The following is a 71,635-nucleotide window of genomic DNA, read 5'->3' on the forward strand; positions in this document are numbered from 1 at the left end:
GTACAGGTATTCGATGTGATCTTGCTTAGCTTCACCTGCTGCTTCCTGTTTGTTAGGAAGCTTGTGATCCACTTACAAGTCTGTTCCGGTACCTGTAGCTGGTTTAGCTTAGTTAGAAGAATGTCTGGAATGATGGTATTGAATGCTGAACTAAAGTCTACAAAGAGGACCCTTGCATAGGTCTTTGGAGACTCAAGATGTTGTAGGATGTAGTGCAGAGCCATATTAACAGCATCATCTGTTGATCTATTTGCTCGGTATGCAAATTGCAAGGGGTCTAAGAGCAGATTCGTGATGGTTTTCAGGTAGGAAAGCACTAGCCTTTCAAAGGTTTTCATGACTACAGATGTTAGAGCAACTGGTCTGTAGTCATTCAGTTCCTGATGGTGGGCTTCTTCGCACTGGGATGATGGTAGGCGTTTGAAGCAAGAAGGAACATAGCACATCTCTAGTGATTTATTGAAAATATGGGTGAAGATGGGGGCCAATTGGTCAGCACAGACTTTTAAGCAAGAAGGAGTTATCTTGTCTGGGCCTGGAGCTTTTCCTGGCTTTTGTCTGTGAAATAGGTCCTGCACTTCCTTTTCTGTGATCACTAGGGGTTGTGAACCCAATGAAATGGGGTCAGTTGTAGGAGGCTTGGCTGTTGTTGGTGTGTCTGAGATGGGGGTTATAGTCATACAGTCATAAATGGAAAGAGATTGGTGATGGGAACTATGAGAAGATTAATAGTAGTGCAGATTCAGTAAATAGTTTGACAGTGTTGATGGAATTATTTGTTTAGCAGAGTGATGGCCTTCGGGAAAAAACTGTTCTTGTGTCTAGTTGTTCTGGTGTGCAGTGCTCTATAGCGTCGTTTTGAGGGTAGGAGTTGAAACAGTTTATGTCCAGGATGCGAGGGGTCTGTAAATATTTTCACGGCCCTCTTCTTGATTCGTGAAGTATACAGGTCCTCAATGGAAGGCAGGTTGGTAGCAATTATTTTTTCTGCAGTTCTAATGATCTTCTGAAGTCTGTGTTTTTCTTGTTGGGTTGCAGAACCGAACCAGACAGTTATAGAGGTGCAAATGACAGACTCAATAATTCCTCTGTAGAACTGAATCAGCAGCTCCTTGGGCAGTTTGAGCTTACTGAGTTGGCGCAGAAAGAACATTCTTTGTTGTCCTTTTTTAATGATGTTTTTGATGTTAGCTGTCCATTTGAGATCTTGCGATATTTATTTATTTATTTTTATTTGATTTTATTTGATTTTTATATCGCCCTTCTCCCGAAGGACTCAGGGCGGTGTACAGGCATAATAAAACCAACAAAACAATATACAGGTTAAAATACGATTTAAAAAACTTATTTAAATTAGCCTGGTGATTAAAATTTACCATACTAAAACCCCGTTTAAAAATTAATAAATTTAACATTAAAATCCCAATTTAAGCCAGCCTTGTGGATAAAAGATGTGTCTTCAGTTCGCGACGAAATGTCCGAAGGTCAGGTATTTGGCGTAAACCCGGGGGAAGCTCGTTCCAGAGTGTGGGAGCCCCCACAGAGAAGGCCCTTCCCCTGCGGGCCGCCAGCCGGCATTGTTTGGCGGACGGCACCCTGAGAAGTCCCTCTCTATGGGAGCGTACGGGTCGGTGGGAGGCGTGTGGTAACAGCAGGTGGTCCCGTAAGTACCCAGGTCCTAAGCCATGGAGCGCTTTAAAGGTCGTAACCAACACTTTTAAGTGCACCCGAAAGGCCACAGGCAGCCAGTGCAGTCTGCGCAGGAGCGGTGTTACATGGGAGCTACGCGTAGCTCCCTCTATGACCCGCGTAGCTGCATTCTGGACTAGCTGAAGCCTCCGAGTGCAATTCAAGGGGAGCCCCATGTAGAGAGCATTACAGTAATCCAAGCAAGAGGTAACGAGCGCATGAGTGACTGTGCATAAGGCATCCCGATCAAGGAAGGGGCGCAACTGCCGAACCAGGCGAACCTGGTGGAAGGCCCTCCTGGAGACGGCCGTCAAATGGTCTTCAAACGACAGCCGATCATCCAGGAGGACACCTAAGTTGCGCACCCTATCCTTTGGGGCCAATAACTCGCCTCCAACAGCCAGCTGCGGCTGCAGCTGACTGAATCGGGGTGCCGGCATCCACAGCCACTCCGTCTTGGAGGGATTAAGTTTGAGCCTGTTTCTCCCCATCCAGACCCGTACAGCTTCCAAACACCGGGACAGCACTTCAACAACTTCATTGGGGTGGCCCGGGGTGGAAAAGTACAGCTGGGTGTTGTCAGCGTACTGCTGGTATCTCACCCCGAAACCACTGATGATCTCACCCAACTGCTTCATGTAGATGTTGAACAGCAGGGGCGAGAGAATCGACCCCTGTGGGACCCCACAAGTGAGGCCCCTGCCCACCTCTGCCCCCTGTCAACACCGTCTGCGACCGGTCGGAGAGATAGGAGGAGAACCACCGATATACGGTGCCTCCCACTCCCAATCCCCCCAACCGGCGCAGCAGGATACCATGGTCGATGGTATCGAACGCCGCTGAGAGGTCTAATAGGACCAGGGCAGAGGAATATCCCCTGTCCCTGGCCCTCCAGAGATCATCCACCAATGCGACCAAAGCTGTCTCCGTGCTGTATCCGAGTCGGAAGCCGGACTGGAACGGGTCTAGATAGACATCTTCATCCAGGTATTGGAGTAGCTGTCGCGCCACGGCACTCTACAACCTTTGCAACAAAGCGAAGGTTGGAGACTGGACGATAATTACCCAAAATAGCTGGGTCCAAAGAGGGCTTCTTAAGGAGGGGTCTCACCACCGCCTCTTTCAAGGCGGCAGGGAAAACCCCTTCCACCAAAGAAGCGTTGATAATCCTCTGGAGCCAGCCTCGTGTCACCGCCTGAGTGGCCAGTACCAGCCAGGAAGGGCACGGGTCCAGTAAACATGTCGTGCCGTGAAGCCTCCCCAACAGCCTGTCCACGTCCTCAGGAGCCACAGGGTCAAACTCATCCCAAATGTGCTCAACAAGACGTGCCTCCTCTCCCTCGCTTGGATCATCCCAAATTCGGTCCAGACCGTCCCTCAGCTGAGCGATTTTATCGTATAGATAACCACTAAACTCCTCGGCTCGTCCCTGCAAAGGGTCATCCCGCACCTCCTGATGTAGGAGAGAGCAGGTCACCCGAAACAGGGTGGCCGGGCGGTTATCTGCCGACGCAATGAGGGTGGAGGCGTAGGAGCGCCTCGCTTCCCTCATTGCCACTAGGTAGGTCCTAGAATAGGTCCTAACTAGTGTTCGATCAATTCGAACGACTGGACCTCCAGGTGCTCTCTAGGCGTCTTCTCTGGCGTTTCATCTCCCTCAGCCCCTCGGAGAACCAAGGGGCGGACGAGATCTACGCCGGGTCAGAGGCGCAAAGGCGCGACACAGTCCAGGGCCCCGGCGCCTGCTCCCAGGCCACGACCAGTTCCTCAGTCGTGCCGTGGGCCAGATCCTCAGGAATGGCCCAAGCTCCGTCTGGAACCTCTCAGGGTCCATCAGGCACCTGGGACGGAACCACCGATAGGTTCCGCCTCCTGGTGAATGGCGGTTCGGAAGTCCAGGCGAAGGAGAAAATGATCCGACCATGACATTGGTTCTGTTACTAAATCATCTAATACCAGATCATTTAACCACTGTCCAGAGATATAAATCAGATCCAGCGTGCCTCCCCCTGTGTGCGTAGGGCCATAATTTACTTGAATCAGGTCCAAGGCCGTCATGGAAGCCTGGAACTCCCGAGCTGCCGTCGATGACGGGCCAACTGATGGCAAGTTGAAATCCCCCATGACTATAAGTCTGGGGGTCTCAACCGCCACAGCAGCCAGTACCTCCAACAGCTCGGGCAGGGCTGTGGTCACGCAGCAAGGAGCCAGGTACGCGATCACCAAGCCCAACTGATTCCTATAGCCCCACCGCACACAGAGGGATTCACAGCCGGCAATCTGAGGAACAGTGGTCTCCTCAGCTCTAGATCTTCCTTAATAACAACCGCCACCCCCCACTACCTTGGACCCTTGGCTGATGAAATGCTCGGAAACCTGAGGCACATCTCAACAAGGGGACCCCTCAGGGCCCAACCAGGTCTGAGTAATGCCCATGAGGTCCATGGACCCCCTGAATAAGATCACAGATCAGGGGGGCCTTATTAACCACGGACCGGGCATTACATAACATCAGCCGAAGATCCAAGCTCTGAGGATCATGGCCACCCGAGGAACGGGTAGGGATTGAGGGGCCGGAGCACGTGATCGCTCTCAGACATCGAGCACGTGCTCCCACAACTCGATACGGCCTCCTCCCGCCATATCTGCCTCTCCCACTAACCGTACAGATCGAACAACCTCTAAACCTGGAACGTCCTCCCCCCCTGCCTTCAGACAAGATGGAGTAATGTCGCGAACTAGCACTGGGGCTGGATCCCTCCCCAACGGGTTCTCCCCCCCACCCATCAAATCCCTCCCCCCCTTAAAAAACCCTTATTTAAAAAACTATTTAAAAAAACCCACAAATTCTTCTTGGTCATGCCACCTCTCTGGGTCCCAAGACCCTTCGTTAAAAAGCCCTCGATAGCTTGAGTGCCATTCCTCAGGCGGGGAACCTACATGAGTAGTTCGGCAAATGAATATCTCATGGAGAAGTCGTCCATACAATTGCGGATATGATAGAACCTAAAATTTGAAGGTTTCTACTGTTGATACTGTGTTGTCTAGTATTGTGAGATAAGTATGAATTTCTCCTAAAGTCTACCACCATTTCTATGGTTTTGAGTGTGTTCAGTTCAGATTGTGTTGTAAATGTTGTACCTTGATGAACGATCTTTTCTTTTATGTACACTGAGAGCATATGCACCAAGACAAATTCCTTGTGTGTCCAATCACACTTGGCCAATAAAAATTCTATTCTATTCTATTCTATTCTATTCTATTCTATTCTATTCTATTCTATTCTATTCTATTCTATTCTATTCTATTGTTTTGGTTGCACCACAAGGCTAGTCGTCATCGCCTATATGGATCATATTGTCTCGAATGAGACCAATCACTGTTGTGTCATCTGTGAACTTCAGTAGCTTAACAGATGGATCATTGGAGATGCAGTCATTGGTATACAGAGAAGAAACACAAAGCCCTGTGCTAATTGTACAGGTATTTGATGTGATCTTGGTTAGGTTCACCTGCTGCTTCCTGTTTGTTAGGAAGCTTGTGATTCACTTACAAGTCTGTTCCGGTACCTGTAGCTGGTTTAGCTTAGTTAGAAGAATGTCTGGAATGATGGTGTTGAATGCTGAGCTAAAGTCTACAAAGAGGACACTTGCATAGGTCTTTGGAGATTCAAGATGTTGTAAGATGTAGTGCAGAACCATATTAACAGCATCATCTGTTGATCTATTTGCTCGGTATGCAAATTTCAAGGGGTCTAACAGCAGATCTGTGATAGTTTTCAAGTGGGACAGCACTTGCCTTTCAAAGGCTTTCTTGACTACAGATGTTAGAGCAACTGGTCTGTAGTCATTCAGTTCTTTGATGGTGGGATTCTTGACTGGGATGATGGTAGGCGTTTGAAGCAAGAAGGAACATAGCACATCTCTAGTGATTTATTGAAAATATGGGTGAAGATGGGGGCCAATTGGTCAGCACAGACTTTTAAGCAAGAAGGAGTTGTCTTGTCTGGGCCTGGAGCTTTTCCTGGCTTTTGTCTGTGAAATAGGTCCTGCACTTCCTTTTCTGTGATCACTAGAGTTTGTGAACCCAATGAAATGGGGTCAGTTGTAGGAGGCTTGGCTGTTGTTGGTGTGTCTGAGATGGGGTTGTGGAGATAGGTGGCTGTAGTTTCCTTTCAAACCTGCAGTAAAACTCATTCAGGTCATCTGCCAGTTGTTGATTACCTTCAGCCTGGGAAGGAGGTTTTCCATAGCTGGTGATATTTTTAAGAGTTTTCCACATGTTTGCTGTTTCATTTGCTGAAAACTGATTCTTTAGCTTTTCAGAGTAGCTTCTTTGCTGCTCTGATCTCCTTGTTAGTGCATTTCTGGCCTGATTGTACAGCATTTTATCATTTTCTGTAGGCTTCCTCTTTGGAATGTTGTAGCTGCTTAAGTTTAGGTGTAACCAAGGTTTGTTGTTACTGTATATTCGCAAGTTCCTTGTAGGTACACATAGGTCTTCACAGAGCTGACATATGATGTTACAGTATCTGTGAGTTCATCCAGGTCTGCAGAGGTATTTTTAAAAATATTCCAATCAGTGCAGTCAAAACATGCCTGTAGCTTTAATTTGATTCCTCCGTCCAGGTTTCACTGATTTAATTATTGGTTTTGTGGCTTTAAGTCTTTGCCTGTAAGCAGGTACAAGGTGAATCATGCAATGATCAGAGTGTCCTACAGCTGCACGTGGTAAAGACCGATAAGCATCTTTTAGTGTTGTGTAGCAATGGTCTAGAGTATTCTTGCCTCTGTGGACAATTGACATGCTGAAAGTATTTTGGTAGCTCTTCCTTAAGTTTGCCTTTGTTTAGATCTCCCAAAACAATGGCCAGTGAATCAGGGTGTTTGGCTTCAGCCTCATGATTTGGTCAGCTAGAGTTCGTAATGCCTTGTTTACACAGGCTTGTGGTGGGACATAAACAGCAATTAGAACAAATGAGGAAAATTCAAAGAATAGTAAGGTTTGCAGTTGATAATTAGTCTCTAAATTGTTGTCACAGAATTTGTAAATTATTTTAAAATCTTGACACCAGTTTCTGTTAATATAGGCATAAGCCTCCTCTATCTTTTACCAGATGTTTCTGGAATCCTGTCTGATCTCAATCTGAAACCCTGGAATTTAGGCTGCTATTTTCAATTGATTCATTTAACCAGGTTTCAGAGAAGCATAGGACTGCTGAATTTAAAATCAGAATAGTATTTGTTTAAGAGGAGTATTTCATCCATCTTATTTGCAAGTGAATATTTGTTAGGAAAATTGGGCAGAGGAGTTTTAATGGATTTTTAGCCTGATTAAGATCCCAGATCGCTTAATTTCCTTCTCTTCCGTTGTTTGGTTTTTTAGTAGTCCATGGCTTGGAATTGCCTCTCCTGTGTTAGAATCTCCTCCGTGTTTGAAAAGACAGGTGAGATCAAAGAAAGCTTTAAAGAAATGCTCCTTAATTTTAGCAGATGGTCTGAGTAGGAAACTAGTGACTCACAGAGAACAATTAGAAAAAAAAACAATTAGAGAGCATTTCACCGAGGCATTCGTTGGCCATCTTGGGAAGTATACTTCACGTGATCTATTTATCCGTTATGCAGCCAGAACTGTATTTGCTTTAAAAATCATCAATGATTTAGACATTGAAAATTCATCAAATTTGCAGACAAGACCAAATTGGCAGGAATACCAACAGGAGATAGGCTTGATAGAAGAACTGACAGATTGGCACCAAAATGAAATTCAATGGTGAGAAATGTAATGTGCTATTTAGGAAAACCAAATCCACTGGCATAGAATAGGTGATACCTGGCTCAAAGTAGTAAATGGAACAGGGATCTTGGAGTCCTAGTGGACAATCGTTAAACATGAGCCAGCAGTGTGCTACTTGCCAAAAACACCCAACAGAACCATAGGCTGCATCAAGAGAGGGATAGAATCAAGATCACATGAAGTGTTAGTACTACTTTATAATGCCTTGGTAAGGCCACACTTAGGAACTTTGCATCCAGTATTGGTTTGATGTGATCCTGAGATTCTAGAAGAGCAGAGAAGAGCAACCAAGATAATGAGGGACAGGAGGCCAAAAATACGATGAGCTTGCAGGAACTGGGCATGGCTACTCTAGTGAAGAGAAGGACCAGGGAGACACAATAGCAGCGTCCCAATATTTGAGGGCTGAGAGGAGGTGTTATTTCCAACCTGAAGGCCAAACAAGGAATAATGGATGGAACAACAAGGAGAGGTTCAACCTGGAAATAAGGAGACCTTTTGACAGTGAGAGCAATCAACCAATGGAAGAGAAGTCTTCAGAAGTTGTGGGAGTTTCATCACTGGAGCTTTCAAGAAGAGACTAGACTGCCAACTGTCAGAAATGGTGTAGGTGGTTGGACTAGATGACCTACAAGGTCCTTCCAACTGTTAATCTGTATTTATGAGGTTGAATTAATTACAAAAGAAAGGTGATCCAGCAGTTTCTGCCACTGTGAAACGTTATTCCTAATTGCTGAAGAACTTTAAAAGTGCTTCTTGTAAAGGCAAAGTTGGAGGAGCACCTAGCAGAACAAGATAACCAGAGGAAGCTGTGTTGACTGACAGAAACTTCCACCTATTGCTGTCCATGAAGGACACAAAATAATCCAGTCCAAACAAGGGGAAATAGAAGGAGAGAGCACTGCACACCCACTTCACTTCCTGAAGGAGAATAGAACGAATAACTTTTCCTTTCTTACTTGATTTAGGGTTCAACCGTTTGATGCCATCATAAAATCAGAAAATTTCATTCTTTGTTTCTCTGTAAGGAATAAATAATTTCAAAATAAATAATTATTTTTATTTATTTATTTTAGACAATATAAATGCTGCCTATCTGCACATGGAACTCAAGGCAGCTTACAAAACCCATATTAAAATAATAAACTAATAAAAGGAGAATTATACAACATTAAAATAATAAAATCACTCCCACCCCTGTACTGGCATCACAGGAGCCATTTAATGGCTCCATCCGCTCTGGGTTCCCACTGGCTCAACGCCTTCCAGAAGAGTGCTAGATTGGGGCCATTCTAATCTCTGGGGATGATGAGAGGAGCCAGAGTCTTCTGGGTCTCAACAGGTGTGTCTTCTAGGAGATGGGACATAACATTCTGCCTCCCACTCTGGTGGGTTGGGCAGATGTAACCAGTAAGATGGTCCTTCAGATAACCTGGTCCCAAGCCATGAAGGGCTTTAGGTGACAACCAGCACCTTGAATTGCACGAAGCAAATTGGCAGCCAATGCAACTCCTACAGGAGATACCTGCACAGGGTCTGAAAGCCATTGGCCACTGACTTGCACCAACTGGAGCTAGAGCGTTGCAATCCAAGAATGGAAGTGACTAGGCATGAGTGACTGTGAGTAGGGATTGTCAGAGGAAGGGTGAATTGGTGCACAACCCAGTTGCAGGCCTCCTGGACACGAGCCACTTGCTCTTCAAGCAGGAGTCGTGAGTCTAGGAGAAACCCATACACAGGGTCTTTGGGTAGTGCCACCCCATCCAAGACCAGAGGAATTCTCCTAAACCCAAACCCAGAGCCACTGGTCTTGCCAGGGTTTAGTTTCAATTGATCCAGCTCAACAGCCTCCAGGCACTGAGGGAGGACACAGCATCATTTAACCCACCATGAGCCGAGACTGCAAGATATCTCAGTCCATGCTGGCAGATGAACTTACAAACAGTTTCATATAAATATTGAAGAGGAGCGGAGAATTGAGCTCTGGAACCTAAAGCAGTGACAGGGCTGGATACCTCCTATCAACACTGACTGAGGCGCAAAGGAAGTGGGCCAGAATAGCACAAGGCCTCACTATCCTGTTGTGACCCAGGTTCCTGGACCCGACTCCTGGACTCGGATGATTCAGAAAGTGAGGGAGAAGACCTGGCAAGCTTCTCTTGAGCCCTTTCCTCCTGGCACCCACTCAAAGGGAGGAGGAGGCCGCAAGCCTGATTCCCTGGAGCCTTCTTCTGATTTGGCAACGCCCAAGAACAGTTTTGGAGTGATGCAAGCTAATGATCGGCATTAGAAGGAAGAGTTGGGACAAAGCCAAGTCATAATTGTCATGCAGTGACATCTGCAGAGACTATAAATAGGAGGCGGACTTCCTGGTTTTTGTCTTGGACAAAGCAATGAATTCACGGCTAACTGTCTCAATGGAGGAAGAATATATTCGTGAGTAATTCTGGCCTTATCTATAATTTCCTCGTTATCTCCAGAAACTTGGCAGGCTAGACGTGGCCAGGACATGTATCTATGTAAATAAAAGGAGAAAAGAAGGCCTGACTGACTCTTTGCTGGGAGTATTGGGGAGGGAAACAGAACATTTTGTCCAAGACCTGACTAAAACATCTTCCACCAAAGATGGACCAGCAGCAGGTACAGCAGCAGTTAGCAGCTACAAGCTGCTAATCAACAGCTCCAGCAAGTGGCTCACTTGGCAGGCCAACTTGCTGCCAGGAATGTGCCTGCAGCCCCCATCCTCCCACCTCCTCCTCGCCGCAGTGCCCGATAACCGTCGGATAAGTTTTCTGGGCAGCCTGAGATGTTCCCGACCTTCTTGGGACAGTGCCAGCTCTACATGGCTATGAGGCCAGAGGATTTCCCAGACGACCGGGCTAAGGTGGCCTTGATTAACCTTCTTCTGGCTCGGCTGCTCGATGGGCCACGCCCTCTTGCTCCAGGACAGCCCCTGCTGGCGGACCAACAGCGTTTTGGCAGCACCTGCACCATGTATGAGGACCCGTCAATGCTGACGCAACCAGGCGCCTTAAGGAACTCCGTCAAGGAAACACCTGCAGGAGTACATCGAATCTTTTGTGCCAGGACTCTGACTGGAATGATGCAGCTGGTGGACGTTCCAGGAGGGACTCTCAGAGGAATTGCAAGATGAGCTGGCCCGGAGGCGCCTGACCTCGACAACTTGGTGCCCTTTGTCTCGCCTCGAGTCTGCAATGGCGACCGCCCCGTCGCCCCCCGGGACCTCCCGACATCTGCACCCCACTTCCTGCACCACCAGCACCCAGGTCCCATGTTTTGTAACTGCCATGGAAGAGCCCATGGAGTTGGGAGCGGCCAGACCTCCTGACAGCCCAGGAGCGGAACCGAGGCGCCAAGGGGATTGTGCCTGTACTGTGGGAGCCCGCCACCGCGCTTCTTGCCCCAGAAGGCACGCACCGTCCCCGAATCACAGCGTGACCAATCGGGAATGGAGCAGGCCCGACTGGGAAACCCTAGGTCGGGCATTACTAAGCCCCACTGGACGCGGAAGTAGACTCTGGGCCCCTCGGCATCTGATTCTGGACACACGGATATGGTTGGGGAACCAGTCGGACGGGCTCCAGGCGCATGCGCTGGTGGACTAGGGCCACAACAAACTTTATGGACCAGGCCTTTGTGACCCAGTTTGCGTCCCTGTGGTTCCGTGGACCCTCCGATGCGGTAGAGACAATTGATGGGCGAGAACTGGTGTCCGGCCCCATTAAATTCCACCCAGCCTTTCTATTGGGGACCATGAGGAGGCGATCCAGTTTTATGTCACGGACCTTCATTTTCCCTTGGTCCTTGGTTGGCCTGGCTTCGGACCCACGATCCTCAGGTGGCCTGGTCGGAACGCCATCTCTTTCCCGAGTCTGCAGTGCGATCACATCCGCCACACCTGTGCCGCCAGAACGCCCCACCGCTGCCATCACCTTGCCTCCTGAGCTGACGGACTTCGCCGACGTGTTCAGCGAGAAGGAGGCGGACACCCCGCATCGGCCCGATTGCCCGTGACCTTCTGCCCAACGCACCACTGCCTGTGGACCTGTATTCCATGTCGGAGCCCGAGTTGGCGCCTCAGGGACTTCCTGGACAAAATCTGGCCCGAGGGTTCATCCGCCTTCAAAGTCCCTCTCGGCCCCGGTCCTCTTCGTGAAGAAGAAGACAGGGACTTGCGCCTATGCTGTGATTACCGCAACGCCATTACGTGCGGAATCGCTACCCCTGCCGCTCATCCCGGAGCTGCTGGAGAGGTTGGGGAGGCCACGATCTTCACCAAGCTCGATCTCCGGGGCCTACAACCTGGTGCGGATGCGAGAAGGAGACGAATGGAAGACGGCATTCGCACCGACACGGACACTACGAATACACTGTCATGCCATTTGGGTTGACCAACGCCCCGCCGCTTTTCAGCACTTCATGAACGACGTGTTCCGAGACATGTTGGATCGGTTCGTGGTTATCTACCTGACGACATCCTGATTTACTCCCGTCCAGGGAAAGCCACCTTCGACACGCCGGTCTGGTTCTGCAACGCTATGGAGCAACAACTCAATGCAAAGCTGGAGAAATGCGCCTTCTTCCGGACTTCCATAGAATTCCTCGGCATATCATCTCGCCCGAGGGCATAGCCATGGACCCATGTAAAGTAGAAGCTTTGTGTAGCTGGGAACCCCTCGGGTGAAGGATGTTCAGCGCCTGCTGGGCTTCGCCAACCGGACCTTCATCCCGGCTTCACACTGACAGCTCCACTTACCCAGCTCCTCAGGAAGAAGGTTGCTTCCGTGGGTCCCCGCAGCAAGAAGCATTCACAGCCTCAAGAAAGCCTTCGCCACGGAACCCGTCCTGAGGCATCCCGACCCGCTCCGCCTTTTGTGGAAACGGACACGTCAATGTGGCTCTGGGAGCGGTGCTACAGGCTACAATGGCGGCACACTTTTTCCTGCGCTTACTCCCGAAACTCAATCCTTCCGAGCGCAACTACACCATCTGGGAAAAAGAGTTGCTGGCTATCAAGGCTGCATTCGAGGCTTGGCGACACCATCTGGAGGGGGCCCGACATCAGGTGGAGGTCCGAACGGACCATCGGAATCTCGAGCACCTCACCACAGCTCGGAAGTTGAACCAGCGGCAGATCCGTGGTCGTTGTTTTTGCCCGGTTCAACTTCCACGTGACCTACATTCCCAGCGGTCACAACCGGAGGGCGGATGCCCTGTCCCGAAGCCAGAGTACCTCGCGCCAAGGACCCCTTCCTCCACGGACAGTGCTGCAGAAGCCTTGGCCGCAGCACGGGAACCAGTGGACTTGCGGGCCCAGGTGCGAGAGGCAGCGCCAGGACGCCTGGTCGCAGCAAAGGAGAGCGGAGGTGGGCCCCCGCCTCCTTGGACCTTGGAGGAGGACTTACTCAAGTTTCGGGGCGATTATATGTGCCCACAGGACCACTCCGAGCCCTCGCCATGACCCAGTGCCACGACAACCCTGCAGCAGGACATTTTGGGTTCTTCAAGACCTCCACCTGGTGACACGGACCTTTGGTGGCTGAGCGGCATGATGTACATGCCTACGTGACATCCTGTGTACCTGCAAGCCAAGGCCACGGGGCCCCTCCGGCTCCTCCAGCCCTTGCCGACACCCGACAGACCCTGGGGGCGATCTCCATGGACTTCCTGACAGACCTGCCCCTGGGTTCACCACGGTGCTGGTGGTGGTGGACATGCTCACCAAGATGGCACACTTCATCCCATGCCGCTGGACTGCCCACAGCAAAACGCCCGCCTCTTTCTGCAGCACATCTTCCGCCTCCATGGTCTACCGGACAGGGTGGTTTCGGACCGTGGAGTTCAGTTCACAGCGCTTCTGGAAGAGCCTGATGGCGCGTTGGAGGTGCAGGTGTCTGTCGTCATCGCACCATCCGGAGACCGAGGGGGTACAGAGAAGGTCATCGGTATACTGGAACAGTATCTCCGTTGCTTCATTAACCAGCAACAGGACAACTGACTACCTGTCCCTGGCGGAGTTTGCTTTTAACAACTCTCAGCACACCTCTACTCAGATGACCCGCTCTTTGCCAATGTACCATCCCTCTTCACCACCGACTCTGTTCTCAAACGCAGACCTTCCTGACAATTCAGCAGCTGATCGGGCAAAGGAGGACTACAAACGGTCGCCAACCTCCCGATGGGCAACGCCTGCTGGCAGTTGGAGACCGGGTGTGGCTCTCCACCAAACACCTCCGTCCGACCGCAAAAAGTTGGACCACCGATTCATCGGCCTGCTCTGTCGAGGCAGTCATCAACCCGGTAGCCTACCGACTGACCTGCCACGATCCATGCGGATCCACCCTGCTTTCACCGGTCCCTTCTGGTTCCTGAGGCCACACGAGTCCCCTTCGGTGCCCAACAGCACCCGCCACTGTCGCCGAGGACGGTCGGAGGAATACGAAGTCCACAGCGCACGAGACTCCCGCTGGCTGAAGCTTTCCAATATTTGATCGCGTGGAAGGGATACGGGACTGATTTCTCCTGGGTAGATGCCTCCGAGCTCATGCCCTGACCTGGTGCAGGCCTTCCATGAGCAGAACCCAGCCCGACCGCATCCCGATCCAGCCCCGGGGAAGGGCCCTGTGAGGATAGTGTTGTGACCCAGGTTCCTGGACCCAGACTCCTGGACTCGGATGATTCAGAAAGTGAGGAGAAGACCTCAAGCCCTGTTTCTTGAGCCCTCCTCCCTGGCACCCACTCAAAGGGAGGAGGGCCGCAAGCCTGATTCCTGAGCCTTCTTCTGATTTGGCAACGCCCCAAGAACAGTTTTGGTGATGCAAGGCTGCGATGATCGCGCAGCAGAAGAGTGTTGGGAAAGCCAAGTCATAATTGTCATGCAGTGACATCTGCAGAGACTATAAATAGGAGGCGGACTTCCTGGTTTTTGTCTTGGACAAAGCAATGAATTGGCAACTGTATCAATGGAGGGAAGAATATATTCGTGAGTAATTCTGGCCTTATCTATAATTTCCTCATCTCCAGAAACTTGGCAGGCCCGGTAGACGCCAGGACATGTCTATGTAAATAAAAGGAAAAGAAGGCCTCTGACTGACTCTTTGCTGGGAGTATTGGGGAGGAAACAGAACACATCCTCTTCCCCCAGGAGAATACCATGGTCTGCAAAGTGCCGAGGTCATAGAGCCCCCAGAGATCATACAAAGCACAACCAATGCTGATTCTGTCCAAATAGGCCTGAATCTTGACTGATAGAGTCCACCTGTCAATGACTAATTCAGCCACAAACAGTACTCACACAATAGATATAAAGTTATTGTAAACATATGGTAAAATAAAACCACTCTGAGTTGCTGCACAACCACTTTCAACCACCTTCCCAAAAGGAAGATTGGAGACAGGTAAAATTATTCCACAGGTGGAATCCAGCGATGTTTGTTAAGATGGACCAGAGCCTTTTCATGCTGGTGAACTGCCCTCCTGTAGGGAAGCCTTAATGACCGCCAGCATCCATCCACCTGTCACCTCCCAGGAAGCCAGCATGGACATGGGTCTAGCATGCTTGCATGCATCCTCCCTAGGATCCTGTCTACTTCCTCAGGAGCAACAGGGCCAAACCGTCCCAGAAATAAAGCAAGAACCTGCCTCAGGGCTTCCATCGGACGAGGAACTGCGCAATCCACCTGGGAATGAAGTCACAATTTTATCTTTCAAAATGCACCATTCCCAGGCCTTCAGGTGGAGCAATCTCCCTTCCCAGGAGGAGGAGGCTCACCTAAAGAGGGTCCTGGGATTATCTGAAGATGCAGGTCTGGAGAACTATTAGGGAGACATTGTATAGAAGAGAAGAGACAAGGTAAGACAGATGGGTAATCATAGGATCTACCTCCTGAGGTGTCCTGACTTTATCCTCCCAAGGATCCTCCTAAAAATAGCTCCTGAGGGGAGTTTGATGGGTTCTCTTTCCTCAGGATCTCTGATCTCCACAGAGCAGCACTTTCAATAGGAGGAAGGAAGAAAGAAGAATTAAAATATATATCACAGACTAAAGTGGATTCCTATATTGAACACAACCTCAAAGCCCAATATCCATCAGTGTGTTGAGTGAGAAAACAATGGAACAATGTCCTACAAGAATAGGTGGGACTCCACCTATTATGAATGTCAGAGAGGTTTGGGAAGGAGGTGAAGTATTCAAACACATTCTGTTGTCTTTTTGAGCTCAAAGTATCTCACCTGCATCTCAACCTGCTCTTCTGCTCCTCTCTGGCTCAGAGGAAGCCTTCCACCAGGCCACCGCCTGGGAGCTGGTCTCTGCTCCACATCGCACCCAGCCTCCATCTCTGGGGCAGAAGAGCCAGGAACTGCTCCAGAACCACCAGGTCCAGCATCTGGGCTTTGGTGTGTTTTGGTCTCAGCCCTGCAAAAGTCATGGAGTCGGAAGCACCTCGGGACCCTCAGCCTCCCGTATTGGATGAAATCCAGGGCTGAACTTGAAGGAGGATGGTTTCCTCCTCCAGGATCTTCTGCCCAGTCCTTGTCCAGAGCTTCCCAGGCTGAGCAGCTGAAGGGCCTTTCGGCCTCCTTTCCCAAAGGTTGTGTCTCCATCCTTTCTCTCTCCTGCAGAGCAACTCCAAATGGCTCCAAGGACTCTTCTGGGTCTCCAGATGCCTTTTCCTTCAGGGACCATTTCTGCCTCAGGACTCTGATCCTCCAAGTGACTCCGCTCTTTTTTTCCAGCAAGAGAAAATTTTTTTTGCAAAGATTTCAGTTTCTGTATCTGAGATGAAGAAAATAATTAGAAAGAAAGAGGATCAGCAATTAAACAACCTTCACCAACCTGCCTGAGCCCCAAGCTCATCCCAGCAGGGCAAGGAGGCAGCTGGAGAGGCTGCCCTTCTCTCCCTCCGGAGACAGGATGGGGCCTCAGAGTTGGAATCCTGCCTCCTCCTCGCCCGGCTTCTCCTCTCCTGCTGGGCCTGCAAGGCTGACCTCCTCCCCCACTGGCTCTTCGCATGAGAGGGCGGCTGGGAGCATGGGACCCATTGAAGCCGGAGGAGGCCGTCCTCCTCCGCCTCCCTTTGGGAAGAGCCCCAACTCACCAAGACGTCTGGATCCCCGCCAGACTCTCCGCAGCCTTCCGCCTCTGCGGAGCAGGGTTAAGGAGAGCGAGTGCGGCGTCCTAGAGCCAACGTTTGTGACGTCACTTCCAGTCTCCTCTGAAGGCAGCTGTCCACTGTCCAGTGGACCAATGGGAAGCCTGACGTTACCTCTCTTAGCAGAGGCGCCCCTGGTGGATTAGGGGCAAAGTGCCAGGATTGTAGAAAGGGCGGAAAGAGAGCGCGTCTGAGGAAGGGAGAGGCAGGATGATGGGCTTGGGAGTAGAAAGGCCTCTCTCCATTTTCCTGGCAGAAAAGGCTTGACGTTTCCAGAGTCTGCGCTTCTCTTCTTCTTTTCCTGTCCAGGAACCGTTTGTGGAGATGGAGAAAATCACTGGAGGATTTGAACTCACTTCCTCAAGAAGAACGCCCTAAGCTGGGCAGAGAAATTCAAAGGCCCAAATCCTGTCAGAAACAGCCAGTCAGTCAGAAGAGAAGGACCAGGAGGCTCTGAAACACAGCTTGTGTCTCAGTGTTGAGAACTTCTCTTAAGTGGGAAGATGGAACACACAGGAAGCCACAATCTGGAAATGAATGTCAATTTTATTTAATTCTACAGCTGCCTTTCCCAAATCTGAGCTCAGCCTCACAAGGAGCACCTGGGCGATCCGCCTCCTGTGCCTGCTGAATGACGCTGAAGAAAAAGAACAGTCAGAGTGAAGACGAGGACCAGGAACCTCTTGAACTTGTGTGTCTTGGGATTGCAAAATTGAAGATAAGTGGATAAACCATTTGTCTGAAGTGGTGTAGAGTGCCTCATTGGACAGAACCAACTTCCTTCCAATTTGCATCTGGCCCAGTCCTGCAAGTTGCCTGTTAAGAAACAACATAACAACAGAGTTGAAGGACCTTAGGCCTTCTTGTCCAACCCCTGCCTAGCAGGAAACACCATCTCAGTCAGATGGTTATCCAACATTTTCTTTGTCCCAGTGTTGGAGCATTCATAACTTCAGGCAAGTCGTTCCACTTATTAATTGTTCTAACTGTCAGAAATTCTCCTTAGTTCTAAGCTTTTCTTGATCAGTTTACCATTGCTTCTGACCTCAGGTGCTTTGGAGAACAGCCCTTTCTTTGTGGCAATGAGATATTGAACACAGCTATCATCTCTAGTCCTTTTATTAAACTATACCCAGTTCCTGCAAGCTTCTTTTTAGCCTCCAGTCCTCTAATCATCTTTTTCTCTCTCTGCATTTTCTAGTAACATTGTGCTGTTTTTTGGACCAAGTTTCCTCCTACACTTCTTTCACAACAGGCATCAAAAGGAAATTGAGCATAGAGGCTACAGTATTATAAGGATTTTCAGATAGTCCTAGACTTACAACAGTTCATTCAGTGACTCATTATAACGGAATTGAAAATCTGTTATGACTGTTTTCACACTTGCAACTGTTGCAGTATCTTTATGGTCACGTGATCAAAATTCCCTTTGGCTTGACTCATATGACAGTCACAGTCCCAGGTCACGTGATCCCCTTTGCAAACTTCTCACCAGCAAAATCAATGATTCACTTAACAACCGTGTTACTATAACCTCAGATTCACTTCCGTGGCAAGAAAAGTCATCAAAACTCTAACATGTTTCACTTAACAACAGAATGTTGATCTCAATTCTCACAAGTCCAGGACTACATCTACATTGTTCTGTAGCAATTTTGTTCATTTTTATATTTCTTCAATTCTATTTCCCTTTACAGAACAGAATAGAATGTCAGGGTTTCTCCCAACGAAGAAAACCCTGAGGCTTGGATTTCAAAGTCATTTATTAGAATAGAATAGAATAGAATAGAATGGAATTTCCTGATTCACAAAGGAATTTGTCTTTATGCTCAGTGTACATAAAAGAAAAGATCTTATCAAGGTACAACTTGATGAGGTTGTCATATTGAGATGTCATATTGGCATTCTGAAACTTCTCCAAACTGTCAGCCAGCCTCCCAGGAGGCTTCAAGCAGGTGAAGAAAAGGGCTTGATCTGCCAGAAAATTGTATGGATAGAATCTTGCTTGTTTAATCAGTGAAAGCAGGTGAAGATCAGTGGTAGAGGAACATTCTGGATCTCAGGGACCATCAAGTCAGAATTTCAAATATGGACCACTAATATTTAATCCAAGCGCCTGTTGAAGCACCTGACTCAGTGATGGGTGGAGTCTCAGCTTTCTCTCTCTTTTTCTTTTTATTGTCTATTCTTTTGTCTCATTCTCTCATCTTTCTCTCTCTTTTCTCTCATTCTTTCTCTCTCTCTTTTCTCATCTTTCTCTTTCTCTTTTATCTTTCTCTCTCATTCTTCTTTTTTCATTGCACAGTCTAGTCACCTCAGACTCAGGCAAAGTCCTGAACAGAATGTTTTATGACTAATTTCATAACAACAATCCCAACTTCCCCAGTTAAAATATGTGGCCATCAAAAAGAAAATTGTTTCCAAACTGACTCCTCTTCCACATTATCTCATTTTCTCCCTTTCTCATTCTTTCTTTTATCTCTCTTACTTTCTCATTCTCTCCTTCCCACTCATTATCTCATCTCTTTCTTCTATGTCACTCTTGACTTTCTCATTGTTTATTCTCTTCTCTATTCTCTTTTTTGTTTCCCTTTCTCTACATCTCATTTCTAATTCTTCTCACTGATTCTCTCTGATTCTCTCTCTCTCTCATTGATTCTTTTCTCCTCATGATTCTCTTTTTGATTCTCTTCTTATCTCATTCTCTTTTTTCTTCAGAGTCAGGCTACAAGAGCTGTGAAAACTCCCAGACAACTCCCAGAAGCAAGCCAGAGCACTTGAATTTTTCCAGCTAGATTAGCCCAGAGACTCAGGAATGAACATTCTTTCTGCAAGGCCATTTTTCCTGCGCTGACCTCTTTAATTGAGGAAAAATATTTAATGCAAGACATTTTCTTACTTCTTTAAAAGGCTGTATTTCATGTGATTTAATTCTATGCTTCTGTATACAACCAAGAATTTTATATTTCGCTGCTGCACAGGTAACTCATCCATTCAGACTCAAGGTCCTTCTCACAGTTGTTTTTGACCCAGGTTTCAGGTACTCTTTTCTGCCCAGGTGTAAAAGAGGTTCTGAAAGGTTCAAGAACCGATAGTGGAAATTTTGAGTAGTTGAGAAGTAAATATCACCTCTGGCTGACCAGTGGGATGCAATAGAGATTTTACAATATCCTTCCCAGGGGAGGTAATGGATTTTGCAGTATCCTTCCATGCCCATCAAACCACTCCACAGAACCAGTAAAAAAAATTAGATTTCACTGGATTCAACCTATCTCATTTAGATCAGAAAGACACAATATGCATATACATGGTGAGGCACTGGCTAGAATACAGTACAGGCTAATTGCCCACAGCCAGGAGTTTCATTTGGACAGGCTCATGGTTGATTCAGATTTCATCCTTCTGAGGTCGGTAAATGAGGATGCTGGACCATATACTGACTTTGTAAACTGCTCAAAGAGTATTGTAAAGCATTGGAGTATATAAGTCTAAGTGGAATTACTATTGTTATAGTTTCACATGGATCCATTTATGAGAAGAAAGACCTCACTTTGAGCAAAGCACTTTCCAATGCATTTAGGCTTCTTGTATCCTTTTATGTATTCTTAGGCTACTGTTATAAAGGTCTTTCCACACTCCATGCATTTATATGGTTTCTCCTGTATGGATCTGTATTCTTAGGCCACTGTTACGAGCAAAGGTCTTTCCACTCCATGCATTTAAATGGCTTTTCTGTGTGATCACCTTATGTGAAATAAGATGACCTCTTGAGCAAAGGTCTTTCCACACTTCATGCATTTAGGACTTTTCTGTGTGTGGAGTTTATTGTGTTACTGAGTCCACTGAAGAAGCCCCACACTCCATGCATTTACAGCTTCTCCTGTGGATCCTTTTATGTATTCTTAGGCCACTGTTACGAGCAAAGACCTTTCCACTCCATGCATTTATACGGCTGTGTGGATCACCTTATGGCAATAAGATGACTGAGCAAAGGTCTTTCCACACTCCATGCATTTAAATGGCTTCTCCTGTGGATCATCTTATGAATAAGATGATCTCTTTGAGCAAAGGTACACATCCATGCATTTATATGGCTTCTCCTGTGTGATCCTCTTATGGCAATAAGATGACCTCAACAAAGGTCTTTCCACACTCCATGCATTTATATGGCTTTTCCTGTGTGGATCCTCTTATGAAATAAGATGACCTCTTTAGCAAAGGTGTTTCCACACTCCATGCATTTATATGGCTTCTCCTGTGGATCCTCTATGGGAATAAGATTACTTTGAGCAAAGGTCTTTCCACACTCCATGCATTTAAATGGCTTCTCCTGTGTGGATCTTATGGGAATAAGATGACCTCTTTGAGCAAAGGTCTTCCACACCATGCATTTATAGACTTTTCTCTGTGTGTATCAGATTACTGAGTCCACTGAGCAAAGTTTTCCACACCATGCATTTATACAGCTTCTCCCTGTGTGATTTTATGTCAGGCAAAAAGTCTTTCCACACTCCATGCATTTATGGCTTTTCCCTGTGTGATCACCTTATGGGAATAGATACCCTTTGAGCAAAGGTCTTTCCACACTCCATGCATTTAAATGGCTTTTCCTCTGTGTGGATCTCTATGAATAAGATACCTTGAGCAAAGGTCTTTCCACACTCCATGCATTTAAACTTCTCCCTGTGTGGATCCTCTTATGGGAATAAGATTACCTCTTGAGCAAAGGTCTTTCCACACTCCATGCATTTAAATGGCTTCTCCTCTGTGTGGATCCTCTATAAATAAGATGACCTCTTTGAGCAAAGGTCTTTCCACACTCCATGCATTTAAATGGCTTTTCCCTGTGTGGAGCTATTGTGATTATTGAGTCCATCTGCAAAGGTCTTTCCACACTCCATGCATTTATAAGCTTCCTGTGTGGATCATTATGGCAATAAGAACCTCTTTGAGCAAAGGTCTTTCCACAGTCTATGCATTTATATGGTTTCTCCCCTGTGTGGATCCTTATAATAAGATCCTCTTGATAAAAGGTCTTTCCACACTCCATGCATTTAAATGGCTTTTCCCTGTGGATCCTCTTATGGAGATGACCTCTTGAGCAAAGGTCTTTCCACACTCCATGCATTTATGGCTTTTCTGGAAGTAAGATGACCACTAGCAAAAGGTCTTTCCACACTCCATGCATTTATATGGCTTCTCCTGTGTGGATCCTCTTATGGGAAATAAGATGACTTTGAGCAAAGGTCTTTCCACACTCCATGCATTTATATGGCTTCTCCTGTGTGGATCCTCTTATGAATAAGATGTCTTTGAGCAAAGGTCTTTCCACACTCCATGCATTTAAATGGTTTTTCTCCTGTGTGATCTTATTGTATAAGACTTACTTTGAGCAAAGGTCTTTCCACACTCCATACATTTATACGGCTTCTCCCCTGTGTGGATCATCTTATGGCGAATAAGACTACTTCTGTCAGCAAAGGTCCCTCCACACTCCATGCATTTATACGGCTTCTGCCCTATGTGGATCCTCTTATGGCGAATAAGATTACTTCTTTGAGCAAAGGTCTTTCCACATTCCATGCATTTATATGGCTTCTCCCCTGTGTGGATCCTCTTATGGCGAATATGTCTTTGAGCAAAGGTCTTTCCACACTCCATGCATTTAAATGGTTTTTTCCCTGTGTGGATCATTTTGTGGATAGTAAGTACATTACTATAAGCAAAGGTCTTTCCACACTCCATGCATTTATACAGTTTCTCTCCTGAGTGGATCCTTTTATGGGAAATAAGATTACTATGTCTTCTGAACCTGTTACCAGGCTCTCTGCATTTGTATAGCTTCTCCCCAGTGTGAATCCTTTCATGGGAAGTAAGTTGCCTGCTTGTTCTAAAACATGTTCCACATTCCAAACATTGATAAGGCTTTACTTTTGCGTCAATCATTTTTTGAGGTGTAAGGAACTTATTTCCAAGAGAAGGAATGAATGTCTCATTGTAACTTTTTCCGTTGTGTCTTCTTATATCATCTTCTCCTTCGTTTTGGCTTAAATAGTGTTCTTTTACCAGTAATTTAGCTTTGATTGGCTTCAAACTTTTCCCAATATATTTTTTCCTTATTTTCTCCTGTTCGGCATGAAAGTTTTGTATCGGAGCATTAGCGGAAGATGAGCTTTCCCGATTCCAATCATTTGACTGGTTTCTATCATGGGTTTCTAATTCCATTCGAATTCCAAACTTCTCTGCTCCATCTTTAGCATTGATCACTTGGAACAGTTCACAGGAATCTTGATTCTCCTGCCCATTATTACCTTCAAACCAAAAGAGAAATGAAAATGATAACAAGGTTAGAGAAAAAGATCAAACCATAAAAAATCAAGTGAATTTCCTTCTGAATTTATCCAAAATTCTGTTATGTTTTATGTTTGCATGCTTACAGTGGTGTGATATAGACAGAACGATTTCTATATTCATAAGTCCTGAAAGCTTTGAAAATATCTAGAAAACATCTCTTTCTTTACAACCATCTATATATGTGCAAACCTCAATCAAAGTCTGTTTTGAGTCATGGAGTAATCAGGAACATCCAAGGAGGAATAAGAAGATTTATTGGGTGGGTTAATTTCAGCAGAGACCTGAGAGAACTGAAACAATTTTGAAACAAGCTTTCTTCCCAAGTGTACCTTGGAGCAGCTGCTCCATGGCGCCTGTCTGGCAGGCAGGACTACTGCCTGTTCCTTGATCCCAGCGATGAGACTTTGGAGCAAAGTCCGTTGCTTGAAGTCTCCCAATGGCTTGTAAATGTCTTTGCACTGAGATTGGAAAGATTGGGAGGCTTCAAGAACGACTATTTCGCTGCCTCAAAGTACTCATCGGTTGGCAAGGGCATTTTGGCCAGATCTGGTACAGGCTTCCATTTGCAGAGAACGGAGGCCTAAAGTACGTTAGTGTGAGATCACACAAGACGAGAAGTGCAAGATCTCACACTAATGATCTTGCGGGATCTCGCACTGCAGTACTTTAGTCCTGTGTTCCCTACAAACTGAGGACTGCACGAGATCCAGGGCAAAAGTCTTTGAAAACAAAGAGGCCTTCCCTTTGTTTCCAAAGCATTTTGCACTGCAGCTCGTGCAGGCCTTGGTTAGCAGAGAAAAGGGGCCTATAGCAGTGTAGTGTGAATTCATGTGAGATCACTAGTGCCAGATTTCCCACTATTGATCTTGCGTATCTCTCACTACTTTAAGCCTCTGTATGCACCCAAGCAAGCAAAGGAACCGACAGCTCACTACATCCTCGTAAAGTAAGTCCCAGCCAGTTGGGGTGGGGTACATGTTGCAACGCCTCTGCTCATTTGTAAGTGTGAATGACGCCATGGTGCTGTAACATTTAATTTCAGGACTGAGTCTTAAGTACTTGGGAGACAGTTAGGTCATAACTTGGAATGGTCACTTAGTGAACTGTCGTAACTGAGGGATCACCTGTACCCTAGGATGCTCTGAGGCACACTTCAAGAGGCCTTTGTTCTTGAATTGGAGGAGAATCCTCCTCCATGGCCTGAGCATGAAAGTTCTGTTCTCACACAATTTGGGGAGGTTTCAGAGGACAAATATATGATCTCCAGAGGATACATAAAGCACACTCCATTCTTTTCATCCTCCACAGATAAGTTCAAATAGAAATGGAAAAATACAGATAAGGAATGGCCCAAAAGCATCTAAGCAAAGAGACACTGTTCTAAACTTCCTGGGTACCAGAAGGCCAGATACTTTCCTTTTCCTTTCCAGGAGATGATATCTGATTATAGTTAGTTTTATTAAAATCACTAATCTGTCTTCTTGAACTCTCTGATTGGGGACTAGAAAACTCTTACCCAGAGAGACCACGCCGATGGTTTTCAAGCATGACTTCGAATGCAGCGCTTTCTGGGCAGGATCCAGCTGAGACCATTCCTCCTCAGAGAAATACACAGCCACCTCCTCAAGGACACAAGACTCTCCTGAACATGGAAAAAGAACAGAACAGGAGGATTCGTATCTCTTCATAACATAACATAACATAAAATAACATAATAACAGAATTGGAAGGGACCTTGAGGCTTTCTAGTAACATAACACAATTGCAGACAAATGGATAACATCACACCTTGCAGGCTAAGAGCATCAAACCCACACAGACAAACTGGCTAACATTCACACTTCTGCAGGCAAGTTGTTCTTCCACATTTTTTGTTCTTGATGTTATCTGAATTCTCTCCTGTTCTAGTCTTCTCCTTAGTTTTCACATTGATTTCTTGTTACCTCAGGTGCTTTGGAGAACAGCCCGACTCTTTCTTTGTGGCAACCCCTGAGATATTGGAACACTGCTATCATGTCTCCCTAGTCCTTCTTTTCATTAAACTAGACGAGTTCCTGCAACCGTTCTTCATATGTTTTAGCCTCCAGTCCCTCATTGTTGCTCTTCTGCTCTCTTCTAGAGTCTCAAGATCTTTTTACATCGTACACCAAAACTGAATGCAATATTCCAAGTGTAGCCTTACCAAGGCATTATAAAGTGGTATTAACACTTCATGTGATCTTGATTCTGTCCCTCTGTTTATGCAGCCGAGACCTGTGTTGGCTTTTTAAATCATCAATGATTTAGACAAGGGGGTTGAAGGGGAATTCATCAAATTTGCAGACAAGACCAAATTGGCAGGAATACCAACACTCCAGGAGATAGGCTTGAGATATAGAAGAACTGACAGATTGGCACCTTCTAACAAAATGAAATTCAATGCTGAGAAATGTAATGTGTTACATTTAGGAAAGAAAAGCCAAATCCACTGGCACAGAATAGGTGATACCTGGCTCAAAAGTAGTAAGTGGAACAGGGATCTTGGAGTCCTAGTGGACAATCGTTTAAACATGAGCCAGCAGTGTGCTACAGTTGCCAAAAAACACCCAACAGAATCATAGGCTGCATCAAGAGTGGGATAGAATCAAGATCACATGAAGTGTTAGTACCACTTTATAATGCCTTGGTAAGGCCACACTTAGGAACTTTGCATCCAGTATTGCTCATGTAAAAGATCCTGAGACTCTAGAAAGAGAGCAGAGAAGAGCAACCAAGATAATGAGGGGACTGGAGGCTAAAACATACGATGAACGGTTGCAGGAACTGGGCATGACTACTCTAGTGAAGAGAAGGACCAGGGGAGACACAATAGCAGCGTCCCAATATTTGAGGGGCTGCCACAGACAGGAGGTGGTCAAGCTATTTTCCAAAGCACCCGAAGGCCAAACAAGGAATAATGGATGGAAACTGAACAAGGAGAGGTTCAACCTGGAAATAAGGAGATCTTTTTTGACAGTGAGAGCAATCAACCAATGGAACAGAAGTTGTGGGAGCTTCATCACTGGGAGCTTTCAAGAAGAGACTAGACTGCCAACTGTCAGAAATGGTGTAGGGTGGTTGGACTAGATGACCTACAAGGTCCCTTCCAACTGTTAATCTGTACTTTATGAGGTTGAATTAATTACAAAAAGAAAGGTGGTCCAGCAGTTCATACCACTGTGAAAAGTTTATTCCTAATTGTTGAAGAATTTTAAAAGTGCTTCTTGTAAAGGCAAAGTTGGAGGAGCACCTAGCAGAACAAGATAACCAGAGGAAGCTGTGTTGACTGACAGCAACTTCAACCTGCTATTCTGCTGTCCATGTTGTGGAAGGGCAGAAAAATAATCCAGTCCAAACAAGGGGGGAAATAGGAGGAGAGAGCAGTCTGCACACCCACTTCACTTCCTGGAGGGAGAATACAAATCTAATAACTTTTCTCTTTCTTACTTGATTTAGGGGTTCAACCGCTGTTTGATCGCCATCATAAAAATCAGAAAATTTCATTCTTTGTTTCTCTGTAAGGAATAAATAATTTCAAAATAAATAATTGTTTTATTTATTTATTTTAGACAATTTAAATGCTGCCTATCTGCACATGGCGACTGAAGGCGGCTTAAAAAAAACCATATTAAAATAATAAAACTAATAAAAGGAGAATTATATAATACATTAAAATACTAAAATCACTCCCACCCCACGCACTGGCAACAGCACCACAGGAGCCATTTAATGGGCTCCACCCGCTCTGGGTTCCCAGGCCGCTGGCAGAACCAGGTCTTCAACGCCTTCAGAAGAGCTAGAGTGGCCATTCTAATCTGGGGATGATGTTCCAGAGAGGAGCTCGGAGAAGGCCCTTCTTCTGGGTCTCACCAGGTGTCTTCCTAGGAGATGGGACACACAACATTCCCTGCCTCCACACTCGTGGGTTGGGCAGATGTAACCAGTAAGAGATGGTCCTCACATAACCTGGTCCCAAGCCATGAAGGGCTAAAGGTGACAATCAGCACCTTTAATTGCAGGAAGCAAATTGGCAGCCAATGCAGCTCCTACAGGAGACACTTGTGCTCACTGGGGTCTGCACAAAGCCATAGGTCCGTGGTAAATAAAGCCCCCTCGGATCTTATCCAAGATGGGACCTGATGGGCATTACGGAGAGACCTGGTTGGGCACGGAAGAGTTCCCTGGTGGAAATGTGCCCACCAGGTTTCCATGCATTGCATCAGCCGAGGCCCAGGGTAGGGGTGGTGTTATCAACGAGAGTTCCAGGAGACCACTGTACCACAGAGATGTGAATCCCTCTTTGTGAAGTGGGGCCTGGGAGGCAGGTGCTTGCTGATCACATACCTGGCTCCTTGCGCGTGACAGCAGCCCTGCCCGAGCTGCTGGATGTAATCGCCGGGATGGCGGTTGAGACCCCAGACTTATGGTCATGGGGATTTCAACCTGCCATCGGGTGAGGAGTCCATGGCAGCTCGGGAGTTCACAGCCTCCATGACGCCCTGGACCTGACCCAGTTCCCCCACTCACATCGGAAACACTCTGGACTTGATTTTCACTCTGGACAGTGGTTGAATGATCTGGAATTAGGGATATAGTTATTAAACCCTTGTCATGGTCAGATCATTCTCTTCAACTCGACTTCAACCGCCATCAGGGAGACGGGACGTTCACTGGTTCCGCCCCAGGCGCCTGATGGACGGAGAGGTTCCAGATGGAGCTTGGGCCTACCTGAGGACTTGGCCGGCTCGACTGGGACCTTATCGCTGCCTGGGAAGGTGCGCGGGGCTCTGGATCGGGTTGTGCCTTTGCGGCCTCTGACTGCGCTCGATTAGCTCCTTGGTATTCCAAGGAGCTGAGAGAAGAAGCGCCGGAGAACCTGGAGAGTAATTGAGGCCACCCGCTAATCTGACCGGACACTAGTGCGGTCTCAAATTCAGACCTATCTGGTGGCGAAGGTGGCAAACGGAGTATTTTTCCACCCTCATTGCATCTGCAGATAACCGCCCAGCCGCCCTGTTTGGGTGACCCGCTCCTTATTCATCAGGAGCGGAAGATCCTGCAGGGGCGAGCTGAGGAGTTTGTACAGTATCTGCAAGATAAAATCGCTCAGATTCGGGAAGAGTTGGACACAGATTGGGTAGGGCGAGATGGCGGAGCTGGTCTTGATGTTTCCATCTGGGATGAGTTCAATTCTGTGACTCCTGAGGACATGGACAGGATACTGTGGGGGCTGACCACATGTTTATTGGACCCGTGTCCTCCTGGTTGGTGCTGGCCACCCGGGAGGTTACGTGGCCTTCAGTGAATTGTTAATGCTTCTTTGATGGAGGTGTTTCCTTCCACCTTGAAAGAAGCAGTGGTGAGGCCCTTCCTCAAGAAGCCTTCCTGGATCCAGCCATTTTATCTAATTATCGTCCTGTCTCCAACCTTCGCTCACGGCTAAGGTTGTTGAGAGTGGTACGACAGTTCCCTCAGTACCTGGATGAAACTATCTATCTAGATGGGTTCCAGTCCGCTTCCGGCCCGTTACAGCAGAGACGGCCTTGGTCGTTGGTTGATGATCTCTGAGGGCTGGGACAGGGGTTGTTCCTCTAGTCCTATTAGATCTCTGCGCTTTCGATACCATCAACCATGGTATCCTGCTGCGACGGCTCAGGGGATGGGAGTGGTAGCACCATTTATCGGTCCCATCTCTCCGACCAGAGACGGGCAGGAGGCAGAGGTCAGGCGCCTATGGGTGCCACAGTCCTCTCACCTCTATCTATATGAAGCCACTGGGTGAGATCATCCATGGCTTTGGGGTGAGTCATCTATGCTGATGACACCCAGCTGACATATCCACCCCAGGCCACCCCAACAAGGCCACTGACGTCATGTCCTGGTGTCTGGAAGCAGACGGTCTGGATGGGGAGGAACAAACTTCAGCTCAATCCTCAAGACCGAGTGGCTGTGGATGCGGCTTCCGGTACAGCCAGCTTACTCCATTGCTGACTATTGGGGCAAGTCGTTGGCCCCACAGAGAATGCAACTTAGGCATCCTCTTGGATGCATGTGTTCTGTTTCCTTCCCCAATACTCCCAGCAAAGAGTCCGTCAGAGGCCTTCCTTTTTTCCCTTTTATTTACATAGATACATGTCCTGGCCACGTCTACCCACGGGCCTGCCAAGTTTCTGGAGATAACGAGGAAATTATAGATAAGGCCAGAATTACTCACGAATATTCTTCCCTCCATGAAACGCAGTTAGCTCGCGCCAAATTCATTGCTTTGTCCGAGACAAAAACCAGGAAGTCCGCCTCCTATTTATAGTCTCTGCAGATGTCACTGCATGACAATTATGACTTGGCTTTGTCCCAACTCTTCCACTGCTGCGCACCCCGATCAAGCCTTCGTAATCTTGCGTCCCTCCAAAACTGTTCTTGGGGCGTTGCCAAATCAGAAGAAGGCCCGGGAGAATCAGGCCTTGCCGGCCCCTCCCTTTGAGTGGGTGCCAGGGAGGGAGAGGGCTCAAGAGAAGCAGGGCTTGCCAGGTCTTCTCCCTCATTTTCTGAATCATCTGAGTCCAGGAGTCTGGGTCCAGGAACCTGGGTCACAACACTATCCCTCACCGCAGGGCCCTTCCCCCGGGGCTGACGATCGGGATGCGGTCGGGCTGGGTTCTGCTCATGGAAGGCCTGCACCAGGTCAGGGGCATGAACGTCGGAGGCATCTACCCAGGAGAAATCAGTCCCGTATCCCTTCCACGCGATCAAATATTGGAAACGACCCTTTAGCCAGCGAGAGTCTCGTACGCTGTGGACTTCGTATTCCTCCGACCCGTCCTCGGCGACAGTGACGGGTGCTGTGGGCCACCGAGGGGGACTCGGTGTGGCCTCAGGAACCAGAGGGGACCGGTGAAAAAGGGGGTGGATCCGCATGGATCGTGGCAGGGTCAGTCGGTAGGCTACCGGGTTGATGACTGCCTCGACAGGGAACGGGCCGATGAATCGGTGGTCCAACTTCTTTACCGGCCGGTCGGACGGGAGGTGTTTGGTGGAGAGCCACACCCGGTCTCCAACTGCCAGCGGGGGCGTTGCCCGTCGGGAGCGGTCAGCGGACCGTTTGTAGTCCTCCTTTGCCCGATTCAGCTGCTGACGTACCAACTGTTGGACCGCATGCAATTCCGTCAGGAAGGTCTGCGTTTCGGGAACAGGAGAGTCCGGTGGTGCCAGAGGGAAGAGCCGCGGATGGTACCCCACATTGGCAAAGAACGGGGTCATCTGAGTAGAGGTGTGCTGAGAGTTGTTAAAAGCAAACTCCGCCAGAGACAGGTAGTCGGCCCAGTTGTCCTGTTGCTGGTTGATGAAGCAACGGAGATACTGTTCCAGTATACCGATGACCTTCTCTGTACCCCCGTCGGTCTCCGGATGGTGCGATGACGACAGACATACCTGCACCTCCAACGCGGCCATCAGGCTCTTCCAGAAGCGGGCTGTGAACTGAACTCGGTCGAAACCACCCTGTCCGGTAGACCATGGAGGCGGAAGATGTGCTGCAGAAAGAGACGGGCCGTTTTTGCGGCTGTGGGCAGTCCGCGGCATGGGATGAAGTGTGCCATCTTGGTGAGCATGTCCACCACCACCAGCACCGTGGTGAACCCAGAGGGCGGCAGGTCTGTCAGGAAATCCATAGAGATCGCCCCAGGGTCTGTCGGGTGTCGGCAAGGGTTGGAGGAGCCGGGAGGCCCCGTGGCGGTCTTGGCTTGCCGGCACGGGTGCAGGATGTCACGTGAGGCATGTATATCATGCCGCACTGGGCCACCAAAAGGTCCGTGTCACCAGGTGGAGGGTCTTGAAGAACCCAAAATGTCCTGCTGCAGGGTTGTCGTGGCACTGGGTCATGACGAGGGCTCGGAGTGGTCCTGTGGGCACATATAATCGCCCAAACTTGAGTAAGTCCTCCTCCAAGGTCCAAGGAGCGTGGGGCCCACCTCCGCTCTCCTTTGCTGCGACCAGGCGTCCTGGCTGCGCCTCGCACCTGGGCCCGCAAGTCCACTGGCTCCGTGCTGCGGCCAAGGCTTCTGCCGGCAGCACTGTCCGTGGAGGAAGGGGGTCCGGCGCAGAGGTACTCTGGCTTGCGGGACAGGGCATCCGCCCTCGGTTGTGACCGCTGGGAATGTAGGTCACGCGGAAGTTGAACCGGGCAAAACAACGCGACCACGGATCTGCCGCTGGTTTAACTTCGAGCTGTGGTGAGGTGCTCGAGATTCCGATGGTCGTTCGGACCTCCACCTGATGTTGGGCCCCTCCAGATGGTGTCGCCAAGCCTCGAATGCAGCCTTGATAGCCAGCAACTCTTTTCCCAGATAGTGTAGTTGCGCTCGGAAGGTTGAGTTTCCGGGAGTAGTAGCGCGGGAAAAGTGTGCCGCCATTAGCCTGTAGCAGCACGCTCCCAGAGCCACATTGGACGCATCGTTTCCACCACAAAAGGCGGGCGGGTCGGGATGCCTCAGGACGGGTTCCGTGACGAAGGCTTTCTTGAGGGCTGTGAATGCTTCTTGCTGCGGGGACCCCGGAATGCAACCTTCTTCCTGAGGAGCTGGGTAAGTGGAGCTGTCAGTGTGGCGAAGCCGGGATGAAGGTCCGGTAGTAGTTGGCGAAGCCCAGTAGGCGCTGAACATCCTTCACCCGGCGAGGGGCTTCCCAGCTACACAAAGCTTCTACTTTACATGGGTCCATGGCTATGCCTCGGGCGAGATGATATGCCGAGGAATTCTATGGAAGTCCGGAAGAGCGCATTTCTCCAGCAGCATTGAGTTGTTGCTCCATAGCGTTGCAGAACCAGACTGGCGTGTCGAAGGTGGCTTTCCTGGACCGGGAGTAAATCAGGATGTCGTCGAGGTAGATAACCACGAACCGATCCAACATGTCTCGGAACACGTCGTTCATGAAGTGCTGAAAACGGCGGGAGCATTGGTCAACCCAAATGGCATGACAGTGTATTCAGAGTGTCCGATCGGTGCGAATGCCGTCTTCCATTCTCCTCTCTATCCGCACCAGGTTGTAGGCCCCGGAGATCGAGCTTGGTGAAGATCGTGGCCTCCCGCAACCTTTCCAGTAGCTCCGGGATGAGCGGCAGGGGTAGCGATTCCGCACCGTAATGGCGTTGGCGGTAATCACAGCATAGGCGCAAGTCCCCTGTCTTCTTCTTCACGAAGAGGACCGGGGCCGAGAGAGGGGACTTTGAAGGCCGGATGAACCCTCGGGCCAGGTTTTTGTCCAGGAAGTCCCTGAGGGCGGCCAACTCGGGCTCCGACATGGAATACAGGCGTCCCACAGGCAGTGGTGTGTTGGGCAGAAGGTCCACGGGGCAATCGTAGGGCCGATGCGGGGGTAGTCGGTCCGCCTCCTTCTCGCTGAACACGTCGGCGAAGTCCGTCAGCTCAGGAGGCAAGGTGATGGCAGCGGTGGGGATGTTCTGGCCGGCACAGGTGTGGCGGATGTGATCGACGCACTGCAGACTCGGGAAAGAGATGGCGTTCTGCGACCAGGCCACATGAGGATCGTGGGTCCGAAGCCAGGCCAACCCAAGGACCAAGGGAAAATGAAGGTCCGCCGTGACATAAAACTGGATCGCCTCCTCATGGTCCCCAATAGCCAGGCGCAAAGGCTGGGTGGCAAATTTAATGGGGCCGGACACCAGTTCTCGCCCATCAATTGTCTCTACCCGCATCGGAGGGTCCACCAGAACCACGGGGACCGCAAACTGGGTCACAAAGGCCTGGTCCATAAAGTTTGTTGTGGCCCCTGAGTCCACCAGCGCATGCGCCTGGAGCCCGTCCGACTTGTTCCCCAACCATATCCGTGTGTCCAGAATCAGATGCCGAGGGGGCCCAGAGTCTACTTCTGCAACGTCCAGTGGGTGCTTAGTACGTGCCCGACCTAGGGTTTCCCCGAGGTCGGGCCTGCTCCGTTTCCCGATTGGTCACGCTGTGATTCGGGGACCGGCGTGCGTGCCCCACTTCGCTTTCTGGGGCAAGAAGCGGCGAAGTGGCCGGGCTCCCCACAGTACCGGTTCCGCTCCTGGGCTGTTAGGCGAGGTCTGGCCGCTCCCAACTCCATGGGCTCTTCCGCAGCGGTTACAAAACGTGGGGCGACCCTGGGTGCTGGTGGTGCAGGAAGTGGGGGTGCAGATGTCGACGGAGGGTCCCGGGGGGTGCGACGGGACGGTCGCCGTTGCAGACGGGCATCGAGGCGGAGACAAAGGGGCACCAAGTTGTCGAGGTCCATGGCGCCCACGCAGGCCAGCTCGTCTTGCAATTCCTCTGAGAGTCCCTCCTGAACGCTCCCACCAGCGCTGCATCATTCCAGTCAGAGTCCTGGCACAAAGGCGAAATGCGATGTACTCCTGCAGGGCGTTTCCTGGAGTTCCTTAAGGCGCCTGGTGGCCGTCAGCATTCGAACGGGGTCCTCATACATGGTGCGTGGTGCTGCAAAAATGCTGTTGGTCCGCCAGCAGGGGCTGTCCTGGAGCAAGAGGGCGTGGCCCATGCCGAGCGGAAGAAGGTTAATCACGAGGCCACCTTAGCCCGGTCGTCTGGGAAATCCTCTGGCCTCATAGCCATGTAGAGCTGGCACTGTCCCAAGAAGGTCGGAACATCTCAGGCTGCCCAGAAAACTTATCCGCACGGTTATCGGGCACTGCGAGGAGGAGGTGGGAGGATGGGGGCAGCAGGCACATTCCTGGCAGCAAGTTGGCCTGCCAAGTGAGCCACTTGCTGCTGGAGCTGTTGATTAGCCGCTTGTAGCTGCTCTAACTGCTGCTGTACCTGCTGCTGGTCCATCTTTGGTGGAAGATGTTTTAGTCAGGTCTCGGACAAACTGTTCTGTTTCCCTTCCCCCAATACTCCCAGCAAAGAGTCCGTCAGAGGCCTTCCTTTTTTTCCCTTTTATTTACATAGATACATGTCCTGGCCACGTCTACCCACGGGCCTGCCAAGTTTCTGGAGATAACGAGGAAATTATAGATAAGGCCAGAATTACTCACGAATATATTCTTTCCTCCATGAAACGTTAGCTCGCCAAATTCATTGCTTTGTCCGAGACAAAAACCAGGAAGTCCGCCTCCTATTTATAGTCTCTGCAGATGTCACTGCATGACAATTATGACTTGGCTTTGTCCCAACTCTTCCGCTGCTGCGCACGATCAAGCCTTCGTAATCTTGCGTCCCTCCAAAACTGTTCTTGGGCGCAAATCAGAAGAAGGCCGGGAGAATCAGGCCTTGCCGGCCCCTCCTTTGAGTGGGTGCCAGGGAGGAGAGGGCTCAAGAGAAGCAGGGCTTGCCAGGTCTTCTCCTCATTTTCTGAATCATCTGAGTCCAGGAGTCTGGGTCCAGGAACCTGGGTCACAACAGCATGGCTGTCTCTTGAAGATCATTTGACTCACCGCCAGGGGGCTTTACCAGGTTCACCTGATCCGCCAGTGCGTCCTTTCTGGACCGGGTTTCTCTGCGACAGTCACCCATGCCCTCGACATCTCGCCTGGACTACTGCAATGCTCTACATGGGCTCCCCTTGAAGAGCATCTGAAGCTCAAATGGTCCAGAATACAGCTGCTGGTGATAGAGGAGCACCTCGTGGCTCATAACACCCTCCTGTGCTGGCTGCACTGGCTTCCGTGGTTTTCGGGTGCACCAAGGTGTTGATTACCACGTTAAAGCGCCCATGGCTTAGGACCGGCTATTTACGGGACCGCCTACTGCCACAAACAGCCTCCCACCGACCTGTGCGCTCCCACAGGAGGGCCTCTTGTGAAACAATGTCGACTGGCGACCCCAGGGTAGGGCCTTCTCTGTGGGGGCTCCTGCCCTGGAACGAGGCTGCCTCCGGGCGCCAACTCCAACTTCCGCCGTGAGCTGAAGAGACTCTTTATTGCATCGAGCTGGGCTAATTAAGTAATTTTAAATGGAGTTTTAGTTTTTGTATTATTTAGTTTTTAATATTTTTGGCCACTATTTACATAAATTTTAGTCTGTTTTTAACGTATTTATTGTATCCTTTAAATTGGCTGTTAACCCTGAGTCCTTGGAGAACAGCGATACAAATGCAATCAATAAAATAAATAAATAAATATAAAATAATAAAATAAATAAAATAAAATAAAAATACTGGCCGCTGCATTTTGCACCAACTGAGCAGAGAGCGTGTTCCAATAGTCAAGAATGGAAGTGACTAGGGCATGAGTGACTGAGTAGGGATTGTCAGCCCAGGAAGTGTAACTGGTGCCCAACCCGTCGCCAAAAAGGCCCTCCTGGACACAACCCACCTGCTCTTCAAGCAGGAGTCGTGAGTCTAAAAGACCCAATTCACACAGGGTCTGTTTAGTGCCATCCATCCAAGACCAGAGGTGGCAATCCCTTGGCCAACAAACCCCAAACCCAGAGCCACTCGGTCTTGCCAGGCCTTCAACCGTTCTCCCATCCAGCTCCTAACAGCCTCCAGGCACTGCAAGAGGGAGGACACAGCATCATTTAACCCACCATGAGCGAGACATACAGCAAGATATCTCAGTCCATGCTGGCAGATGATCTTTGCAGTTTCATATCAATATTGAAGAGGAGCGGAGAGAAGAGCCCGCTGAACCCCGCAGGCAGTGGACAAGGGCTGAATCTCCCTCCTATCAACACTGACTGAGAGCAGCTGCAGAGGAAGGAAGTGGGCCAGAATAGCACAGGCCTCCACCCCATCCCCTGAAGCCGTCCCAGGAGAGTACCATGCATGCATCCTCCTAGGATCCTGCCCTGTCTACTTCCTCAGGAGCAACAGGGTGAAACCATTCCCAGATAATAAAGGGCTCGACTGACAAGGAACTACGCCAGTATCCAACTGGGAACAAAGTCAAGCAATTTTATCTTTCAAAAAAGCACTTCTCGGCAGGCCCCTTCAGGTGGAGCACAATCTCCCCTTCCCAGGAGGAGGAGGCTCACCTAAAGAGGGTCCCAAATTATCTGAAGATGCAATTTGTCGGAGAACTATAAATAGGGGATATCAGAAAAGAAGAGAGAGAAGGTAAGACAGATGGGTATCATAGGATCTTCAATTACCTCCTGAGGTGTCCTGACTTTGATCCTCCCAAGGATCCTCCTAAAAATAGCTCCTGAGGGAGTTTGATGGTTTCTTCTTTCCTCAGGATCTCTGTTCTCCACAGTGCAGCACTTCAATAGAGGAAGGAAGGAAAAGCAGAATTAAAATATATCACACCGTAAAGTGGATTCCTATATTCGGAACACAACCTCAAAGCCCCCAATATCCATCAGAGTGTTTGAGTGAGAAAACAATGAAACAATGTCCTACAAGAATAGGTGGGACGTTGCCACCTATTATTAATGTCAGAGAGGTTTGGGAAGGAGGGGTGAAGTATTCAAACACATTCTCTATTGTCTTTTGAGCTCCCTAAAGTGTCTCACCTGCATCTCGACCTGCTCCTTCTGCTCCTCCGCCTGGTTCAAGAGGAAGCCTTCCACCAGGGCCACCGCCTGGGAGCTGGTCTCTGCTCCACACTCCCGCACCCAGCTCTCCATCTCTGGGGGCAGAAGAGCCAGGAACTGCTCCAGAACAACTAAGTCCAGCATCTGGGCTTTGGTGTGCTTTTCTGATCTCAGCCATCGCCTGCAAAAGTCATGGAGTCGGCTGCAAAGTCCTCGGGGACCCTCAGCCTCCCGATATTGGATGAAGCTCCAGGGCTGAACTTCTGAAGGGAGGATGGTTTCCTTCTCCAGGATCTTCTGCCCAGTCCTTGTCCAGAGCTTCCCAGGCTGAGCAGCTGAAGGGCCTTTTCCGGCTCCTCCTTTCCCAAAGGATGTGTCTCCATCCTTTCTCTCTCCTGCAGAGCAACTCCAAATGGCTCCAAGGACTCTTCTGGGTCTCCAGATGCCTTTTCCTTCACAGGAGCATTTCTGGCGCCTCAGGACTCTGATCCCTCCAAGTTATTTTTTTTCCCAGCAAGAGAAAATTTGCCTTGCAGAGATTTCAAATGGCTTCAAGTTTCTATATCTGAGATGGGAAGAAAAATAATTAGAAAGAATTAAAAAGTAGAATTCAGCCACTGAACAACCTTCACCCAACCTGCCTGGAGCCCCAAGCGGCTCATCCCAGGGCAGGGCCGGGAAGGAGGCAGCTGGAGAGGCCCCCCTTCTCTCCCCTCCTGAGACAGGACGGGGCCTCGGGGAGCCTGGTGAATCCTGCCTCCTCGCCCGGCTTCTCTCCTCTCCTGCTGGGCCTCCGCAGGCCGACCTCCCTCCCCCACTCGGCTCTTCGCATGGAGAGGGCGGCTGGGGAGCATGGGACCTGGGTTGAAGCCGGAGGAGGGCTGGGCAGGTTCTCTCTCCTCCGCCTCCCTTTGCGGGAAGAGCCCCCAACTCACCTGGAGAACGTCTGGATCTCCCGCCAGACTCTCCTGCAGCCTCCGTCTCTGCGGAGCCCCAGGGGTTAAGGAGAGAGTGCGGCGTCCTAAAGCGGCAAGCTTTTGTGACGTCACTTCCTTCCTAGTCTCCTCTGGAAAGGCAGTTGTGACGTTTACCCTCCAGTGGACCAATGGGGAAGCGCATGACGTTACCGTCTCGTAGGAGAGGACGCCCCCTGGTGGATTAGGGGCAAAGTTCCAGGATTGTAGAAAGGGCGGGAAAGAGGAGCGCGTCTGAGGGGAAGGGAGAGGGCGGGAATGATGGGCTTGGGAGTAGGGGGAAAGGCCTCTCTCCATGGCTCTCTGGCAGACAAAAGGCTTCGACGTTTCCAGAGGCTGCGCATCTTCTCTCTCTTTCCTGTCCAGGAACCGTTTGTGAGATGGAGAAAATCACTTTGGAGTATTTGAACTCACTTCCCTCAAGAACAGCTAACATCAAACAGCTAACATCAAAACATCATTAAAAAGGACAACAAAGAATGTTTCTGCGAACTCAAGCTCAAACTGCCCAAGGAGCTGCTGATCCAATTCTACAGGGGAATTATTGAGTCTGTCATTTGCACCTCTATAACTGTCTGGTTCAGTTCTGCAACCCAACAAGAAAAACACAGAGGATAATTAGAACTGCAGAAAAAATAATTGCTACCAACCTGCCTTCCATTGAGGACCTGTATACTGCCTAATCAAGAAGAGTGAAAATATTTGCAGATCCCTGCATCCTGGACATAAACTGTTTCAACTCCTACCCTGAACCAGCTATAGAGCACTGCACACCAGAACAACTAGACAAGAACAGTTTTTCCTCAAGGCCATCACTCTGCTAAACAAATAATTCTCAACACTGTCAGACTATTTACTGAATCTGCACTACTATTAATCGTTCATAGTTCCCATCACCAATCTCTTTCCACTTATGACTGTATGACTATAACTTGTTGCTGGAATCCTTGATTTATATTGATATATTGATCATCAATTGTGTTGTAAATGTACCTGATGAACGATCTTTTCTTTTATGTACACCAGAGCATATGCCCAAGACAAATTCCTTGTGTGTCCAATCACACTTGGCCAATAAAATTCTATTCTATTCTATTCTATTCTTCTATTCTAACACACCTGAAGGCTGGGCAGAGATTAGAGACGCCTCAAATCCAAATCCTGCCAGAAACAGCCGGTCAGTCAGAAGAGAAGGACCAGGAGGCTCTGGGAAACACAGCTTGTGTCTTATTGTTGAGAACTTTGGTCTTAAGTGAAGAAGATGGAACACAAGCAGGAAGCCACAATCTGGAAAATGATTGTCAATTTTATTTTTAATTCACATACAGCTGCCTTTCAAATCGTGACGCTCAGCCTCACAAGGAGGACCTTGGATCCGCCTTGTGCCTGCTGAATGACGCTGAAGAAAAAGAACAGTCAGAGGCAGAAGACGAGGACCAGGAACCTCTTGGAACTTGTGTGTCTTGGGATTGTTGCAAATTGCAGCACAAAGTGGGGAAAGATAAACCATTTGTCTGAAGTGGTGGTTGAAGCAGGAAGACCTCCAACTTCTTCCAACTCTGCACCTGTCCCCTGCAAGCCAGGTGCCAGCTGTTCTAAGAAAGTTAACATAACATAACAACAGAGTTGGAAGGGACCTTGGAGGCCTTCTTCCAACCCCTGCCTAGAAGGAACTACACCATCTCAGTCAGATGGTTATCCAACATTTTCTTAAAATTTCCAGTGTTGGAGCATTCACAACTTCTGCAGGCAAGTCGTCCACATTAATTGTTCTGTCAGAAATTTCTCCTAGTTCTAAGTTGCTTCTTCTTTGATCAGTTTCCACCCATTGCTTCTTGTTCCCCTCAGGTGCTTTGGAGAACAGCCCGACTCTCTTTGTGGCAACCCTGAGATATTGGAACACAGCTATCATGTTCCCTAGTCCTTCTTTTATTAAACTAGACATACCCAGTTCCTGCAACTGTTCTTCATGTTTTAGCCCAGTCTCTAATCATCTTTGTTGCTCTTGCACTCTTTCTAGTCTCAACATTGTGCTGTTTTTTTTTTTACGGACTAAGTTTCCTCCTACGTACTTGGGCTTGGGTCACAACAGGAAGCATCAAAAAAGGAAAATTGAGCATAGAGGCTACAGTATTCCTTAAAAAAAATAAGGATATTCAGATAGTCCTAGACTTACAACAGTTCATTCAGTGACCATCAAGTTATAACGGAATTGAAAATCTCGGCTTATGACTGTTGTTCACACTTGCAACTGTTGCAGTATCTTTATGGTCACGTGATCAAAATTCAGTCGCTCAGCTGACATTTATGACAGAGTGCCCCAGGTCACGTGATCCTTTGCAACCTTCTGAAGCAAAATCAATGAAACCAGATTCACTTAACAACTGTTTAATAACCTCTGTGATTCACTTAAAACCATGGCAAGAAAAGTCAAATGGGGCAAAACTCACTTAACAAATGTTTCACTTAACAACAGAAATGTTGATCTCAATTGCGGTCACAAGTCCAGGACTACATCTACATTGTTCTGTCTTTTGTTCATGGGGTTTTATATTTCTTCAATTCTATTTCCTTTACAGAACAGAATAGAATGTCAGGGTTTCAAGTAATACCCTCAACGAAAGAAAACCTTGATTTCCTCAAAGTCACATTTATTAGAGATGTATTGGCAATCTGGGGAAACGGGCTTTGGTCCCACGGAAGTTGTCAATGTTTTCAGCCTCCCAGGGAGGCTGAGCCAGGTGAGAAAGAAAAACAGGCCTAATGGGCCATCACATGCCAGCGGGAGATTGCATGGGATGCAGAATTCGTGTCATGCTTGTGTGTGACACCCCTCCACCCGCCTGGCACGCAATGGCAAAGGTTAGCCATCAGTGGTCTAGACCAGGGTCCCCAACATTCTGGATCCAGGGACCATCAAGTTGTCTCAAATCCATGGACCACTGAATCCAAAGCGCTTTGAAGCACCTGACTCCCAGTGATGGGATGGAGTCCTTCTTCCTCTCTCTTTTCTCTTCTCCCATCTCCGCCTCTCCACCTCCCTCTCTCTCCCATTCTTTGTCTCTCATTCTCATCTTCTCCTTTTTCTCTCATTCCTTCTCTCCCCTTCTCTCTCTCTCTTCCTTTTCTCTCCATCTTTTTTCCTGTTAAGATTGGACAGTCTTCAGGCAGTCTACATCAGACAGGCAAAGTCCATGAACATGGAATGTTTTTATGACTAACTTTCACCGCTCAACAACTCCCAACTTCCCAGTTAAAATATGTGAGAAGCAAAGAAAATTGCCTTCCAAAGCTGACCTCTCTTTCCCATTCATTATATCATTTTCTCCCCTTCTCATTCTTTCTCTCCCACCTCTCTCTCTCACTCTTTTCTCATTTTCTCTCTCTCTTCCCACTCATTCTCATCTTTCTCTCCCTTCCACTCATTCTCTCTCACTTTTCTCTCTCCTCCCACTCATTCTCATTCTCTCCCACTTTCTCTCATTCTCTCTTTTCTCTCTCCTCTCCCTCATTCTCTCTCCTCTTCTGTTTTCTCTCCCACTCTCTCATTCTCTCTTCTCCCATTCATTCTCTCCCACTCTTTTCTCTCATTATTTCTCCCTCCTGTTTCCTTCTCTCCCACACTCTCATTCTCTTTCTCTCTCCCCCCCAACTCTTTCTCATTCTGATTCTCTCTCTCTCTGATTCTCTCTCTCTGTCTCTCATTCCGATTCTCTCTCATTCTCTCTCACTCTCTGATTCTCTCTCTCTCTCTGATTCTCTCTCTCTCACTCTCTCATTCTCTCTCTCTCGCATCCCTTTCAGAGTCAGGCGGCTTCAAGCAAGAGCTGTGAAGAGAGCGCCTACAACATCAGAAGCGGGCAAGCCAGTCATGGAGCACTTTGAGTTTTCCTCCAGCTGAGTAATCAGCCCAGAGACTCTGGGAGGAGGAGGAGGCAAGAAGGAGGCAGAGTACTGAAAACAAGGCATGCCAGGAAGGACTGCTGCTGCTGAACCTCAGAAAAATTAAGAGGGGCATCAATATTAATACAAGGCCCTTTGGACTTCTTCCAAAAGGCGGTGCTCACTCTCTCTCCTCTCTTATTCTCTCATTCTCTTTCTGTCTCTCATTTCTCATTCTGATTCTGTCTCTCTCATTCTTTCTCATTCTCTCTTCATTCTGTCTTTTTCAATTTTCACAGCATTCCGCTTGGTATATTTGCACCAGTGAGCAAAGCAGTCTTGCCACTTGGGACTCAGAGTTAAATGACGCTGATTGAGCAGAGATTTTGCTCTTGTGGATGCAGACAGTTGCAAGGTTCCCACGCCATTTCAAGGAGAAACGAGCTTGCAAGGCCAATCTGGCATCTACACAGAGAGCAAAGGCTGCTCAGACCAGTCGCCATTTCAGTTCCAAGTCTCAAGCGGCAGGAGATGAGTTGCACCAGCTGGCAAATATACAGAGGTACTGATGCTGGAAGTGCAAGTAGTCCCCACAGCTTCCAGCCATGGCAATGCTTGCTGCAGGACAGTTCCTCCACCAGGCTGCACCGCAAAATACAAAGATTTCTCCACGGACCACCAAAATTTTCTGGACCACCTTGGTGACTGCTGGTCTACACCATTTCAGGAACTATTGATCTTCCTATTTCAGTCAAGTGACTATCCAGTCTCTTCTTAAAACATCCAGGATGAAGCAACCACAATGTCTGAAGGAAAGCTGTTTCACTGGTTAAATGTCTTTACTGTAAGGAAGATCTAATTCAAAATTGCTTCTTTTGAATCGTTGTTTCTCCTACCTCTCATGCTTTGGAAAATAAACTGACCTCCTCCTCTTTGTGGCAGCCTCTCAAGTACTGGAATATTGCTATCATGTCACCCCAATCCTCCTTTTCTCTAGATTAGCCAAACCAAAATTCTGCAATCGTTCTTCATATGTTTTAGTCTGCAGGTCTTTAATCAGCCTACTGCTCTTCTGTACTTTTTCCAAAGTCTCACCATCTTTTTGTAATTTGAGGACCAAAACTGGATGGTATTCCAGGTGTGGTCTTACTAAGGTTTTATAGAGCAGGACTAATACTTCATGTGATTTGATTCTATGCTTCTGTTTATACAATAAGAATTTTATTAGCTTTTGGCTGTTGCTGCACAGGTAACTCATCCATTCAGACTAAGGTCCTTCTCACAGTTTTTTGACCCAGGTTTCAGGTACTCTTTTTTCTGCCCAGGTGTAAAACAGGTTCTGAAAGGTTCTGGAGAACCGATAGTGGAAATTTTGAGGTTCAGAACTAAATATCACCTCTGGCTGACCCCAGTGGGATGCAATAGAGATTTTAAATATCCTTCCCCAGAAGTGGGAGGTAATGGATTTTGCAGTATCCTTCTGCCATGCCCACAAACAGCCACAGAACCAGTAGTAAATTAGATTTCACCACTGATTCAACCTTATCTCATTTAGATCAGAAAGACACAATATATACATGGTGAGGCACTGGCCAGAATACAGTACTACAGGCTGCCCACAGCCAGGAGTTTCATTTGGACAGGCTCATGGTTGATTCAGATTTTCATCCTTCTGAGGTCAAATGAGGATGCTAAATATACTGACTTTGTAAACTGCTTAAAGAGTATTGTAAAGCATTTTGGAGTAGTATATAAGTCAAGTGGAATTACTATTGTTATATAGTTTCTCACAAGCATGGATCCATTTATGAGAAGAAAGACCTCCACTTTGAGCACTTTCCACACTCCATGCATTTATACGGCTTCTCCTGTGTGTATCCATTTGTGTATTTAGTTATGAGCAAAGGTCTTTCCACACTCCATGCATTTATATGGTTTCTCCCTGTATGGATCCTTTTATGTATTCTTAGGCCACTGTTACGAGCAAAGGTCTTTCCGCACTCCATGCATTTAAATGCTTTTCCTGTGGATCACCTTATGGAAATAAGATGACCTCTTGAGCAAAGGTCTTTCCACACTCATGCATTTATAGGCTTCTCTGTGGAGTTTATTGTGGTTACTAGTCCACTCTGAGAAAGCTTTTCCACACCATGCTTCCCCTGTGTGGATCCTTTATGATAAGATGATTGAGCAAAGGTCTTTCCACTCCATGCATTTAAATGGCTTCCTGTGTGGATCACCTTATGAATAAGATGACTCTTTGAAAAGGTCTTTCCACACATGCATTTAAATGGCTTCTCCTGTGTGGATCATCTTATGGTAATAAGATCTCTTTGAGCAAAGGTCTTTTCACACACCATGCATTTATATGGCTTCTCCTGTGGATCCTCTATAAATAAGATGACCTCTGAGCAAAGGTCTTTCCACACTCCATGCATTTAATGGCTTTTCCCTGTGGATCCTCTTATGAAATAAGATGACTCTTTGAGCAAAGGTCTTTCCACACTCCATGCATTTATAGCTTCTCTGTGTGGATCCTTTATGTATTCTTAGCCACTGTTATGAGCAAAGTCTTTCCACACTCCATGCATTTAAATGGCTTCCCTCTGTGGATCCTCTTATGGGAAATAAATGACCTCTTTGAGCAAAGGTCTTTTCACACTCCATGCATTTATATGGCTTTTCCTGTGTGTTTATTGTGCTTACTAAGTCCACTGCTATGCAAAGGTCTTCCACACTCCATGCATTTATATGGCTTCTCCCTGTGTGATCTTGTGATAGGCTACTTTTGAGCAAAGGTCTTTCCACACTCCATGCATTTAAATGGCTTTCTCCTGTGTGATCCTCTTATGGGAAATAAGATACCTCTTTGAGCAAAGGTCTTTCCACACTCCATGCATTTAAATGGCTTTTCCCTGTGTGGATCCTTTGTGCTAAGATCCTGCAAAGGTCTTTCCACACTCCATGCATTTAAATGGTTTTCTCCTGTGGATCCGGGAAAGATGATCTCTTGAGCAAAGGTCTTTCCACACTCCATGCATTTAAATGGCTTTTCCCCTGTGTGGATCACTTTGTGGCGAATAAGATCTCCTCTTTGAGCAAAGGTCTTTCCACACTCCATGCATTTAAATGGCTTTTCCCCTGTGTGGATCATTTTATAAGTGCTCTATGAGCAAAGGTCTTCCACACTCCATGCATTTATATGGCTTCTCCCTGTGTGGATCTTTTGTATAGTGCTTACTACAAGCAAAGGTCTTTCCACACTCCATGCATTTGTACGGTTTCTCTCCTGTGTGGATCCTCTTATGGCGAATAAGTTGACCTCTTTGAGCAAAGGTCTTTCCACACTCCATGCATTTATACGGCTTCTCCCCTGTGTGGATCCTCTTATGGCAAATAAGATTGCCGCTGTGAGCAAAGGTCTTTCCACACTGTATGCATTTATAGGACTTTCTGTGTGCTTATTGTGCTTACTGAGTCCACTGCTAGCAAATGTTTCCACACTCCATGCATTTATGGCTTCCCTGTGTGGATTCTCTATGGGAAGATGATTTGAGCAAAGGTCTTTCCACACTCCATACATTTATAGAGCTTCTCCCCTGTGTGGAGCGTCTCATGGCGAATAAGATAACCTCTTTGAGGAAAGGTCTTTCCACACTCCATGCATTTATACGGCTTCTCCCCTGTGTGGAGCGTCTCATGGCGAATAAGATTACCTCTTTGAGCAAAGGTCTTTCCACACTCCATGCATTTATATGGTTTCTCTCCTGTGTGGATCCTCTTATGGGAAATAAGATTACCTCTTTGAGCAAAGGTCTTTCCACACTCCATGCATTTAAATGGTTTTTCCCGTATGTGGATCATTTTGTGGATAGCAAGTCCATTACTATAAGCAAAGGTCTTTCCACACTTCATGCATTTATACGGTTTCTCTCCTGAGTGGATCCTTTTAGGAAAAATAAGATTACTATGTCCTCTGAACCTTTTACCAGACTCTCTGCATTTGTATAGCTTCTCCCGAGTGTGAATCCTTTCATGGGAAATAAGTTGCCTGCTTGTTCTAAAACATGATGCACATTCCAAACATTTGTAAGGGTTCTCTTTTGCGTCAATCACTTTTTGAGATGTAAGGAACTTATTTCCAAGAGAAGAATGAATGTCACATTGTAACTTTTTCCGTTGTGTCTTATATCATCTTCTCCTTGTTTTGGCTTAAATAGTGTTCTTTTACTAGTAATTTAGCTTTGATTGGCTTCAAACTTTTCCCAATATATTTTTCCTTATTTTCTCCTGTTCGCATGAAAGTTTTGTATTGAGCATCAGTGGAAGATGAGCTTTCCTGATTCCATCATTTGACTGGTTTCTATCATGGGTTTCTAATTCCATTTCCAAACTTCTGTTCCATCTTTAGCATTGATCACTTGGAATAGTTCACAGGAATCTTGATTCTTCCACTATTATTACCTTCAAAGCAAAAGAGAAATGAAAATGATAACAAGGTTAGAGAAAAGATCAAACCATAGAAGTCAAGTGAATTTCCTTCTGAATTTTTCCAAAATTCTATATTTATGTTTGCATGCTTACAGTGGTGATATAGACAGAATGATTTCTATATTCATGAGTCCTGAAAGCTTTGAAAATATCTAGAAAACATCTCTTTCTTTACAATCTATATATGTGCAAACCTCAAAGTCTGTTTTGAGTCATGGAATAATCAGGGAAACATCCAAGGAGGAATAAGGAGAAAAGAAGATTTATTGGGGTTAATTTCACAGAGACCTGAGAGAACTGAAACAATTTTGAAACAAGCTCTTTCTTCCATGTACCTTGGAGCAGCTGCTCCATGGCCTGTTTGTCTGGCAGGCAGGACTCCACCGGCTGCCTTGATCCCAGGATGAGACTTTGAGCAAGTCCCTGCTTGAAGCCTCCCATTAGCTTGTAAATGTCTTTGCACTGAGACGGAAAGGTTGGGAGGCTTCAAGAATGACTATTTCTGCCCCAAAGTACTCATCGGTTGCAAGGGCATTTTGGCCGGATCTGGTACAGGCTTCCGTTGCAGAGAACGGAGGCCTAAACTTTAGTGTGAGATCACAAGAGCAGTGCAAGATCTCACACTAATGATCTTGGGATCTCACACTGCAGTACTTTAGTCCTGTGTTCTACAAACTGAGGACTGCACGAGATCCAGGGCAAAGTCTTTGAAAACAAAGAGGCCTTCCTTTGTTTCAAAGCATTTGCCTGGAGCTTGCAGGCCTTGGTTAGCAGAGAACAGAGGCAGCAGTGTAATGAGTTCATGTGAGATGACTAGTGCCAGATTTCCCACTATTGATCTTGTGTATCTCACTACTTTAGGCCTCGGCACCCAAGCAGGCAAAGGAACCGACAGCTCGCATCCGTAGTAAGTCCCAGCCAGTTGTGGGGGTACATGTTGCAACGCCTCTGCTCTCATAGTGAATGACGGCCGGTGCTGTAACATTTATTCAGGACTGAGTCTTAAGTACTTGGGAGACAGTTGGTCATAACTTGAATGGTCACTTAGTGAACTGTCAACTGAGGATCACCTGTACCCTAGATGCTCTGAGGCACACTTCAAGAGGCCTGTTCTTGAATTGGAGTGGAGAATCCTCCTCCATGGCCTGAGCATGAGAAAGTTCTGTTCTCACACAATTTGGGAGGTTTCAGAGGACAAATAACATATGATCTCCAGAGGATACATAAAAGAACACTCCATTCTTTTCATCCTCCACAGATAAGTTCAAATAGAAATGGAAAAATACAGATAAGGAATGGCCCAAAAGCATCTAAGCAAAGAGACACTGACTCTAAACTTCCTGGGATACCAGAAGGCCAGATACTTTCTTTTTCCTTTCCAGGAGATGATATCTGATTATAGTTAGTTTTTATTAAAAAAACACTAATCTGTCTTCTTGAACTCTCTGATTGGGGACTAGAAAACTCTTACCCAGAGAGACCACGTTCCGATGGTTTTCAAGCATGACTTCAATGCAGCTTGGGCAGGATCCATGAGACCATTCCTCCTCAGAGAAATACAGCCACCTCCTCAAGGACACAAGACTCTCCTGAACATGGAAAAAGAACAGAACAGGAGGATTCGCATGATCTCTTCATAACATAACATACAAAACATAATAACAGAATAACAGAATTGAAGGGACCTGAGGCTTTGTTCAAGAAGGCAGGAATACACCATTGCAGACAAAATCAACATTTTCTTTAAAATTTCAGTGGGAGCATACAACTCTGCAGGCAAGTTGTTCCACTTATTGATTGTTAACTGTCAGAAATTTCCTGGTTCTAAGTTGCTTCTCCTTGATTAGTTTTCACCCATTGCTTCTTGTTCTACCCTCAGGTGCTTGGAGAACAGCTGACTTCTTCTTGTGGCAACCCCTGAGATATTGGAACACTGCTATCATGTCTCCCTAGTCCTTCTTTTCATTAAACTAGACATAAGTTCCTGCAACTATATATGTTTACTCCAGTCTCATTACCTTGGTTGCTCTTCCTCTTTAGAGTCTCAAGATCTTTTACATCGTAAACTGAACAATATTCAAGTGTAGCTTACCAAGGCATTATAAAGTGGTATTAACACTTCATGTGATCTTGATTCTGTCCCTCTGTTTATGCAGCAGAACTATTTGTTTTAAAATCATCAATGATTTAGACAATTGAAGAATTCATCAAATCAGACAAGACCAAATGGAAGGAATACCAACACCCAGGAGATAGGCTTGAGATAGAAGAACTGACAGATTGGCACCTTCTAACAAAATGAAATTCAATGCTGAGAAATACATTTAGGAAAGAAACCAACCACTGGCACAGAATAGATACCTGGCTCAAAAGTAGGTGAACAGGGATCTTGGAGTCCTAGTGGACAATCGTTTAAACATGAGCCAGCATGCTGTTGAAAACACCCAACAGAATCAGGCTGCATCAAGAGGATAGAATCAAGATCATGAAGTGTTAGTACCACTTTATAATGCCTTGGTAAGGCCACACTTAGGAACATTGCATCCAGTATTGGTGCCATGATAAAGATCCTGAGACTTAGAACCATTGGTAAGACTTGTGGACTAAAGATTCAGCCAGCTTTGCTCTGGGAGAAGTAAAGTCTTAGAATTTGATGCTCTAGAAAGAGAGAGAGAAGAGCAACCAAGATAATGAGGGACTGGAGGCTAAAACAGATGAACATTGCAGGAACTGACATGGCTACTCTAGTGAAGAGAAGGACCAGGGAGACTAGCAGGCCCCAATATTTGAGGAACTGCCACAGAGAGGAGGTGGTCAAACTATTTCCAAAACACAAGGCCAGACAAGGAATAATGGATGGAAACTGAACAAGGAGAGGTTCAACCTGGAAATAAGGAGACTTTTTGACAGTGAGAGCAACCAATGGAAGAGACGTTCCTTCAGAAGTTGTGGGAGCTTCATCACTGAGCTTAAGAAGAGACTAGACTGCCAACTGTCAGAAATGGTGTAGGGTGGTTGGACTAGATGACACAAGGTCCTTCCAACTGTTAATCTGTACCTATGAGTTGAAATTACCAGGTGGTCCAGCAGTTCATACCACTGTGAAAAGTTTATTCCTAATTGTTGAAGAACTTTAAAAGTGCTTCTTGTAAAGGCAAAAGGAGCACTAGCAGAATAAGATAACCAGAGTTGACTGACAGCAACTTCAACCTGCTATTCTGCTGTCCATGTTGTGGAAGGGCACAAAATAATCCAGTCCAAACAAGGAAATAGAAGGAGAGCACTCTGCACACCCACTTCACTTCCTGAAGGGAGAATAGAAATTAATAATTTTCCTTTACTTGATTTAGGGTTCAACCGCTGTTTGATCGCCATCATAAAAATCAGAAAATTTCATTCTTTGTTTCTCTGTAAGGAATAAATAATTTCAAAATAAATAATTGTTTTATTTATTTATTTTAGACAAAATGCTGCCTATCTGCATGGTACTTACAAAACCCATATTAAAATAATCAAACAAAAGAACTTATATAATACATTAAAATAATAAAATACTCACCCTGCATTGACAGCACCACTGGAGCCATTTAATTTATCCGCTCTTTCCCAGGCCTGGCAGAACAGGTCAACGCTTCCAGAAGAGCGCTAGAGTGGGAGCCATTCTAATCTGGGGATGATGTTCCAGAGAAGCTCCACGGAGAAGGCCCTCTCTGGGTCTCACCAGGTGTCTAGGAGATGGGACACACAACATCCTCCACATAGTGGGTTGCAGATGTAACCAGTAAGAGATGGTCCTCACATAACCTGGTCCCAAGCCATGAAGGGCTTTAAAGGTGACAACCACACCTTTAATTGCAGAAGCATTGGCAGCCAATGCAGCTCCTAGAGGAGACACTTTTCACTGGGTCTGCACAAAGCCATGGTCCGCTAAATAAAGCCATCCTCGGATCTTATCCAAGAGGGGTGGACCTGATGGCACAGGAGACCTGTGGGCAGGGGGAGTTCCCTGGGGAAATGTACCACCAGTGCATTGATCAGCCGAGGCCCAGTATGTTCTGTTATCAAAGAGTCTAGAACCAAGGGACCACTGTACCAGATAGGATGTGAATCCTCTTGTGAAGTGGGCCTGGGGAGGTGGGCTTGCTGATCACATACCTGGCTTGTCGTGACAGCAGCCCTGCCCGAGCTGCTGGAAATCGCTGGGATGGCTTGTTGAGACCCCTGACTTATGGTCATGGGAGATTTCAACCTGCCATCTGGTGAGAGTCCATGGCAGCCGGGAGTTCATGGCTTCCATGACGCTGACCTGACTGTTAGTCTCCCACTCACATCGGGGAAACACTCTGACTTGATTTTCACTCTGGACAGTGATTGAATGATCTGGAATGGGATACAGTTATTAAATTGTCATGGTATCATTCTCTCCTTCAACTCGACAACCACCAGCGCAGGGAGATGGGACTGCTCACTGTTCCGGCCCCAGGCGCCTGATGGACCCAGAGGTTCCAGATGGAGCTTGGGCCTACCTGAGGACTTGGCCTGCGGCTCGACTGGGACCCATCTGCCTGGGAAGTGGCGGCGGGGCTCTGGATGTCGTGCCTCGGTTTGACTGGCTCCGCTTCAGCTCCTTGGTCCAAGGAGCTGAGATGAAGGCCGGAGAAGCCTGAGAGTAATTGAGGCACCTCAATCTGACCGGACACTGCGGTCTCAAATTAGACCTATCTGGTGGTGAAGGTGGCAAAACGAGTATTTTTTCCACCCTCATTGCATCTGCAGATAACCGCCCAGCCTGTTTCGTGACCGCTCCTATTCATCAAGATCACTGTCGAGCTGAGGAGTTTGTGGTATCTGCAGATAAAATCGCTTGATTCAAGAGTTGGATGCAGATTGGGTAGGGCACAGATGGAGCTCGCCTTGATGTTTCCATCTGGGATGAGTTTATTCTGTGACCTGAGGACATGGACAGGATACAAAATCCACATGTTTATTGGACAGAATCCTGGTTGGTGCTGGCCACCCAGGAGTTTGACTGGCTTCAGGAATTGAATGCTTCTTTGATGGATGTTTTCCTTCCGCCTGAAAGACAGACCCCTCCTCAAGAGCCTTGGATCCAGCATTTTATCTAATTATCGTCTGTTCCAACCTTCGCATGGAAGGTTGTTGAGATGGTACAGTTCCCTCAATACCTGGATGAAACTATCTATCTAGACCATTCCAGTCCGGCCCGCCCGGTTACAGCACAGAGACGGCTTGGTCGCTGGTTGATGATCTCTGGAGGGCTGGACAGGGTTGTTCCTCTAGTCCTATTAGATCTCTCAGGCTTTCACCATCAACCATGGTATCCTGCTGACGGCTCAGGGGATGGGAGTGGGTCACATCGGTGGTTCTCCTCCTATCTCACCGGCCGCAGACGGTGTTGGCAGAGGGCAGAGATCACGCCAAAGGCGCCCTATGTGGGGTGCCACAGTGGTCCTCCGCCTTCTTCAACATCTATATGAAGCCACTGGGTGAGATCATCCGTGGCTTTGGTGTGAGTTGTCATCTGTCGCTGGTGACACCCAGTTGTACATATCCACCCAGGCCACCCCAGAGGTCTGAGCCATGTCCTGGTGTCTGGAAGCCCAGGTCTGGATGGGGAGGAACAGACTTCAGCTCAATCCTTGAAGACCAGTGGCTGTGATGCCAGCTTCCCGGCAGCCAGCTTACTCCATTGCTGACTATTGGGGAGTCATTGGCCACAGAGGGTAGCACTGCCCTCCTGGATGCAGGCTGTCTCTTGAAGATCATTTGACGGCCGCCGCCAGGGGCTTTTATCAGGTTCGCCTGATCCGCCAGTTGCGTCCCTTTCTGGACTGGGTTCTGACAGTCACCCATGCCCTCGTACATCTCGCCTGGACTTGCAATGCACATGGGGCTTTGAAGAGCATCCGAAGCTCAAATGGTCCAGAATGCTTGCACGGGTGATAGAGGGAGTACCTCGTGGCTCCCATATAACACCTCTCCTGTGCGGCTGCACTGGCTTCCGTGGTCTTCGGTGCAAGAAGGTGTTGATTACCACCTTTAAAGCGCTCCATTTAGGACCGGCTATTTACGGGACCGCCTACTGCCACAAACAGCCTCCACGACCAGCGCTCCCACAGGAGGGCCTCTGGGGTGCCGTCAGAAACAATGTCACTGGCACCCCCCAGGGGCCTTCTCTGGGGGCTCCTGCCTCTGAACCAGCTGCCTCCCCGCAACTCAACTTCCGCCGTGAGCTGAAGACTCTTTTATTCCATCGAGCTGGGCTAGCCTGATTAAGTAATTTAAATGGGGTTTTAGTTTTGATTATTTAGTTTTTAATATTTTGACCACTATTTACATAAATTTAGTCTGTTTTAAGGTATTTATTGTATCCTTTAATTTATTAACCCCTGAGTCCTTGAGAAGGGTATATAAATGCAATCAATAAAAATAAATAAATAAATAAATAAATAAACTAAATAAATCATAAATAAATAAAATAAAATAAAATAAAATAAATACTCCTTTTACCAACTGGAGCTCCTGAGCGGTTCAATAGTCAAGAATGGTGTGACAGGACATGAGTGACTGAGTAGGGATTGTCAGCCCAGGAAGGTGTAACTGTGCCCAAGTAAGAAAGGCCCTCCTGGAAATCCGCCACCTCCAAGCAGGAGTGAGTCTAAAGAAAACCCAATTCACACAGGGTCTGTTTGGGTAGTGCCATCCCATCCAAGACCAGAGGTCCTCCTTGGAACAAAAAACCCAGAGCCACTTCTCCAGGCTTTAGTTTCAACTTGATCCAGCTCAACAGCCTCAGGCACTGCAAGAGGAGGACATATCGTTTAACCACCATGAGCCGAGACATGCAAGATATCTCGGTCCATGCTGTGATGATCTTATAAAGCAGTTTCATATCAAAGAGGAGCGGAGAATAGTTGAAGCAGCAGTGGACAAGGCTGAATCCTCCTATCAACACTGACTGAGAGCAGCTGCAGAGGAAGGAAGTGGGCTGAATAGCACAAGGACTCCCATCTCAAGCCACCCCAGGAGAGTACCATGCATGTATCTTCCTAGGATCCTGCCCTGTCTACTTCCTCAGGAGCAACAGGGTGAAACCATTCCCAGATAATAAAGGGGCTACTGGACAGGAACCACGCTTCATCCAACTGGGAACAAATGCAATTTATCTTTCGAAATTGGCAGGCTTCAGGTACAATCTCCCTTCCCAGGAAAACTCACCTAAAGAGGGTCAATTATCTGAAGATGCAATTTGTCTGAGAACTATAAATAGGGGAGGTATTCTGTAGAAGAGAAGAGAGCGAAGGTAAGACAGATGGGTAATCATAGGATCTTCAATTACCTCCTGAGGTGTCCTGACTTTGATCCTCCCAAGGATCCTCCAAAAATAGCTCCTGAGGATTTGATGGTTTCTTCTTTCCTCAGGATCTCTGATCTCCACAGTGCAGCACTTCAATAGAGGAAGGAAGGAAAAGCAGAATTAAAATACATCACACATAAAGTGGATTCTATATTGAACACAACCTCAAAGCCCCCAATATCCATCAGTGATTGAGTGAGAAAACAATGGAACAATGTCCTACAAGAATAGGTGGGACATTGCCACCTATTATGAATGTCAGAGGTTTGGGAAGGAGGGTGAAGTATTCAAACACATTCTCTGTTGTCTTTTGAGCTCCCTAAAGTGTCTCACCTGCATCTCGACCTGCTCTTCTGCTCCTCCGCCTGGCTCAGGAGGAAGCCTTCCAGCCAGGGCCACCGCCTGGGAGCTGGTCTCTGCTCCACACTCCTCACCCAGTTCTCCATCTCGGGGCAGAAGAGCCAGGAACTGCTCCAGAACCACCAGGTCCAGCATCTGGGCTTTGGTGTGCTTTTCTGATCTCAGCCATCGCCTGCAAAGTCATGGAGTCGGCTGCAAAGTCCTCGGGACCCTCAGCCTCCCGATATTGGATGAAGCTCCAGGGCTGAACTTGAAGGGAGGATGGTTTCCTCCAGGATCTCCTGCCCAGTCCTTGTCCAGAGCTTCCCAGGCTGAGCAGCTGAAGGGCCTTTTCCGGCTCCCTCCTTTCCCAAAGGTTGTGTCTCCATCCTTTCTCTCTCCTGCACAGCAACTCCAAATGGCTCCAAGGACTGTTCTGGGTCTCCAGATGCCTTTTCCTTCACGGGACCATTTCTGGCACCTCAGGACTCTGATCCCTCCAAGTTATTTATTTTTTCCCAGCAAGAGAAAAGTTTGCCTTGCAAAGATTACAAATGGCTTCAAGTTTCTGTATCTGAGATGGGAAGAAAAATAATTAGAAAGAATTAAAAAGTGGAATTCAGTCACTGAACAACCTTCACCCAACCTGCCTGGAGCCCCGAGCGGCTCATCCCAGCGCAGGGCCGGGAAGGAGGCAGCTGGAGAGGCCGCCCGGCTTCTCTCCCCCTCCGGAGACAAGAAGGGGCCCTCGGGGAGCCTGGTGCGAATCCTGCCTCCTCCTCGCCCGGCTTCTCTCCTCTCCTGCTGGGGCTTCCCAAGGCCGACCCTCCTCCCCCCCCCCTCGGGCTCTTCGCATGGAGAGGGCGGCTGGGGAGCATGGGACCGAAGGAGGGCAGGGTCTCTCCTCCGCCTCCCTTTGCCCGGGAAGAGCCCCCAACTCACCCGGAGAACGTCTGGATCTCCCCCCGCCAGACTCTCCCGCAGCCTCTCCGCCTCCTGCGGAGCCCCAGGGGTTAAGGAGAGCGAGTGCGGCGTCCTAGAGCGGCAAGCGTTTGTGATGTCATTTCCTTCCTAGTCTCTGGAAAGGCAGTTGTGACGTTCACCGCCCAGTGGACCAATGGGGAAGCGCATGACGTTACCGTCTCGTAGGAGAGGACGCCCCCTGGTGGATTAGGGGCAAAGTTCCAGGATTGTAGAAAGGGCGGGAAAGAGGAGCGCGTCTGAGGGGAAGGGAGAGGGCGGGAATGATGGGCTTGGGAGTAGGGGGAAAAGCCCCTCTCCATGGCTTCCTGGCAGACAAAAGGCTTCGACGTTTCCAGAGGCTGCGCTTTCTCGATCTTCTTCTCTTTCCTGTCCAGGAACCGTTTGTGGAGATGGAGAAAAATCACTTTGGAGGATTTGAACTCACTTCCCTCAAGAAGAACCGCCCTAAAAGCTGGGCAGAGATTAGAGAAGGCCTCAAAACGGCCCAAATCCTGCCAGAAACAGCCGGTCAGTCAGAAGAGAAGGACCAGGAGGCTCTCTGGGAAACACAGCTTGTGTCTTGCGGTTGTTGAGAACTTTGGTCTTAAGTGAAAGAAGATGGAACACAAGCAGGGAAGCCACAATCTGGAAAAATGGAGATTTCTGTCAATTTTTATTTTTTAATTCACTACATACAGCTGCCTTTCTCAAATCGTGACGCTCAGCCTCACAACGGAGGACCTTGGGCGATCCGTCTCTTGTGCCTGCTGAATGACGCTGAAGAAAAAGAACAGTCAGAGTGGGCAGAAGACGAGGACCAGGAACCTCTCTTGGAACTTGTGTGTCTTGGGATTGTTGCAAATTGCAGCACAAAGTGGGGAAAGATAAACCATTTGTCTGAAGTGGTGTAGTTTCCTGCCTAGGCAGGACTAGAAGACCTCCAACTTCCTTCCAACTCTGCACCTCTGGCCCAGTCCCTGCAAGCCAGGTGCCAGCTGTTCTAAGAAAGTTAACATAACAACAGAGTTGGAAGGGACCTTGGAGGCCTTCTAGTCCAACCCCCTGCCTAGGCAGGAACCCTACACCATCTCAGTCAGATGGTTATCCAACATTTTCTTAAAAATTTCCAGTGTTGGAGCATTCACAACTTCTGCAGGCAAGTCGTTCCACTTATTAATTGTTCTGTCAGGAAATTTCTCCTTAGTTCTAAGTTGCTTCTTTCTTTGATCAGTTTCCACCCATTGCTTCTTGTTCTACCCTCAGGTGCTTTGGAGAACAGCCCGACTCCCTCTTCTTTGTGGCAACCCCTGAGATATTGGAACACAGCTATCATGTCTCCCCTAGTCCTTCTTTTTATTAAACTAGACATACCCAGTTCCTGCAACCGTTCTTCATGTTTTAGCCTCCAGTCCTCTAATCATCTTTGTTGCTCTTCTCTGCACTCTTTCTAGTCTCAACATTGTGCTGTTTTTTTTTACGGACTAAGTTTCCTCCTACCTACTTGGGCTTGGGTCACAACAGGAAGCATCAAAAAAGGAAAATTGAGCATAGAGGCTACAGTATTCCTTAAAAAAAATAAGGATATTCAGATAGTCCTAGACTTACAACAGTTCATTCAGTGACCATTCGAAGTTATAACGGAATTGAAAATCTCGGCTTATGACTGTTGTTCACACTTGCAACTGTTGCAGTATCTTTATGGTCACGTGATCAAAATTCAGTCGCACAGCTGACTCATTTATGACAGTCGCAGTGCCCCAGGTCACGTGATCCCTTTGCAACCTTCTAAGAAGCAAAATCAAGGGGGAAACCAGATTCACTTAACAACCGTGTTATTAATAACCTCTGTGATTCACTTAAAAACCATGGCAAGAAAAGTCATAAAATGGGGCAAAACTCACTTAACAAATGTTTCACTTAACAACAGAAATGTTGATCTCAATTGCGGTCACAAGTCCAGGACTACATCTACATTGTTGGGCGTGTAGCAATTTTTGTTCATGGGGGTTTATATTTCTTTCAATTCTATTTCCCTTTACAGAACAGAATAGAATGTCAGGGTTTCAAGTAATACCCTCAACGAAAGAAAACTCTTGAGGCTTGGATTTCCTCAAAGTCACATTTTTGTTCTGTTTCCCTTCCCCCAATACTCCCAGCAAAGAGTCCGTCAGAGGCCTTCCTTTTTTCCTTTTATTTACATAGATACATGTCCTGGCCACGTCTACCCACGGGCCTGCCAAGTTTCTGGAGATAACGAGGAAATTATAGATAAGGCCAGAATTACTCACGAATATATTCTTCCCTCCATTGAAACAGTTAGCTCGCGCCAATTCATTAGCTCGCGCCAACTCATTACTTTGTCCAAGACAAAAAACCAGGAAGTCCCGCCTCCTATTTATAGTCTCTGCAGATGTCACTGCATGACAATTATGACTTGGCTTTGTCCCAACTCTTCCGCTGCTGCGCACGGCGATCACGCTCACGTAATCTTGCATCACTCCAAAACTGTTCTTGGGCGTTGCCAAATCAGCAGGAGGCTCCATGGAATCAGGCTGTGCGGCCCTCCTCCTCCCTTTGAGTGGGTGCCAGGGAGGAAGGGCTCAAGAGAAGCAGGGCTGGCCAGGTCTTCTCCCTCACTTTCTGAATCATCCGAGTCCAGGCGTCCGGGTCCAGGAACCTGGGTCACAACACTATCCCTCACCGCAGGGCCCTTCCCCCGGGGCTGACGATCGGGATGCAGTCGGGCTGGGTTCTGCTCATGGAAGGCCTGCACCAGGTCAGGGGCATGAACGTCGGAGGCATCTACCCAGGAGAAATCAGTCCCCTTCCACGCGATCAAATATTGGAAACGACCCTTCAGCCAGCGGGAGTCTCGTATGCTGTGGACTTCGTATTCCTCCGATCCGTCCTCGGCGAAAGTGACGGGTGCTGTTGGGCACCGAAGGGGACTCAGTGTGGCCTCAGGAACTAGAAGGGACCGGTGAAAAACGGGGTGGATCCGCATGGATCGTGGCAGGGTCAGTCGGTAGGCTACCGGGTTGATGACTGCCTCGACAGGGAACGGGCCAATGAATCGGTGGTCCAACTTCTTTACTGGGCGGTCGGACGGGAGGTGTTTGGTGGAGAGCCACACCCGGTCTCCAACTGCCAGCGGGGGCGTTGCCCATCGGGAGCGGTCGGCGTACCGTTTGTAGTCCTCCTTTGCCCGATTCAGCTGCTGACGTACCAACTGTTGGACCGCATGCAATTCCGTCAGGAAGGTCTGCGTTTCAGGAACAGGAGAGTCCGGTGGTGCCAGAGGGAAGAGCCGCGGATGGTACCCCACATTGGCAAAGAATGGGGTCATCTGAGTAGAGGTGTGCTGAGAGTTGTTAAAAGCAAAGTCCGCCAGGGACAGGTAGTCGGCCCAGTTGTCCTGTTGCTGGTTGATGAAGCAACGGAGATACTGTTCCAGTATACCGATGACCTTCTCTGTACCCCCGTCGGTCTCCGGATGGTGCGATGACGACAGACACACCTGCACGTCCAACGCGCCATCAGGCTCTTCCAGAAGCGGGCTGTGAACTGAACTCATGGTCCGAAACCACCCTGTCCGGTAGACCATGGAGGCGGAAGATGTGCTGCAGAAAGAGACGGGCGTTTTGCGGCTGTGGGCAGTCCGCGGCATGGGATGAAGTGTGCCATCTTGGTGAGCATGTCCACCACCACCAGCACCGTGGTGAACCCAGAGGACGGCGGCAGGTCTGTCAGGAAATCCATAGAGATCGCCCCAGGGTCTGTCGGGTGTCGGCAAGGGTTGGAGGAGCCGGGAGGGGCCCCGTGGCGGTCTTGGCTTGCCGGCACGGTACGCAGGATGTCACGTAGGCATGTATATCATGCCGCACTGGGCCACCAAAGGTCCGTGTCACCAGGTGGAGGGTCTTGAAGAACCCAAAATGTCCTGCTGCAGGGTTGTCGTGGCACTGGGTCATGACGAGGGCTCGGAGTGGTCCTGTGGGCACATATAATCGCCCCCGAAACTTGAGTAAGTCCTCCTCCAAGGTCCAAGGAGACGTGGGGCCCACCTCCGCTCTCCTTTGCTGCGACCAGGCGTCCTGGCGCTGCGCCTCTCGCACCTGGGCCCGCAAGTCCACTGGCTCCCGTGCTGCGGCCAAGGCTTCTGCCGGCAGCACTGTCCGTGGAGGAAGGGAGTCCTTGACGCAGAGGTACTCTGGCTTGCGGGACAAGGCATCCGCCCTCCGGTTGTGACCGCTGGGAATGTAGGTCACGCGGAAGTTGAACCGGGCAAAAAACAATGACCACCGGATCTGCCGCTGGTTCAACTTCCGAGCTGTGGTGAGGTGCTCGAGATTCCGATGGTCCGTTCGGACCTCCACCTGATGTCGGGCCCCCTCCAGATGGTGTCGCCAAGCCTCGAATGCAGCCTTGATAGCCAGCAACTCTTTTTCCCAGATAGTGTAGTTGCACTCGGAAGGATTGAGTTTCCGGGAGTAGTAAGCGCAGGGAAAAAGTGTGCCACCATTCGTCGGAGCCTGTAGCAGCACCGCTCCCAGAGCCACATTGGACGCGTCCGTTTCCACCATAAAAGGCCGGAGCGGGTCGGGATGCCTTAGGACGGGTTCCGTGACGAAGGCTTTCTTGAGGGCTGTGAATGCTTCTTGCTGCGGGGGACCCCACTGGAACGCAACCTTCTTCCTGAGGAGCTGGGTAAGTGGAGCCGTCAGTGTGGCGAAGCCCGGGATGAAGGTCCGGAAGTAGTTGGCGAAGCCCAGCAGGCGCTGAACATCCTTTACCCGACGAGGGCTTCCCAGCTACACAAAGCTTCTACTTTACATGGGTCCATGGCTATGCCCTCGGGCGAGATGATATGCCCGAGGAATTCTATGGAAGTCCGGAAGAAGACGCATTTCTCCAGCTTTGCATTGAGTTGTTGCTCCCGCAAGCGTTGCAGAACCAGACCGACGTGTCGAAGGTGGCTTTCCCTGGACCGGGAGTAAATCAGGATGTTGGCCAGGTAGATAACCATGAACCGATCCAACCTGTCTCGGAACACGTCGTTCATGAAGTGCTGGAAAACGGCGGGAGCGTTGGTCAACCCAAATGGCATGACAGTGTATTCGTAATGTCCGTATCGGGTGCCGAATGCCGTCTTCCATTCGTCTCCTTCTCGCATCCGCACCAGGTTGTAGGCCCCCCGGAGATCGAGCTTGGTGAAGATCGTGGCCTCCCGCAACCTCTCCAGTAGCTCCGGGATGAGCGGCAGGGGGTAGCGATTTTGTACCGTAATGGCATTTAGCCGGCGGTAATCACAGCACAGGCGCAAGTCCCCTGTCTTCTTCTTCACGAAGAGGACCGGGGCCGAGAGAGGGGACTTTGAAGGCCGGATGGACCCTCGGGCCAGGTTTTTGTCCAGGAAGTCCCTGAGGGCGGCCAACTCGGGCTCCGACATGGAATACAGGCGTCCCACAGGCAGTTGTGCGTTGGGCAGAAGGTCCACGGGGCAATCGTAGGGCCGATGCGGGGGTAGTCGGTCCGCCTCCTTCTCGCTGAACACGTCGGCGAAGTCCGTCAGCTCAGGAGGCAAGGTGATGGCAGCGGTGGGGACGTTCTGGCCGGCACAGGTGTGGCGGATGTGGTCGACGCACTGCAGACTCGGGAAAGAGATGGCGTTCCGCGACCAGGCCACCTGAGGATCGTGGGTCCGAAGCCAAGCCATCCCAAGGACCAAGGGAAAATGAAGGTCCGCCGTGACATAAAACTGGATCGCCTCCTCATGGTCCCCAATAGCCAGGCGCAAAGGCTGGGTGGCAAATTTAATGGGGCCGGACACCAGTTCTCGTCCATCAATAGTCTCTACCCGCATCGGAGGGTCCACCAGAACCACGGGGACCGCAAACTGGGTCACAAAGGCCTGGTCCATAAAGTTTGTTGTGGCCCTTGAGTCCACCAGCGCATGCGTCTGGAGCCCGTCCGACTGGTTTCCCAACCATATCCGTGTGTCCAGAATCAGATGCCGAGGGGGCCCAGAGTCTACTTCCGCAACGTCCAGTGGGGGCTTAGTACGTGCCCGACCTAGGGTTTCCCAGAGGTCGGGCCTGCTCTGTTTCCCGATTGGTCACGTTGTGATTCGGGGACCGGTGTGCGTGCCCCACTTCGCTTTCTGGGGCAAGAAGCGGCAAAGTGGCCGGGCTCTCCACAGTACAGGCACAATCCTCCTTGGCGCCTCCGGATCCGCTCCTGGGCTGTCAGGCGAGGTCTGACCGCTCCCAACTCCATGGGCTCTTCCGCAGCGGTTACAAAGCGGCGACCGGGTGCTGGTGGTGCAGGAAGTGGGGTGCAGATGTCGGCGGGTCCCGGGGTGCGAGGATGGTCGCCGTTGCAGACGGGCATCGAGGCGGAGACAAAGGCACCAAGTTGTCGAGGTCCGCGGGCGCCTCCACGCGGGCCAGCTGCCTTGCAATTCCTTTGAGAGTCCCTCCTGAACGCGTCCACCAGCGCTGCATCATTCCAGTCAGAGTCCTGGCACAAAGACGAAATTGCGATGTACTCCTGCAGGCGTTTCCTTGACGGAGTTCCTTAAGGCGCCTGGTTGCCGTCAGCATTCGAACGGGTCGTCATACATGGTGCGCAGGTGCTGCCCGCTGTTGGTCCGCCAGCAGGGGCTGTCCTGGAGCAAGAGGGGCGTGGCCCATCGAGCAGCCGAGCCGGAAAGAAGGTTAATCACGAAGGCCACCTTAGCCCGGTCGTCTGGGAAATCCTCTGGCCTCATAGCCATGTAGAGCTGGCACTGTCCCAAGAAGGTCGGGAACATCTCAGGCTGCCCAGAAAACTTATCCGGCACGGTTATCGGGCACTTGCGACGAGGAGGAGGGGTGGGAGGGTGGGGGGGGTGGCTACAGGCACATTCCTGGCAGCAAGTTGGCCTGCCAAGTGAGCCACTTGCTGCTGGAGCTGTTGATTAGCCGCTTGTAGCTGCTCTAACTGCTGCTGTACCTGCTGTTGATCCATCTTTGGTGGAAGATGTTTTAGTCAGGTCTTGGACAAAATGTTCTGTTCCCTTCCCCAATACTCCCAGCAAAGAGTCCGTCAGAGGCCTTCCTTTTTCCTTTTATTTACATAGATACATGTCCTGGCCACGTCTACCCACGGGCCTGCCAAGTTTCTGGAGATAACGAGGAAATTATAGATAAGGCCAGAATTACTCACGATATATTCTTCCCTCCATTGAAACAGTTAGCTGCCAATTCTTAGCTCGCCAACTCATTACTTTGTCCAAGACAAAACCAGGAAGTCCGCCTCCTATTTATAGTCTCTGCAGATGTCACTGCATGACAATTATGACTTGGCTTTGTCCCAACTCTTCGCTGCTGCATCGATCACGTCTCGTAATCTTGCATCACTCCAAAACTGTTCTTGGGGCGTTGCCAAATCAGCAGGAGGCTCCATGGAATCAGGCTGTGCCGGCCCCTCCTCCTCCCTTTGAGTGGGTGCCAGGGAGGGAAAGGGCTCAAGAGAAGCAGGGCTGGCCAGGTCTTCTCCCTCACTTTCTGAATCATCCGAGTCCAGGAGTCCGGGTCCAGGAACCTGGGTCACAACAATTTTATTAGAGATGTCATATTGGCACATCTGGGGAAACGGGCTTTCCGGTCCCACCGGAAGTTGTCAAATGGACTGTTTTCAGCCTCCCAGGGAGGCCCTGGAGCCAGGTGAGAAAGAAAAACGGGCCTAATGGGCCATCACATGCCAGAAGTGGGGAGGGATTGCGTTAGAATTGTGGGAGTGGGCATGTATGTGTGTGACCCCCCCCCGCCCGGCACGCAATGGCAAAAAGGTTAGCCATCAGTGGTCCTAGACCAGGGGTCCCCAATATTTTGGATCTCAGGGACCATCAAGTTCGTAATTTCAAATCCCATGGACCACTAATACGAATCCAAAGCGCCGCTTGCTGAAGCACCTGGACTCCCAGTGATGGGATGGAGTCCTTCAGGCACTTTCCTGTCTTCTTCTTCAAGAGGACCGGGGCCGAGAGGGACTTTGAAGGCGGATGAACCCTCGGGCCAGGTTTTTGTCCAGGAAGTCCCTGAGGGCGTAACCTCCGACATGGAATACAGGCGTCCACAGGCAGTGGTGCGTTGGGCAGAAGGTCCACGGGCAATCGTGGGGCGATCGGGGTGTCCGCCTCCTTCTCGCTGAACACGTTGGCGAAGTCCGTCAGCTCAGGAGGCAAGGTGATGGCAGTGGGGGTTCTGGCCGGCACAGGTGTGGCGGATGTGATCACGCACTGCAGACTCGGGAAAGAGATGGCGTTCGACCAGGCCACCTGAGGATCGTGGGTCCGCCAGGCCAACAGGACCAAGGGAAAATGAAGGTCCGCCGTGACATAAAACTGGATCGCCTCCTCATGGTCCCCAATAGCCAGGCGCAAAGGCTGGGTGGCGAATTTAATGGGCCGGACACCAGTTCTTCCATCAATTGTCTCTACCCGAGGGTCCACGGAACCACGGGACCGCAAACTGGGTCACAAAGGCCTGGTCCATAAAGTTTGTTGTGGCCCCTGAGTCCACCAGCGCATGCGCCTGGAGCCCGTCCGACTGGTTCCCAACCATATCCGTGTGTCCAGAATCAGATGCGAGGGGCCCAGAGTCTACTTCCAACGTCAGTGGGGGCTTAATCGTGCCGACCTAGGGTTTCCCAGTCGGGCCTGCTCCGTTCGATTGGTCACGCTGTGATTCGGGGACCGGCGTCGTGCGCTTTCTGGGGCAAGCGGCGGTGGCGGGCTCCCCACAGTACAGGCACAATCCCCTTGGCGCTCCGGTTCCGCTCCTGGGCTGTCAGGCGAGGTCTGGCGCTCCCAACTCCATGGGCTCTTCAGCGGTTACAAACGTGGGCGACCCTGGGTGCTGGTGGTGCAGGAAGTGGGTGCAGATGTCGACGGCGGGTCCCGGGGTGCGACGGGATGGTCGCCGTTGCAGGCGGGCATCGGCGGAGACAAAGGCACCAAGTTGTCGAGGGTCCGGGCGCCTCTCCATGCGGGCCAGCTCGTCTTGCAATTCCTCTGAGAGTCCCTCCTGGGCTCCACCTGCATCATTCCAGTCAGAGTCCTGGCACAAAAGATGAAATTGCGATGTACTCCTGCAGGGCGTTTCCTTCGGAGTTCCTTAAGGCGCCTGGTTGCTCAGCATTGACGGGTCCTCATACATGGTGCGAGTGCTGCCAGCTGTTGGTCCGCCAGCAGGGGCTGTCCTGGAGCAAGAGGGCGTGGCCCATCGAGCAGCCGAGCCGGAAGAAGGTTAATCACGAGGCCACCTTAGCCCGGTCGTCTGGGAAATCCTCTGGCCTCATAGCCATGTAGAGCTGGCACTGTCCCAAGAAGGTCGGGAACATCTCAGGCTGCCCAGAAAACTTATCCGCACGGTTATCGGGCACTTGCGGCGAGGAGGTGGGAGGATGGGGGCTGCAGGCATTCCTGGCAGCAAGTTGGCCTGAGCCACTTGCTGCTGGAGCTGTTGATTAGCGCTTGTAGCTGCTGTAACTGCTGTACCTGCTGCTGATCCATCTTTGGTGGAAGATGTTTTAGTCAGGTCTTGGACAAAATGTTCTGTTTCCCTCCCAATACTCCCAGCAAAGAGTCCAGTCAGAGGCCTCTTTTTCTTTTATTTACATAGATATAAATGTCCTGGCACGTCTACCCACGGGCCTGCCAAGTTTCTGGAGATAACAAGGAAATTATAGATAAGGCCAGAATTACTCACGAATATATTCTTCCCTCCATGAAACAGTTGCCCGAATTCATTACTTTGTCCAAGACAAAAACCAGGAAGTCCGCCTCCTATTTATAGTCTCTGCAGATGTCACTGCATGACAATTATGACTTTCCCAACTCTTCCGCTGCTGCGCACGCCGGTCACGTCTTCGTAATCTTGCATCACTCCAAAACTGTTCTTGGGGCGTTGCCAAATCAGAAGGAGGCTCCAGGGAATCAGGCTTTGCCGGCCCCTCCTCCTCCCTTTGAGTGGGTGCCAGGGAGGGAAAGAAGCAGGGCTGGCCAGGTCTTCTCCCTCACTTTCTGAATCATCCGAGTCCAGGAGTCCGGGTCCAGGAACTTGGGTCACAACAATAGCAATGTATCTTCCTTGCTTATCTACCTCAATTAATTTTGCTGATATATTCTTCTTTATATATATAACTAAACCACTCCAAGGAGGCACAAAATGTACTCAGTTTAATTTATCAAATATTTCTGGTCAAAGATCTAATGTGTTTCTTGTAAACAGGTAATGTCATTTTAAATTGTTTCAAATAGTGAAATACTCCTTCTCTTCTGCGGTGAATTCAAACCTAACATTCCATAATAGTTTAATTGCCATTATTTGCAGGAACACTAGCCAGATCACATTTTGCTTTAGGCCTTGCTCCTCCACTGTTTCCGTTGTAGTAGTTGCCAGTTGTTGTTGGCCTTCATCTCTTGTTCCTTGTTTAGCAGCAGCTCTTATCAGGTTCTTTTGAGTCTGAACCCGTGTAGGTATTTCCAACACTTGTAATAAATCTTCTTCCATCACAATCTGTTCTTGTACCTTCACTTCTCTTCCTTCACTTCAGTCTCCTTTCTAGCTTCCAATGGAGGAAGACTTCCAACTTTTAATGCCTCAACATAAAATTCTCTTGCTTTTCCAACTGTATTGAGACGATGTACTTTCCTGCATAATATACTATTATACCAGTTGGAATATCCATCTATATTCAATCTGACGTTTTTAAGTTCATTCAGGAAGGCAAATTCCTTCCTAGCCCTTAACATTTTGGTGAATTTCCTTTATTAAAATATCTTGACCAGCAATCTGAATCTTCTTTATATGCTTGCAAATCTGATTTCTCACTGTTCTATTTGTAAAATAAATAACAACATCCCTTGGCAACTTTTTTGCCTTGCTATCCAGAATTCACATATATTTATCAATTTGATAATACATCACTGGACAAGCTGCTAATATCTCAGCAAATACTTCAGAAAAAATTTCCCTTAAATCCTCTTCTTTATTCTCTTTCAGACCATGAATTCTTAGAGCAAATTCCATATTTCTATATTGTATCAAAATTATTTCATCATCTGTTTTTTCCATTTTACTTTGAAATTCAGCCATTTTATTTTCTAATTTTGAATTATGTTGCTTAATTTCCTCCTCTTCAATAAAATCACATTTGTTGCCAAACTTTGTACCAATTACAAATCCTTCCTTAACTTTTATTTCCCATTTCTGATATCTGCTCTTTCATTTCAGACATCTCATCAGTTATTACTTTAAATTTTCTTGCATAAAGTCTTTAAATTCTCTTGTAGCCTCATTCAATGTTCTAGTCTCCACTGTATGAGCTGGAGGCGCTGATGATTCCAGAGCCTTTGTTACAGTGGACTTTAATTGTTTGGCTGCCATCTATAAAATTATTTATTTATTTCCAACAATATTCAGTTTAAATCTTCTTAACCTCTGAAACACAGTCTTTTAAAGCAATATTTAAAAATCTCCTAGATTCTATCAGCAGGCAGCAGTTAAAGAGTTAAAGTAGCAAATAACATGCAATTTACGGCAGGCGGCAAAGCTAGTATCACTCTTTCACTCGTTAACTTATCGCCTCCATTTTCTTTTTTTTCAAGCTTGTTACAAAATAATTGGCAGCTGCATAAAGTTCTCCCCCTTTTCGTTCTGTCCGGTATAATCCTTTATTGTCCAAAATAAATCTGGTGTTTGGTCGTGGTGATTGGTTCCAAAGCAGAAAAATCCTCGGATCTGGAGCTCTTGGGTTGCTGGAGGACTTCAACCCCTCTCAGGGCTTTAAATTCAACCTCTGCCCTCAGCTCACTCTTCTTCTCCCAAAGAGGTTTTGAACATGGACAGCAGATTTAAGCTGTCCTAGCGATTCCACATAATCAGAGGTTGGTGATTAAAGATCACCATTCTGATTCCAAACAGGAAGTCAAGACCTTCTTTTCATATCAAATCAGTGCCAAACCTCCTTCTTTTGTTTGTAAACCTAATCTTGCACCTTCTTTCCTCCAAAGCATATAAAACATTGGCTAGACCAATTCTAGAATACCTTTTTTGGAATCCTCACCACATCTCTGACATCAATACAATTGAATGTCCTATTTTCAAGAAGAGTTCTCCATTCCTCTCCTCCTTATCCCAACAGACTTGAAATCAGCTTAAAACTTGAACTCTCTTCAAGACCTAAGTTTAACTCTGAATCATCTATTGTAATGTCCTTCTGTTAAGACTCAATTTAATTGCAATAATACTAGGCAACCAATAGATTTAAACTTAATGGCGCAATCTAGATTGCAGAAAATATGGTTCTGTGAATCATCAATTCATCTTTATGACTCAGGTCTCTTCCATAATCTAGTTTAACAGAAACTTTCTACTATTGACCTCATTTAAGGTATTGATTACAGAAAGAGCCTATCTGCTATTGCTTTTTCTTCTTCCTATATATATATATAACTCAATATTTACCCATATATTTATATACATATAATCTGTATGATACTACATATATTGTTGTGACAAAATAAATAAATAAATAAATAAATAAACCATGAAGGTTGGAGAACTCAGGTTTATTTGCGAATGTTCTCCATTCATAGAAGTCTGAAGAGTTATGTCAGGTGTGACTTTTATACATTTTACATTCTAGCATAGGCATTTGTCGTGTCACTCCTCCGCTGGCGGGTCAGGAAATCCGAATCAGGTGCCTCTGCAGCTCTAAGTCTAGCAAAGTCCTCAAGGCAGGCAGGAGACCAGAAAGTGACTTCAGCAAGATAAGTTGACTTTGCCTGACTCAGAGACTGCCAAAAAGCAGATCCTTATATAGGCCATGGGTGTGGCTCCATGACTCAGCACTTATAGGCCTGCCCCTCCCTTCCTTCTGTTGCCTCCGCCTATCAATTCTTCTGATGCGGTCACTCCAATCAGCTGTTGGTAATTGACCTCCTCAGGCTCACATGCTGTGGGGAGGGAGTCTAGCTGCTCCGTTTGCCTGGGCATGGAGCCAGGGCTGGGGCAGGGGCATTCTCCTTCTGCAGTTTGTCTGGGCATGGAGCCAGGGCTGGGGCCGAGGCATACATTCCTCAGTGTTGGAAGCAGATAAGAAGGCCCGGCTGAGGAAGCGGGCAACACACTATCCCTCACCGCAGGGCCCTTCCCCGGGCTGGATCGGGATGCGGTCGGGCCGGGTTCTGCTCGTGGAAGGCCGCACCAGGTCCGGGGCATGGGCGTCGGAGGCGTGACCCAGGTGAACTCGGTCCGTATGCCACACCAGGTATTGGGCCCCTTCAGCCAGCGGAATCGTGTATGCACTCGTACTCCTCCGCCCCATCCGTCACAGCGCGGTGGCGGGGCAGGAGAGGACACGGCGGGCCTCAGGGACCAGCAAGGACCAGTGGAAGGCGGGATGGATCCGCATGCTGCAGAGTCAGCGGTAGGCCACGGATTGATGACCGCCTCGGACGGGAACGGACCGATGAACCGGTGGTCCAGTTTCTTCGCCGCGGTCGGACGGAGATGCTTTGAGAGCCACACGCGGTCTCCGACCACCAGCGGTGTTGCCCGTCGGAGCGATCGGCGACCGCTTGTAGTCCTCCTTGCCCGATTCAGCTGCCGGCACCATCTGCTGGACCACATGCAACGGAGAAAGGACTGTGTCTCGGGAACCGAGTCCGGCGCCAGAGGAAGAGCCATGGATGGTACCCCAAGTTGGCCAGGAGCGGGGTGGTCTGGGTGGAGGTGTGTTGGGAGTTGTTGAAAGCGAACTCCGCCAGGGACAGGTATCGGCCCAGTTGTCCTGCTGTTGGTTCACGAAGCACGGAGGTACTGCTGGACGCCAATGACCTTCTCTCCGCCGCGGTCTCCGGATGGTGCGGACGACAGGCACACCTGCACCTCCAATGCGCCATCAGGCTCTTCCAAAGCGAGCCGTGAACTGCACGGTCCGACACCACCCTGTCCGGCAGCCGTGGAAGACGTGCTGCAAAAAGAGACGGGCCGTCTTGGTGGCGGTGGGCAGCCCGCGGCACGGGATGAAGTGTGCCATCTTGGTGAGCATGTCCACCACCACCAGCACCGTGGTGAACCCCGAGGACAGCGGTAGGTCCTTCAGGAAGTCCATGGAAATTGCCCCCCCAGGGTCTGTCACGAGTTGGCAAGGGCTGGAGGAGACCAGGAGGGGGCCCCGTGGCGGCCTTGGCTTGCCGGCACGGCACGCAGGACGTCACATAGGCATGGACGTCATGCCACACCTGGGGCCACCAGAAGGTCCGCCTCACCAGGTTGAGAGTCTTGAAAAACCCGAAATGGCCCGCGGCAGGGTTGTCGTGGCACTGGGCCAGGACGAGGGATGGAGCGGTCCCGTGGGCACATACAACCGCCCCCGGAACTTGAGCACGTAATCTTCCAATGTCCATGGAGACGTGGGGCCCGCCTCCGCTCGCCACTGCTGAGACCAGGCGTCTTGGAGCTGCGCCTCTCGCACCCGGGCCCGTAAGTCCACCGGTTCCCGGGCGGCGGCCAAGGCTTCCGCCGGCAGCACTGTCCGTTGAGGAAGAGGGTACTCCGGCTTACCGGACAGGGCGCCCGCTCTCCGGTTGTGGCCGCTGGGTATATAGGTTACGCGGAAGTTGAACCGGGCGAAGAACAGCGACCACCGGATCTGCCGCTGGTTCAACTTCCGAGCCATGGTGAGGTGCTCGAGGTTCCGATGGTCCGTTCAGACCTCCATCTGATGCCGGGCCCCCTCCAGGTGGTGCCGCCACGCCTCGAACACGGCCTTGATAGCCAGCAACTCCTTTTCCCAGATGGTATAGTTGCGCTTGGAAAAGTTGAGCTTCCACGAGTAGTACGCGCAGGGAAAAAGAGTGCCGCCATCCGCCGGGACCTATAGCAGCACCGCTCGAGGGCGACGTTGGAGGTGTCCGTCTCCACCACGAAAGGCCGGTGGGGGTCGGGATGTCGCAGGATGGGCTCCGTGACGAAAGCCTTCTTGAGAGCCGTGAAGGCTTCCTCCTGCGGGGGACCCCACCGGAACGGGACCTTCTTCTGGAGGAGCTGGGTGAGCGGAGCCATTAGCATGGCGAAGCCAGGGATGAAGGTCCGGTAGTAATTGGCGAAGCCCAGCAGCCGCTGGACATCCTTCACCCGACGTGGGGCTTCCCAGCTGCACAGGGCCTCCACCTTGTGCGGGTCCATGGCGATCCCCTCGGGTGAGATGATGTGCCCGAGGAACTTGATGGACGTGTGGAGGAAAAAGCACTTCTCCAGCTTGGCGTAGAGCTGGTGCTCCCGCAGGCGCTGCAGGACCAGGCGGAGGCGCTGGAGGTGACTTTCCCTGGACAGGGAGTAGACCAGGATGTCATTCAGGTAGATCACCACAAAGCGATCCAACATGTCCCAGAACACATCGTTCATAAAATATTGGAAGACGGCGGAGGCGTTGGTCAGCCCGAACGGCATGACTGGGTACTCGTAATGTCCGTGCGGTGCGAACGCCATCTTCCACTCGTCCCCTTCACGCATCCGCACCAGGTTGTAGGCCCCCTGAAAATCGAGCTTGGTAAAGATGGAGGCCTCCCGCAGCCGGTCCATCAGCTCTGGGATGAGCTGCAGGGGGTAGCGATTCCGCACCGTGATGGTGTTCAGCCAGCGGTAGTCGCAACACAGGCGCAAATCCCCCGTCTTCTTTTTCACGAAGAGGACCAGGGCCGACAGAGGGGACTTGGAAGGCCAGATGAACCCTCGGGCCAAGTTTTTGTCCAGAAAGTCCCTGAGGGTGGCCAACTCGGGCTCGGACATGGAATACAGGCGTCCCATTGGCAGCGGTGCGCCGGGCTGCAGGTCCACAGGGCAGTCGTAGGGCCGGTGCAGGGGCAAGCGGTCCGCCTCCTTCTCGCTGAGAGGCGTCAGCGAAGTCCTGCAGCTCAGGGGCAGGCGGCGGCGGGTGAAGACGTCCTGGCCAGCGCAGATGTGGCGGATATGGTCGACGCACTGTAGGCTGGGGAACGAGATGGCGTTCCGCGACCAGGCCACCTGAGGGTCGTGAATCCGCAGCCAGGCCAGTCCGAGGATCACCGGGAAGTGGAGGTCCGCCGTCACATAGAAGCGAATCGCCTCCTCGTGGTCCCCGATGGCGAGGCGCAAGGGCTGCGTGGCGAAGTTAATGGGTCCGGCCACCAGCTCCCTCCCGTAGATGGTCTCGACGCTCATTTGTGAATTTGTGCCCTAGTGCATGCTTGGGCAGCTGGCTGAGCTTTGGAGATCATGGTATGTACTACCCAGGGTGAAATGTAAAAATGTGTTACTACCGGTTCTGTTGCCGTGACTTGGTGGAGGGGGATAATGTGACTGGGTGGGCGTGGCCAACTTTTTTTCTCTTTTAAAAGCATTTTTTCTACAACCTCTTCAGCCAAAGAGGTTGTAGAAAAAATGCTTTTAAAAGGCTCCTCTGAAAAAGGCTTTTTTTTTCCTTTTAAAGAAAAAGATGCCTCTGTCAACTAGGCAACTCAGCTGGGATCTTCAGAGGAGCCTTTTAAAAGCATTTTTTCTACAACCTCTTTTTAAGGCTTTAAGGCTTTTAAAAGCATTTTAAAATGCTTTTAAAAGCCTCTGATGATCCCAGCTGAGCCGCGCAATCATCAGAGCCTTTTTTTTACTTTTAAAAGCATTTTTTTGGCAAAGAAAAAATGCTTTTAAAAGTAAAAAAAAACACCTCTGAGGATCACGCAACTCAGCTGGGCATTGGGGGGGGGCAGGGGTTTTTGCTACTGGTTCTCCAAACCACCACCTGCCATCACTACTGGATCGGGCAATCCAGTCCGAACCAGGAGCATTTCACCCCTGGTACTACCTCTTCTCATCGGCTGTCAAATTGGTGTTTCCTGGAAAAGAGCATCGGCAAGTAGGTTTCTCTCCCCTGGGATGTATTTTAGATTGAAGTTAAAGTATTTAAAATACTGAGCCCAGTGAACTTGCTTCCAAGGAGTCTTTAGCGCATTAAGGTTCTTATGATCCGTCCATACCTCAAAAGGCTCCTTAACCTCCTTAACTTCCTCTAGGAAATGTCTCCAGG

General features: G+C 49.0%; 1 protein-coding gene across 1 annotated transcript; it reads right to left on the reverse strand.

Moving 5' to 3' along the window:
* Positions 1-17,247: 17,247 nt before the first annotated feature.
* ZNF3 (zinc finger protein 3) lies at positions 17,248-53,557 on the reverse strand. The gene is made up of 7 exons (XM_058173990.1): positions 53,552-53,557; positions 52,540-52,660; positions 50,367-50,503; positions 47,312-47,429; positions 22,046-22,969; positions 20,866-20,924; positions 17,248-17,295 (listed from the first exon to the last, which is right to left on the reverse strand). The coding sequence occupies exons 1-7, from the start codon at positions 53,555-53,557 to the stop codon at positions 17,248-17,250; spliced, it is 1,413 nt and encodes a 470-aa protein (XP_058029973.1).
* Positions 53,558-71,635: the final 18,078 nt, after the last annotated feature.

This window comes from Ahaetulla prasina, chromosome 2 (assembly GCF_028640845.1).
Source record: "Ahaetulla prasina isolate Xishuangbanna chromosome 2, ASM2864084v1, whole genome shotgun sequence".
Classification (NCBI taxonomy): Eukaryota; Metazoa; Chordata; class Lepidosauria; order Squamata; family Colubridae; genus Ahaetulla; species Ahaetulla prasina.

Bases quoted from the DNA above. Each gene is read 5' to 3' on its own strand.
- ZNF3 (XM_058173990.1), bottom strand. The intron at 22,970-47,311 runs GTAAGAGTTTTC...TTTGGTTTGAAG, and splicing joins TCGGAACGTGGTCTCTCTGG to GTAATAATGGGCAGGAGAAT. The intron at 17,296-20,865 runs GTCATCTTATTT...CTTTTTCTTCAG, and splicing joins GAAACACCTTTGCTAAAGAG to CGTCATTCAGCAGGCACAGG.